Raw genomic sequence first — 60,948 nt, 5'->3', positions numbered from 1 at the left:
ATGATAACAAATTCTTAAAGGTTTATGGAAACAGCATGGCTAATTTTATATGGATTGTTTGGAGAGCATCATCATGGAAGCAATGAACAAATATAATTTCCTTTCCAAAGGGAAATGGTTGCATTGCAGTAGAGATAAGAGGTTACACTTATAATGTCAAGCAATTGAGGTGATTTGAAGAGAATGTATTCAAAGTTAAATATTTCCAAAGTTTCCGTATTTTATGTATGTGAACTGTGGAAGTACTTCCTGTGCTTGCCTTTTCTCCATAATCAGAAGCAGGTTATATTGTTTCTGGTTGCTAAGACATTAGTTACTAGTATGGTGCTAAATTTGCCGTTGTACCAAATGACCCAAAGAGAAAATTACAATAATAATAGCTTTTAACAATTGGATTTTCTTAGCTAGATGTTAATTGATCCATTTACAACCTTCTGCAAAAAGGGTTTGTGAATGTTACACAAGACTGCAGGGAGCTGCGGGCAAAAATTAGAAGACATCTGGCAAATTAAGGGTTATGAACTGCCAAATTCTATTGAAGGAAAACTACATTTCAAAAAAGGTCTCGGTTCTGAATATTAAAATAATTATTCAAGCTTTAATTGTGGATAGTGGTGTGAACCATCTATTTATTATGTGGTTTCAGTTTTCATATGAGAAGGTAAATATAGGTGGTCTGAAAAAATTAAGATCTGTTATAAATGAGAAGTTGGAGTTCATTCCTTATTTTCCATTGTTCTTTTGCCTTTCTTGGGGCTGAGACATATCTGGAGGGTGTGCATGGTTATGAAATCAATAATTTAGAAACTTGAAGGAAATAACTTTCTGTGGCAATAATCTTTCAAGCAAAACAAATGACTGAGGAACTGAAATTTGGCAACTAGGGTATCCCAACCTTGTGTAAAGTGATAACATTGTAACTAGACAGCTATTTGCAATTTCACTTAAGCAGAACTGCATTTTTAACCCGAGATACACACTTCTGATCCTTTTCCCTCTTCTACAAGCTTCCTATCTTATTTAACTGTAACCAGTGTTGACCTGTCCCACTTCAAGTACAAGAAAACAATCAGCATTAACTGCTAGTCTGTATATCAGTCAGGAGGGACACGCATTTAGCTATGGAAACAGAGCTAGATGGCAAACATGCTTCCCTGAGAGAAAAAAGGCTTCTGCATGCATCTGGTTGACTAGATTCAAGTGTTAATCCCAGAGTCTTCCTTAGGCATGAGTATTACTCATGAGTATTACTCAAGAAAAAAAATTACAAGGGAACTTAAACAGTTCCATTACATATGTTTGTAATTTTAAGTAGTAAGCTGTTGCAAGAGTAACACAAGCATTTACAGGGACAGTGGGTATTTTTCACCAGTTTATCACAGGGGGATGGTTTAGTCTTCATGCATAATATTTTCTCTGTACTTTCTGATGTAAAGTGTGAACCAAAACTTTACAAAATTGAATTAGATGTCCATTACAGGACATTTGGTGCTACACTCATGGCATAAATATTATGGTTGCAACACCATAGTTCAGAAAGTTTATCATCCCTGCTGTATTAACTTCATAGTTTACAATGACTGTTTCTGAACCTTCACTTCTTCATGTTAGATCAGGCTGCTGGCTTTTCTAAACAAGCTTAAAAATAGTGCATATTTTAAAACTGTCTCTGGTTAGCAGAGAATGGCAGTATTTGTTGCCATTTACATGTCTAATATTTCTCTCAGTCTCAGTGCTGGGCTCCAAAAGAAGGCCAAAGCAATGCTATGTGCAGGAGTTGCAGCGGAGTAGGGAAAGGCACCACAGAAAGGCACCACAGACTCTGCCATAGCAACTACCCACGATTAAGTCCCTGCAAATGGCTAACAACAGTTATTATGGGAGAGATTTGTAATACTGTGTCACGTGCTAAAGGTCTGATCCAACCAGGCATCCTGTATCCTTGTATCTTTTTGAACTTAATGTGAAGTGGTGGTGCTAATTGTATATCCTGTGTGTTAGGCTGAAAATATGACAATTTGGTTTGCAAATTACTATTACTATAACTAGTGGTTAAATCAGCATTGGAAACTGCTTGGCCAGTGCTTTGTTACACACTTCGCCTGCATGAGAACATGACTGTGATGGGTTGTAAAACCCTGCAAACGATATTGTACAAAGCAATGTTTGTTATATCTTTTGTGTGGTGTGTGTATCAGCATATAGCTTCTAGCAGTGAACTTACTGTTAATTTCTCCAGAGTAAGAAAAAAATGAATGGGCAGATGTTGGCTAAAGCATTCAGAAAAAAATTGCTTCTTGGCCATACTTCTGTAAATACTGTTTTTCCAGACTACTGATCCATACCTTTAATTATTTTGAGAAATCAGATTTTTTATTTTTGGCAGAGTACTTTCAGTGAAGTACTGCACCATTGGAGCTGCTGGTAAAATTGTCACTGGCTTCTGTGAAATCAGGATTTAAGTGTAAGCCACATACACTCTCATTCACTTTCTTACAGCTACAATGTAACATCTGAAAACAAGTCTACCTGAAGGCCCCTTTCTAAGGCTATGGAAGGGTGATTTCCAATGTAAGTAAAAAATGAGCTTACAAGGTCTTAAACTCCCATATTTTGTTTTATACCAAACAGTCCTATTTTGGTATAGTCAAGAATTATGGTATGCACACATTTGTAGTGTTTAGTATCTTTAATTGGCATTTCTAAAAATAGTTTTATTTGCAGTTATTTCTTTAAAATGATTTGTTAAAAATATTTTATTCTAGCTATACAGTTCTAATGTGATCTTCATTTCTGTATTTGCTCACATCACTGATGATGTTCATGACTTGCATTTGGAGATTTGGTGGTAAGTCTGTAAATTCTACCGTTCTTCACTTCTGTATCAGCTGTAGAGTCACTGTACCTTCTTAAAGACCTGCTTACACTTGACTCCACACACTCTTATTTCCTAGGAAGAAAAAATAATTAAAAAATACAACCTTTACATAGGACATGTGCATTATACATTCATGTGTATGTCCAACTTAATTTGAATCCACAGTTTTCTATCAACTTAGATTAGGTAGCTTGTACATATTTTAGACTATTTTTAATACTAAAAGAAGCCAGATAGTTTGGGTTTGTTTTCTGGTGAAAGGTAGAGTGAGAGAAGTTATTTTGGGATCTCAGATCTTAAAGGGCCACATGTGTTCCTGGTGCATTATTTGCTATTTGCAGTGTGTGCAACTCCTTAGGTCTTTGAAATGGACATTCTCTATTTTAGACACACAAAGAAATCACTGGATTTGACTAATGAGTTCTGAATCTGTATGATGATGACTGGTAGTTCAAACCCAAACACAGAAATCAGTTGAAAGCCCACTCTAGTAACAGGATGATCATGGCTAGAAAAGCACAGGTAGTTGCATACAGCTAGGTCTATAAATCACAGCACAGCAGTGAGTTTTGACCGAACTTGACCATACTGGCTGCCTAATGCTGTCTGCTGTTCCTTTGTGTGCCATACGAGCTTTTCCAAAATCCCTACTTGTGAGTCATTGGATCATGGTGAACTGTGCATAAGCAGGTGCAATTATGTTTCAGTTTGGGCAGTGATTTGTGAGGCTTACTACTGTTTACCTAACCTCAGTGAAGATGCAGTTTGATCTTCTCCATTGCTAAACTATTTAAGTTAGACCTGAGAAGTGCATACAGTATGTGTGGAGATGTGTGGAGGTCTTGACTAGTTTTGGTAGAAGAAGAAGAAGAAGAAGAAGAAGAAGAAGAAGAAGGAGAAGAAGAAGAAGAAGAAGAAGAAGAAGAAGAAGAAGAAGAAGAAGAAGAAAACAAGGTGGAACTTTTTAAGGGACATAAAAACAAAGGTTATGTATGGCCTAGCATAAGTGATGTAATTTTTATTTCAAGATAAGACTTTGTGTAAGACTTCCTGTACAGTTATGCACATTTTCTTATGGGGGACTTTGATAAAATCATGTATTTAAAAAACCTTACACTGAGCCAACAGCCTTGTTGGCATACACTGCTAGTCCCTAGTAAGAGACAGTGCTTCATGATGAATGGATGAAACAAGCAGACTGACACAGTGATTTTAGTTAGGACTTGTTTTGTTCACTTCTATATAGGTAACCTGGAAGAAGGAGTGTGCAATAAGGGCTAAGAGATCTACTGACAGTGACTTAGACCCACAGCGCAGCAGGAATAAATACAATAGAAAAGGACAATAAAACTGAAAAGGAAATGGAGAATGGTCAAATAAGTCACTCACATAAAACAATCTAAGGAGGAAAAACAACCACAAAGTACAGGCCACAGAATGAAATGGAGAAAAAAGGAGGCAATAAACTACTCAAGAATGTGGTACTGCCTTCCACAGAACTGTGGAAAGAATTAAATTAACACTTGGCTTGTTGTGTAAAGTTCAATAGAATCATAAAGCTATCGAAGTATCAATTTTAGGGAGGTAACTGCCCATTGTATCAAAGGACTCTGAAGAGTACAGCACTTAGTAATCTTACCTAGTCAAAAATAAGATACTAAATGGGACCCTTTTATGTTTAATGGAGAGAGTTACATTAACAAGGATTCAGAGAAATAGAGAGGACTTCTTTTGAAGTTAATGAAATATAAAAAGTGATAAAATTGAAATATTTGGGACTGGCCTCTAAAATACTTGGTTACTTCCTTTGCATGAAGTAATTATGAGCTGACTGTTGTGTACATGGGAGATAGACTGTAATAAATTGTATAAGTGCCAGTGAGTGCGTGGATGCCTGTGAGAGCTGGCAGGTATTACAGAGTACAGAACTCTTCACAGCCTTCTGAAAAAGCAGCCTCAGATCAGTCAGGTTACCTTATGGTACTCAAAATGGCACTAGACACATATGTTTGAGCAACTGAATCTGAATTAATAACTTCTAAAATTAAACTTTTGACAGGGTCAGGTATAGAAAGTGGTCTGGCCTAGACATCCATGGCTAGGTTGTATGGCTAGAGCATGAATCAGAGTAAGGACAGCAGAACTTTGGGCTAAATAAACTGGTGTTGGGGACAGGAAATGGGAAGAAATAATGGCTGCAGAGCTGGCAAGAGACAGAAAGCAGGATGCCAATACAGAGAAATCCAAGAGCAAGTAGTGCTACCGCTTCATATACATGCAGATGAGTGCACAGATGTGTATGATTGAGTGCAGCAAGGTGTAAGTTAAACTAGCCCAGATATTGTCTGGCTAATTGCAACCTGTTTGCCAGCAGACAATCTGAAAGGGCTGATGCATGTTGTCATGGCACCCACCAACTGTTGTGATGCTGGGAGGTAGTTTGGGAATACTGTAATGTGTTTCTATATAGATAGAGGGAATATGTATACACAGTAAATTCTTGAGTTTTCTTTTTACTGTTCCCCCTTACTTTCAGTGAGTCCATGAGCTCAGCTATAAAGTGTTCACTTATGCAGTAACTTTCTCCCTACCTGCATTATATCAGGTAAGTAGTCTAGATGGCAAGATCTGTCATATACATTCCTTTCCTGAACTGGTTTCTGGGACTTCCAGTACTTCCTGAAAATTGTGTTTAGTAATAAGGAGTTTGGGATACTTTAGCAAAGATTTCCTAACTCTGCTACTGATTTGAATATTTAGAGAATATCCATTTAGACTGCTGAATGCTAATAGTACTGAACAGTGGACAGAAATGGAGGTTGGATTTTATTATCTCGAGAGGAAGACTGCCTTTTACCCACACTGATGAGAGAGTAAGGATGCTATAAAGAGCTATGTGAGAAAATAATAGGCATCCTCTTTCAGGTTCTGTCAACTTAGAAAGATAAAAATGATGATCTGAAAGAACATGACATTTCAAAAACTTAATTGCTGTTTTAGTTCTCTAGGCTATAATGCAGTCAGGACTGTAATTATTTTAAAAGAACAATGGAGTATTTTCCTCTTATGGCTTATTGTTGGATGCATAATTTCACCAGCTCCCATACTGAGTATTTTGCAGACTGTATGAAGGACATTCTGTTAAATGTCTTCTTCAGTGTAAACATTTCAAACTGGTATGTCTGGACAGACAGTTAACACAGAAAGAGCACTGCTTTGAAATCAGGCAGTCTTTGTAAGGGACATAAAAGCATAATGGCTCCAAATGAAATTGTTGCTTTAGAAACAAGTCAAATGCTGCACCAATACATAATTATGTCAGAGTAACCCAAGATAACGTAGCACACAGCCTACTCTATTACATCTAACCATTTTAATAAAGTGGCATTTAGAACCTGTTACATGATCTTACCAGGTGCATTTCATCTCCTTCAATCCACTGGGTCCAACCACGACCTTCTTTTTCTCCATTCTGTACACAGAGAAGCTTATCTCCATCCCAAGACACTGTGGTCTAACAACACAGACATGTTCAGTGTTACTGTAGTGCTCTCTGATATTATGATTAGTTTCTTTAAAGCAAAACTTCTCTCTAATATAATAAATGATCTCATAAGAAGAATAATTGTAGAGTGCTGTAACACTTAGGATAATTACAAAAGAAATTATCTTAAATAGCAAGTTGCTGCCTAACTGCCTGTCAAAACCTGGAAGGATGAGATAAAGCTGTCCAAATGCAAGAAAATATTTTATCATAAAAATCATGGTGTAAGAGGGTACTCCTCTCTCTCGGCTGACAAATTACAGCAGCAGAAGGGATGTGCAGCCTAACACTGTATTTGCAAAAGGAGCTGAAAACTTGAGATGCAGCTTTTTTTTTTTTTTTTTCCATCATAAGGACTTCCCATCAGCTGCTCTACCTGAAAAAGTACCCACCTACTGGCAGCTATGGATGAACAAGGCTTTTAAATCCTGAGCTGGTATTTTTTTTCCCATGTCTTAATCTGCCTTCCGTCATGGAGTGGAGTGGTCTGGAATTATCAGTAAATTGGTAACTTTGCCAGCATCCTGCTTTGTGTAACCATAGCTGAAAAACTACTTGAGCCAGGACTGGCTGAATAAGAGTGTGAGTAAAGGTGTTGCACAGCACTTTTCTGAATATTGGTGCTGTTCTGTGTAGTTCAGGAGGACTGGATTCATAAAACTATTTAAATGTACAAACATGAAATCTACAGCTTGTTACTCTGGTTAGACTTTACTGACAATTTGACTTTCAAGTCATCCTAAGACAAAGATGAGCAATACTCTAAAATATTTAAAGAAGGAAGGTGAAGAGCAGTGACAATTTGTGCTCCATGAGAATAGTTTAACATCAATATTAGCACATGGCTTTTAAACCAGCTTGTTTGAAGTGAATGTGAGAACTAACTAGAGAATTACTGTCTACCTTGTCAAAGTCTTCAGCCACCACCTGTATGAGTAGTCAAATACAGAGAGAAGATTAATTCTGATTTGTCATTAAACGAAAACTTAATGCATCCATCCTGCGTAGTTTCTAAGAAAATAAGTCAGCCTACGTTTTTCATTCTGGGAACTAAAACCAGTTCAACATTCAAGAACCATGCAGCCCTATTTATTTAATTTGTGAATATCACAAACAATTAATTCTTAAATTATAATGATGATAGCCACTATCTTTAAATGCGTACAGCCAGCAGTCTCCACCCCTGGGAAGCTTTAAACTGAACAAGCACGTAAAATGAATCACTAGAAAGAGTGCCAGCCCAGATAATGATAGGCAAAGCATTGTTATTGATCCCATATAGTCTGTTTGCACCATATGTGGTCTCTGAAAGACAATCTCATGTGTCCTTGCTAAAAATCTCTCAAATTTGGAAAATGCATTCACCAATTCTTCTGTTCACTCTTGTAAAATGAAGTATTTAAAGTATTTAAATCAAATAGTAGGTAACATTTTCAAAAAGCCGTATCATTTTAATGTACAAAATGCTAATGCAGGCAGGAACAACACATTTGGGTAAAACTGAAGTAAATGTCATCATCAGAGCTTATATCCTCTTCTGTATATGTTTTGAAACTGTAGATGTCCAGTTGGAGAAGATACCAAATAATACTAGTCGAAGTGAAAAATTTTTAATTTGTAAATTAACATATCTAAGGCTTTCTGACATTCTAAAAAATTAATATATCAGAAAAATGAACATTATTTCTACTGATGATTTGCAGATGTGAGGGATACTATGGAATGAAGCATTTGTATGTGCAACTTTGCTTAGTAACCACATTCATTATTATTCATTGAGTATTAGCTCAGCACAGTTTAATCATTTAGACTAGTTAATCACTAACAGATAGTTAAATACTTAAATTTTGTGGGTTTATATGTGCATTCAAAGGCAGTATACCATGATAAAGTAAGATCCAACTTTATTAGTACTACTAGTGTTCAAAGTCAGTTGTGGACATTATTAGTCCTGATAATATTCACTAGCTTAGTACACTTGGGGGCAATTGAGAAATGTTTATAGCAGCACAAGAAAATGTTCACTTCTTCAGCCTCCAAGGGTGACTGAAATTGTTTCATCTCAGAAAACAACATACTTTTTTTCTCCAGCTTTCTTGTTTTTCCAGTCAAGATTAGATATTGCTTTTGGCAATTTGGTGATAACCACAGAGAGTATAACACCACAGACTGTTAACCAAGCTGTTTTATCAGCCAATATTCTTGGTTATCATCCTCTGCTTTCTCTTTGAGAAATATAAACACTGAAGGGACATGAGTAAACTGTACAGTTTCTATTTTTGTATGTGGCTATTTTGCTATGAAGGTTATAAAGGAGAGAATATATTGCAGGAGAGCATAATGTCCTCTTCTTTATTAGCAGGAACAACCACTTTATGATAGTAAGATTAATCAGTAGCATTTTAATATTTTCTTTCTTTAGGTCAAACTGTAATGTCTCATTCAATAAAAGACACAACTAATATAGAAGATAGAAACTTCTCTTTTAAGTCAGATTGAAACACGTTCTTCCATTCCAGACACACACTGAGTATGTGTTGTGGCTGGAGTTGCTGTGGTTGTTACATGAGCACTGGCTGCTGCTCAGAGTCTGCCCAACAGCTGAGATCCAGCAATGCTTCCCTTAGAACATTTCCAGATATTTGAGTCAGAACAAAATAATAATATTACAAAAATACCACTGTAGGGCAAATGTTGCTAAATATAATCTCTTTTGTTGTAGATAAGAGCAAAGGTTTATTTTTAAAGATTGGATCAAGATGTTGCCATTGTATAATTAGGAGTCAAACACTTGACTAGACTAGTAAGTCTTCTGTTAGTGATTTAATCTTTCTGTTACAAAGATTTAAGCACACATACATAGCAACACTATCTTCCTGAAAATTAAAGATAGAAGAAATTATAATTATTCTCATTACTGTTTCAGTTATGAGACAAGATAGATTTATTAAATTAAATATTTAGTAAAAACAAGCCAAATCTATTGACTACGCATTTGCATTTTCTCTAGTGGCAGTAACAGTAGTGAAGTCTTGAAGAATTACAATAGATATTACTTCCAGGTTCTAGTGGCAAGTCATATTGACCCACAGCCAGAGATACGGACTTTTGTAATTTACTGAAACATTCATCAAACAAACTATTTTATCAGAGAACTTTGCATTTCCCAGTGAGGTCTAAGTGCGAAAACATTTGATGCTGGCTCTGCAAATGTTTCTCATTCCCACGCTGGCTATTCCTAATGTGCTTGCTTGTGTCATGCGCTCTGCAGTTGAAGATACAGAATGTATTTCACAGGTGAATGAAAGAAAAGAACTTAAAAAAAATAAAAGTAGTCCCTGAACATTTTATGTTAATGACACATAGATTTTCAACACGTTGCATTTACAAATATGAACTGCAGTTACCACCTTTAATCAAAAAATATTCTATAGGTTTTCCCATCTGTAGGAGAAACACAGCAGTACCAGTTTTGTTTTTCTTCTACTTTCCTTCAGAGTGTTGTCTCTGTATTACAGTACAGAAGATGTCTGCCATGCTCTGAAACTGCACTACACACTCCATGCTCCACCATAATCCAGTAATTCTCTGCTTATGAGAATGACCAGTCATTTTGCAACTGTAATTATGATTTAAGAAGGATTAAGCAATGGAAAGTAATTATTTAGGTTAGATGACATCGGAAAATTCAAGTTGAGCTGCATCCTGTATTGTGTTTACTGATAACACGAAAGAAAATATCCTAGAATTTTTGGTCAAACACGGCAATATATCCAACAAGATATATAACACCTTCCAAAGGTAAAGCATTTTCATCTGTACTAAGTATCAAAGGGATATAAAAACCTTTAGTAAGTAGTCTGCAGGGGAATTTTTTATCAAATAAGTGCTGATAGAATAAACTACTGTTGATACCACAGGCAAAATATAACGTAACTGTGAAGGGGCATTCCATGATGCTGTAGTCACTTATGACCTTGCGCATAGCAGCCATGCAGTGCACTGCTAACAGGAGGGCTACAATCATGTTTAGGGTCTGTCACCTGTCCATCCAGTAACTCCTTTTAGTTCATCAAATCTGTACTGGGCAGGCTGGTGACAGACATATAAACTACCGAGGAAACAACAACAAACCCAACAGGAAAATAAGTGCTGGGATTCCCAGTCTTTGTCTCAATATACTGTTGCTGGACAAAGGCTACACATTAGCTATCCTGTAGCCAGGTTGAATGATTTAGTCTATATCAACCTTTCCTTCCCTTACCAACTTCAGTTCAACCCTGTAGAAGCACTTAAAAATCTAACCTCCCATCTCACCATTCCTGCTTTTAGCCATGCAGCAACAGAACTCCCAAAGTTAACTCCTAGGAAATAGCTGGTACTGTAACACAACCAATTTCTCAGCTGCTTGTGGGGCTGGCAGATGTGATGTCTCATAACAGGTATCCGTAGCTAAAGGACTCTGAAATGTGTTCATGCCTTCACAGGCTTGCTCAGATTGTTATGAGAAGACAAGCTGGTTATAATGTGGGCATTCTGTACCTGACTGATAAGCTTACTGAAGTTCACTGTAATCAAAAAATGAGACACTTGTAGTGTATTTTTTTTTCTGTGATTGTCAGCATCTCCATTGCTAGCAAAGAGGCTTAGGATTGGATTGACAAATTTTAGATCAAAGGGTAGGCTGCTGTCAGATAGGATCAGACCTGAAATGTTACAATTCCTTATTTTGAATCCTTGCTCACAAGAGCAACGAAGGAAAGCAATGACTGCAGACATGTTCCAGGGAATAGGAAAGTAAATGTGGCAAAGCTCCAGGGTATGCAGGTGAAAATAAGTGGGAATGTTGTGGTTTTTTTTCCTTACTGAAATAAAATAATATACAAATAATACAAAAATTAGAAAGACTTGTGTATATCCTATGTCATAAAAAAAATACAAACCAGCAGATCTAATTCACTTTATAACAAGGATCAGAATCGATTCTAAGATACTTATTGTTTAAATTAATGTGTATAACTGGTTTAGACTCTGTGTGATTTTAGCAAGATGCAATTGTACATAACAGTAATGGTTTGTCATTCAAAATTGGATTTGGTAAGTCTAGTTCTCAGCTTTTCAGTTGAGTCCTTCTGGTTACACTTTCTTCATTCATAACTCTGAGCTTTATAGGATCCACAAAAAGCTGAAATGCTAAGCCCATCCAAAACCACCTCCCCTACAAAGCTTCACTATGTTTTCAGTGATTTTGTAAATAATTAGCTCAAAGCTTCTGATCAGTCACAGGTTTCAGGCATGAATCCAGCACTGCAAAATTTAAAGTTAATGACATCTTAAATTATATGGCAAAAGATTTTAGAGATCTCATTTGATATCACCGTGCAAACGTGCTGGGCCTATCCCTTACAGGCAATAAGCAGTACTGCCAAAAATGTGCAATGTGAAACAAGGCAGAAAAAAGGAAACAGCTCCTCTTTACTGAGCCACAGAGACTGAATGAACCAGAGTTTTAGAGAAACTGAGACAGATCCAAGAGTGGCCCTGTGTCCTCTGAAGCCTCAGAGGGGTTGCCTGGAGGACTGATATTCCTCACTTGTAGAAAGCGGTTTGTAAAAGGTTGGAAGTATCAACAGAAAACTACATGAAGACTACCTTTAAATAAAACCTCTCAAAAGTCAGAGATTACTCCAATGAGGAGCCGGGGATTTTACAGTACTGCAGAGAGAGAGGGCACTAGATGTGAAAGAAGACTTGTACATGCACACAGGCAATGACATAAAAACACCTCCCAGAAACAGTAATTCTAGAACAATGCTATGTAGTATATGGAAAAAAGAAAAGGACAGCATTTGAAGAGGTAGAGAAGCCAAACAGTTGATGCAGAGGGATCGAGTAAACACATTTGCTGATCTTGCATCTTACTAGACATGCACAATTTACTTTGAGTCTTCTCACCCTGTGGGGGATCCCTACAGAAATTTCAACTATTGGAATGTCTTTTTTTTTTTTTCCAGCAGCAGAGTGTTCATTCCAATACCTACTCTAAACTAGATCAACAGCTGTGAATTGCGATTGTGCAACAGAGGAAACCTGCTTAAATAGTTACACAAGGTTCATGAGCCATTTAACTTCATAATAGGGCTTTATTCTGTCCTTGCAGCAGTATAAATCAAATTATGTCCAGAACAACTACACTTCATTTCATTTTTCCTGAATACAAACTAGAGAGGAATCAGTTTCACGTTAGGCCTATTTGTTATCTAAAACAGAGCCACAATGTGTTTGAAACAACTTACCTCCTTTCACTAGGATATGACACATGTAACTAGCACTGGCCTGTGTGACAGATGGATTGGTCAGGTAGCTATGAGCCATCCTTATGTGGCTGTTTTAAACATTAAATGACTAAATATTTCCAGGAAGATACTTCATACAGTAAGATGAATGACAGATCTGATGAGTGAATTCTACAACTCCCAAATTGCCCTCACCCTATGACACCTCAGCAAGTCTTAACTATGACTGGAAGTTATATTCGTTTCAATAATGGGATCCTAAACACCCGTTTGATAAGTGGTTATATTCTGTTTGTATTCTGGTTTGGGTAACTAAATGGTTCACATTTACCATTTGCCACCTTCAGTTTCAAATTTGTGTTCTTTCATCTGTTTACCAGTCCCCAGTCATGGTCATTTCCTTTCCTGCTTCTAAGTAAGAAGAAAATCACTATGCCAAAGAGCACAAGGCTCTGAATTACTGAAGCATCCTTCACTTGCTTAGCTAAATATTAAATTCTAATGCAACTAATACTATTTTCAGTTACCCAAGAAGTTCTGCTGTTCTTTATTTAGAACATAGAATCTTCTCTGATTTTTTAAATAGATCACTTGCCCTTAGTTTCTGTCAAAAGACAGATTAATTCTGGACAGTGTGAGCTAAATCAATTCAGTCTCATTCAAATGCTTTAACAGCGGAGAAAAATTATAATGCAAAAACTTCCTCTGAATTTAGCATTTTAGCATCTTTCATTTGAAAAGCAAAAGTTTTAGGGAAGTAATTTTTGCATCTGAGCTACTTCATTCTCAATCTGCTTTGATTCATTGGGTGGAAAGACTTGGAACATGATACTTCAGCCTTTGTTTCAGCCTTTAAGTTTTTTTAGTTAACTTTTTTATAAACTTTTGGCTGTTGTACTAAGCAAATACACTGTGAAGGTACATAAGGCTAACTTTCCTGCTTCATGTCAGATCCTGCCCTGTTCTTATGTTTACTTATGTTGCAGATGTTTCCTCAGATTCACTGTTTATTACTGATGGTGAAAAAGGGAGGCAAAATTATCTGGTGATGTATAAGACATACTTGCAGAGATAGTTTTCAATTAATTTTTGTTTCAATAAGGTCTTGCCTCTTGTGCGCAGTAAATTTTTTCCACAGTAAAGTTTATGTGCATGAAACAAGGTTTATACTTAGGGCAATACCTGAGACACAGTAAATTAATCGCAACTACAGATTATAGATTTTATCTTTAAAATCTAGGAAATTTTATTATGAGATTGGAACTTCACTGAGAATGGAGATAGCAGGATAAAATATGCAGTTCAGGAAATACTCAAGCCATACTCATCCATTTAACTTTAAATTCCTGTCTTTGTACACTATATGTCTGATATATTACCAATTAAAACCATGAACAAATTCTTCAATGTAGTAGAAATTTTATCACGTGGACCAAATCAAACTTCACATCATATGAGAAATAAAGTAATACAATATTAATATTCTAAACTTCTTTCTATACCATCTAATGTCCACCTTATAACATTTGTAAAGAATAAAAGGTGCTCCTGAATATATAAACTTTCATTTTACCTTTGTAGTTCAAACTGCCAAGTTTTTAACAACCCTTAATATTAAGTATGATTAAACTTACAGAAACACATCTTTCATGAAATTGCCAAACAAACAGACGAACTCTTATTTAACTTTTATCTAGGAGATAAGATCTCTGGGGAAAAGCTCCAGGAGAAGCACAATAGCATTACGAAGCCAAGTGAATGCGGATATCTTGTCTGCATTTTTTAAGAGACCAGGCTGTGCTGCAGGTTGCTCCAAACAGAGCTGCAGTAACGCATAGAACACATTGAGTATCAACTGTCTTCTTGGAAGCACCTTGCACTGTGATTTGTGATCCTCTCCTGTGTCTGCACATCTGTGTGGTCAACTCTCCTGATCTTTGGTTTTACCGAACAGAGAAACTGCATCTTTAACTAAACTAGCAGAACTTTTGAGTTTCTTGAGATTGCAAAGTACCCAATTTTCACTCCCAACAGAAGCAAAATCTAAAGGAACTGATGTCACCAACTGCTGTCATCTATATCCCTTAAGAAAACAGAATCACCTAAAAACATGTTGCATACAAGAAAGCAACAGTTAAAGGTCAAAAAAAGGACAAAGTGAAAATGCTGAGATTTATCCAGCTCAATTAACTCGCTGTTCCAGAAATTTCAGACAGGCTTCCAGAAGTGACCAAATGTAAATACGAAAAAATCCGAACTGAAAGAGAGGGCCTACACTGTCACAGGAATATCAATTCAAACTGTCAAGCCTTCAACTTCTAAAATAAGTATCAGCAGGACTTTGTAGCCTTTTCTCATCACAGACAGTATTGATTTGGAATTATTGTAGTTATATTCTACTCTGACTTAAAGACGTGTTTTACAACTGAAAGGTGAACACAATTTCAGTGAATTATACACAAGATCTAACCTGTTTGCTGGGCTCATATTGTTTTTACTGATATGTTAACTCTAGTTAGATGATATATCCTTCATTAAAAGAAAAAATTATTTATACTTATTGGATGAATTACCGCTAAGGTTATTTTTGCTAGTCTCCTGATGATTGCTCTGCTATATAGATTAATGTTTAATGTGTAATTTGTCTTATCTGTGTTACTTTGTACTTCTCATACATTGAGCTACTTGGATAATACTTGCCCAGTGGTCTGCTCTGTCCACAATATAAATTACAATAATCGATTCACAATCTCTCCTATTACACAGGTTGATTATTAATGATTAAGCCATTTATGGCATGCTGTTTCACAACCTATAGATGAGAAAAGGAAACACCAAGAACAATATGATATTCAACCTTTGCTTTATGGTGGTTTTCTTCACAACACCACTCAGGCAGTGGTCCATGACCCTTCTCTCATGAGACTCTTTCTGGGCTGTTGGAGCTATTTCGTTGCGTTCCAACAGCAAGTTTTGTCTGACATTATGCTTGTCAGATTTGTGCTGAAATGACTTCAGGACAGCTTCTTGTACCGCTTTGCCTTTGAGAAAACTGAGTTCTCATGTAGAAAAGAAACCTTTAATAAGAAAATGATGATACATTGCTACAAGGCAAACAGAGAACCAATGACGGTTGACCTTAACTGTGCAGTTGCAGTTGGTATCTGTTGTTGGAGGCCATGAAGGGACACGGGCGATTTCTAGAAGAGTATGTAATGTGCCTCAGTCATTCTTAAGAATACAGACAGTGAGGATTAGTGAGTACTCCTTGGGGATTTTTGGAAAAGGCAAGGGAATGCTGGTACCTTCTGTTTCCAAAGCTGAGGAAGCATTTTGCACTAAATAGCCAGCAGATAAAATGTTTAAGCAACCCTTGCCAGCAGGGTGAGTTAGGTTCCACAACAAATCAAATAGCTGTTGTAGTGACTAGAATAATCTTTCTCTAATTTCTTCTTTCTGGCTCAACATTTCAAATTCTTCCCCATTGCTCAATTTAGCAAAACAGGGTAGAGAATTTTTGCCTGCCACAAATAAATAAATATTTTGGGTATTTTTTGGGAAGTCAAGAGTTGTGAGTTAGATCTATTCAGCATTTCAAAAGCAGGACTAGGCAAGGGCCACATTTCCATGTCTTCTGAATCTGATTTTTGAGCACAGTGGTTGTCTGACACTCATTGCAGGTACATGGTAGACAGCCTCAGAGAACACTTACTTCTTTCCACCAGGTAGGGGATGTTTCAGTCCTCCTGAAGCTGGGGTTCAATGGTGTTTGAGATAATGCTTAGATGGAGACAGTTATGTACGCACACAAACCAGTGCTTCACTGACTCAAACATTAAGGACCTTGGACATTTTTAGCGCTTGAGCAGATGTTTTGAACATTGCTACCGTTGATAGTAATTTAGCTACTTAAGTCTAAGTCTTCCTTTGGGCTCATAACTGTTCAGTGGATCTGGACCTAATAATCCTGATTAAGAGCTTTCCTGCAGTCAAAAATCTATTATGACAGTGGGGCACCTTCCTGTACAAAATTACACATTGGTTCTCCCTTCTCTGAGTTTTGTATCCTGAACTGTAGCATACTTCTACCCTCTCTAACAAGGAACACAGAAGGATTAGTTGAGGCACTCGCTAACTAGTCATTCTTTTTTCCTGATCTTCACGATCTTTCCCTTTCCTGCTATCACCAGAGCAAAGGCAAATTTGCATATCCTAGTGTTACAGAATAGTATGAGTTTTAAATGGCACTATCTTTCTAAGAATGGAAACCCATTATTTCTTTTTTATGTGATTTCTCCTCTGTAGTCCCTCCTGAGAGAATTTTCTTTTGCCCATCAGCTTCTTCACTATAGGATATTGCAGGTGTCATGCTTTCAAACTAACAAGAAAGAACTTGGTATTCTCAAGTTTTTCCCCTGTTAATTGGTATTTATCAGTCATAAGTTAGAAAATATTGTCTCTCTGGCAAGCAAAAAGAGCTCATAAAGCAGAATCCTCAGTGTTTGCTTATTAATGACAGAAAGATTCGTTCCAGTAGGCTAATTAACATGTCTGCTCTAATAAATACACCAGGAAGGAAGGAGCACAAGGACAAGAACCAGAAAGAAAAGCTGCTATTCCTATGGATTGGGCCATTCTTACACATGCGGAATAAATAGTGCCTGACGCTGCAATCAGTGAATTTCCTTTACTGTAAAACCTTATTCAGTGAAGAGATTCTGAAAGTTTAAACCTAAATGTCCTTTTGACTAACAAATATCCCAGTATAACTGAGTAATGTCTCATTGAAGTTGCTATTCATTCATTTATAAAACTGTTTTGTGCTCCTGATTAAAATTAGCATTTCCTTAGTGTAAAGACATGCTAAAAACTGTGTGCAAATCTCAGCAAACTGAGAAAGACAGAAATAATTTTAGGAATAGCCACACAAAATGGTTAACAGATGTGGTCTGTGAAAGGCATCAGATTATTAATATCCTTTTTTTTTTGTCCATTGTTACAGCTGTAGTTCTTACCATGCATTTGCGATCATCCACCCCAGCCAAATCCTCCTCAAACTCCTTTCCTACATCAAATTCCATGATGTAGTTTCTAAAAGTGCTTAGTGTTTTAATGATCATATGATCCCCATTCTGAAGGATTTCTTTGTCAGGCTTTAGCAAGTTTGCTATTTTTCTTACAGCAACATTTACATCTGAAAAAGAAGAAGGATTATTTTAATCCAGAAAAGTCTGCCACAAAAAGAAGCTTGTACCTCTTAGGAGAACTAAAACAAACAAAGATAAATAAATGTCCAGATCTTTCAGGCCAGCTTTCTCATGAGGAAAAAGTCCATAACCTAATTCTTTTCACTTAAATAAATTAAAGTTTTGATTTCCTGATTATGTGGAGTCCTAAAAAATGCCATTTGTATTTGTAGTTAACAAGGCCTTCAATATTTCTACAGAAATACTAGAAGTTCACATCAAATACAAACATGCAAAATTGCATTAAGTACATTATTGTTTCATTATTACACATAAAAATTTTACTCTTTTTCAATTTACATTGGAGTTTTTTTCAGTTTGAAATTCGTCACTTACCTCTTAAACTATGTAGTTTAATCTGTTAATGTAATTTCAAGACAGTAGAAAATAGAGGCTGCTTAAGACAAAACAATTTTGCATAATGCAATTCCTAGAGTGCATTCCTGAAAAAAATATTTCTCATAAAAATGATTTATGACTGTACAAGAAAAGACAGATTATTGTAAAGACTAAGACAGGTTGCATTTATTGATTATTTGTTAAAGAAACATGAAGGGAACCTTACCCAATGCTTTCAGATACTCCTCAAAATTGTCATTGCTGACCATTTTCCAGTAACCATTGAAATCTGCAGGCATCCCTACTTTAGGTAATTGTCACAATCAAAGTCTCAGAACAGTGTGTTGATTGTGCACCACACAGCTCACTGCTTTTCTTTGTGGCAAGTTTGAACTCTGGTTTCTTTTATCTCTTTTTTAGACCATGTAGCTATGCAAGTCCTTCTAATCCGATTACTGGTAAAGTGTTGCCTTTAAAACCTTCCACAAGGCTGAACCTCTGAGATTTCGAATGACAGCAGGATGACTTGATTTAAACAGAACGAAACACTCACCTTCCATATAACTTTTGTAAGGGTACTGATTATCTGAAGATCCATTTTAACCACGCTACTCTTCATTTTTCATGCCACTCAGAAAAACAAACCAATCAACCAACCAACCTTCTAAACAGCTGTAGTTTCAGATATTAGCCAAAGCTATACAAGCGTTTATCTTGTGTGTCTTTTGAGGTGAATCCTTCTTCCTGGAATATGTTCCAGCTACTTTATGCCTTCTACTTGTCAGAAAGTGATCATATAGACTCTTTCAGTGGACGTAATTTGAGCCTGGCATTACTTTAACTTATTCCACAAACTCCTTAATTCTGGACAACTACCAGTGGAAGCCAACTGAGGGCTCAAAAAGGGTCAGTGAGGTGGAAACTTGTATTAAGAAACAGCGGCTAACTCTGTGTATTGATAAATCTTCCATCACTGCTGAACACATGATTTCAGCTAATTCAAGCAACACAGAAAAGGCATTTTCTATATTCTTTGAAGGTGTCCCCTGTAAAAATTGAGATAGACCGACCAACAGAATAGGCAATTAACATATAAGTGGATGGATTTTTACGGCTAACACTAGGGCTCAAATACTGAGACAGCCTCTAAGCTATTTTCATTTATTTTCTGCTGTGTGTTTTCAAATGTTACAGCTGAAGATCTTCTTGGAAATGTTATCTCCTCCAGGGCTTTGGCAATTACTTACTCCTATAGAAGACTCCGGATCAGAGAAGCAAAGAAACTTACTTCAAATCTGTGGCTGAGGACTGGTTGTCATTTGTGAATCTGGAGGCTTAAAAGTGACATGAATGGTACATGCATTTTTAAGCACATGCAGGAGAGAAAGATTTATTTCCATCTCTTGTCCAAACTGCCAAAACACAAGAAGTTATTCAGGGTCCTAAAAAGTCAAAGTTTAGCAGTAATATCTATCTAATTTTATTTGTGTATATATATATGTGTGTGCGTGTATACATACATACATATATATAAAGAAATGTTAGTGTTCATTTCATTTTGCTGCTTCAGAACAATAAGGCATCTTCATGCTAAAACTGTCTGTAGGATTACAGAATAACAATTCAGGAAAATACTATGTTTGATCCTTAAGTATTACTGGAAATTAATATTTATTGTTAAGATCTTATTTCTTTTATTTTCACAAGGAAGCTCTTCTTTATATATATTCTAAGCTATGCAGCTAATCATCCCAGTTTGCTTAAGCACTACCACACACAAAAACAGGAGTTTAAAACACCACGTGAATTCAATAAATTTTTGACTGAGGTACTTTCCCCTCAATTACAAGAAACAGCTTTTGCAAGAACTTTACATGAAGAAACACCAGGTGTGTCCACTTCACACAGTACAGACATCAGTCATTTAGTGGGTTTACTGCTGTGTTATGCAATTTAAGAGGCTGAAGCAAGTCACCTTCATTCTTCCTCTCACTCTCTTCTGTGTAGATATTATGATGTGCAATGTAGGATATAACAGAATCTGGTATGAGATACTTTACACTTAATCCTCGGCACAAGGCAGAGCGTATCTGTGTTGCACTGATTTCATTCTGAATCCATTCTTTCACCAGAAAGATATTGTGCTGAAATTGAGTTAAAAGGTCTGATTCATTGATGTACTGAGTAGGGTCAGAGCCAGCACGGCTAATGCAGACCAAACCAAACTTTTCCACTATTTCTTTGATGTGTTCTTCCTTCCAGAGATTGGGTGTCTTAAAAGTCTGTAGGAAATCAGCTCCACAGAGCAGCTTTAATTCTGGTAGAGCTGGAAAGACAAAAGGAAATGGGAGATTTCTATACTTGCTTGGTTTTCTAGGAAGCTTATACTTTAAAATGGTTTTTAACTTGGCACTTTTTTTTTCAATCATTTATCTTTACTCCAGTTTTCTTTTAAAAGGTTGCAAGAAAAATTCAGCTTGGATTTATGTATCTGGTCACAATTACTTTATCTCCTACTTCATCACTCACAGTATATAAAATATTATCTATACAATGTTAAAGGAGAATTATTCCTCCACTCAAGCAAGCCAAAAAGGGGAAGAGGCAAATAAAGAAGAAATTATTTTAGCACAAAGACTAGACTTAGTTGAACCTGGCCTACACCATCCCAGTCTGTCCTGCTTGATTTGCTCAGGTATGTGGGACCAAGCCCAGGCAGCGACACCCTCGTCTGTCGGGCTGCCTGTCCCTCAGGGAGCAGCTGCCCCGCTGCCCTCAGGGAAAGCATTTATTCTCCTCTTACAGCCCTCACTACATACCTTCCAACCCCTACAACAATGGTGCCAGGGGTACTGCAATGCACCCTCCTGTGCTCTGAATGCAGTATTACTACAGCAGGACTGTATGGGACAAGGCAGTCTTGAAACATGCCTGACAGAATCATCACAGACTATCCACATACTTAAAAAATAGTTCTGGGTTTTTTTAGACTTTATAGTGTCTTTGGTAGGAAAGTGCAGTTCTTGTAACAGCCCTCTCCCCCATAAGCTATCCAGTAAATTTTTATTTTGATACCCACAACTGCAAAGTTGAAACCTTTAGATTCAATGCTCTCATCTCTGGAACTTGAGCTAGTACAGAAGTACCTGCAAAAGTTGCCTTGTGATCCCTGTGTGGACCAGGGCTACAGGAAGAATGTCCCAGATACTTCTGACAGTTCATGAGCAATGAGACACCAAGAACCTTATGATTCATACAATCCTGGAAGCTCTGTCATGCTAAAGCTGATCTCTTCTGCATCATCCCTTCCAAGCTGTCCTCTGCCTATCTATTTCTTCATGCCAGTTCCAATATTCATGTCTTTCCGCTCACAGATTCTACTCTTCCTTAGCAGTTCCCTGTCCTCAATTCCAAGGTTCAACTGTTTCCAGTCTCCTGCTTTCACAGCTTGCTTTTTATTTAACAGCAACCTCCACAATAAAACAGTACTCTGTCCCAAGATGTATTAGAGCTAATATTACACTAGAGTTTTTATAGTGTTGATGGGTTCCTCCAAATGTACATGCATTGCAGTTCTAGGTTACGGTAAGATAAATTAACAGATCAGAGGCTTTCCAAAAAGGCTGTCAATTTTACAGATGTATCTCTGCATATCCCCGCATCTTCTGTGTCAATGAGAAAAACGTGTCTTTGCCCTTTCAGTGGCATTTTGCTAAATGATGATCTGCAGCTTCCACTATAGATAATGGTATAAAACCCAAATGGCTGCTGCAGTGGTCCATTTTTTTTAATAAGTACAATAACCTTGATTACAGGCCATGATATGTCTGGATCCGGGAAATTTTTGCTTGTTTTTGATTGGCATAGCTCAGTCAATGGTGGTGGACAGAAATGAATGCCAATTCTTTGAAGTGTTGTTCAGGGAAAAAGGAGAGGGCAAGCTAAAGGAGAAATAACTAATAACACAAAGAAGTAGCTGGATTTAAGGTCTAAGTAAGGGAGACTGCTGTTGCAATATGCCAAGGAGAAGCATTCAGCAAGGTTGTTCATGTAAGGCAACTGAGACTTGAAGTGCAGGGGGATTCAATTACAAATGAAATGAAGACAATCAACCATCTCTTGTAAGCAGGAGAAGCAACAATGCATGTGAACCTATATTGGGTGAATTAAGGAGCGATGGCAGATGCCTGATATGGAAAAAAAGAGAAAAATAACTCCATAGTCTTGTCATTTTAATCTTCTTCCTGAAGGAATAGCACAAATAAGTTTATTAAAACTGCAATCATTTGTTTACATCTGTCCTCAGTGAACCTTTTCATTTGCAATGTATACTAAAGTGACTTCATCATTTGATGTGGAAAAAAATCATGAGGTTCAGCACCATGCAAAGAAGTCTTACAGTTTAGTAGGCATACCTTTAGTCAAAAAAGAATCTGTTATGGAATTTTGCCATTGCTATATTCAGCCATCAAGCTGATCTTTGTGAAAGTTTTCATTAGGTGACTGAGCCTTTCTACGAACTTCACAGAAAACCCCAGTTCAACAGATTTCATTGTTGGGAGTGGGTTTTTTGGGGGGTAGCAGTTTCCTGCCATTAGAAAGTTCGTGATAATCAACATTTATTTATGAGAAATGGGAGCAACTGTAGTCTGCTCTAGAGTTCTGAGTAGCTCTTGGTCATTCCCCATGCCCCATGCCATACCATGCTAGTGACCCAAGGAAGTGGGAAGAAACCGTTCCGTTCCTTCTTGATGGGCCACATGTTTAACATAGCCAAATCCGAACTACTGCCCAGTCAGTCAAAACGCTGAAGGCAGAAAACGTAACAAGAGGATGCTAGCCTTTATTGTTCTTTGCAGAGAGCTGCCAGATAGAAATAAAAAAAATAAATCCAGCTACTACATACTAGCAGAGAAACCTACTTCTTGCCTGTCCTCCTCCTCACCCAGTTTTTGCTATGCCTTTTGTTTTCAACCATAGGGGAATCCTGTGATGAAGACTGATTAATTCTAAACTGAGAATCTTTATTGGAAAAGAAAGACTAGCTCTAACATTTGTTTTCTTGACCGTTTTTACATAAAATGATATAGAGCTTGAAATAACTACAGAAAATAATAGTCAAAAGATTTTTTTTTTAATGGAAAACTAAAAGAGTCTTTATTACTTTCACTTTAATTTTCTTTAGTATGTAAACGTGGAATAATCTGATTTGTTACTTGCCAATAATCATCAACCACATCAGACACAAGATTGCACTGCAGTCCAAATGCCTTGAGACCTTTTTTCCCTCTACCATCTATAAAGATACAACAACTTATCTTTTGGAAACTTTGGTACAACCATGAACAACCTAAACATATTATTCATGTCCAAGAAGTGCTGCAATACCACAGGAAAAATGTAATGTATCAAAAATTTAGCAGCATTCTAGCAAATCATAGGGCTAGGGAACATGACAGAATAGGAAACCCAAAACTGGCAGTGTTTCCAGAACCTGCCATACTTCTGATGTCAACAGAAGCTTTTCTGTCCAGAAATGCAATAAACACCAATGCATCAGCATCGCTGCTGTGGTGCCCATATACCTTGTCCATTGTCTAACACTACAATTACAATTCTAAGCAATCCCTATACTTTTTGATATTTTTTATTCATAAATACTATGCTTTGCAAGACCAGCAGGGCCGCGACATGTATCTCTGACACAGCTAAAAAGATGCTTATAAAACCTAGAATTAATACAACTCCAGAATAAGTCTCCTGCCCATGTGGGAGTTACTACAAAACAACTGCACCAGCTGGCATTTAGCACGGCTTGGTTTTGGCAGGTAGCTCCTACCCTCAAAACTTACCAGCTACTATGTTCAACTTTTTCATCAATTAGTCTAGTCTGGTAAAGCTGTGTTGTTTTTAATGCTAAACAAAGAGTCTTGTTTACAGTTATGAACCCACCTGAGTGCTGGTCAGAAAGGGAATCCTCTGTAGATCTTTCTATGGGCTGTTTGTTTTTCATTATTTCCTTCTTGGACTGGAGCAATCTGAGTGATTCATTGTAATGGTGCCTGCATTTAAAATAAAGGCTTCTGTGTGAGGTAATCCTCTCAGAGATGCACAAAGCGATTATTTGGCACTTTCAGATTCAAGAACACAGTCTGCTTTTATGCACTTCGGTTTTGAATACAATTTGTTAAGAATTTAGCATATTTATTCTACCATGAGATTAGTATCAACATAATTAACATTTTGCAGAATTCACAAGCAATCTCTGTGATGACATTCTGATTTTAAATTCCTTTTTGAAATTCTACCACTATGGCAATTTTGGTAGCAACATTACATTTAAAACATCGTGGAGGTTTTTGCTAGAAACAGGATTAAATCACGCTTCAATCACTAGATCCAATTTCTTGATTCATTCTTCACAATGCTATTTCTATTATATAATATGCACTCACTTTTCAGGAGAAGACTCTCTCTCATCCTCTTCTCCACAAAATCATGTTCCCTGAGTTTTCAACCTTGTGGTTTTCCATTTCATTTTAATTAAATAATAAAAATCTTGATAAACTCAAAATATACAATTCTCATAAGATTTTTGACATCCACTATGCTTCTACTTTTACTGAGTTCAGATCCATAAGGCACCCAAGGATCCTTTTGTCATTTTTTTCAGGTTTCTATTAATTTATTCTTTTGCTGCTCCTAATCACTGGTGCCCCACTGCAATACTGGTTCTATTACCTCATGGTAGTGGCCCCTTCTTTGATCATGAGGGCAAGTGCCAGTTTTAGAGCCAAACACCTAAACTTCCTTCCTTCCAGTCAGCATGGCCTTGCCTGTTTACAATAGTCCCTGACTTGCACCATCCTGAGTCAAGCTCAGGCATTGCTCATATTCGCATGAGCCAAAGTCATTTCAGGAAACAAGCTCACGGTTAACCAGGAGAGGCAGACACAGACTCCAGCCAGTGTCCCATCTCTGTCAAGTATATATATAGCCAAAGTGGCTGTCAGGTCTTATAAAACCAAAGATTATGAGTTACAAGGTACAGTCTGAATTCGGTATTTGTATAAAGCCAAAGATAATGCTTTGAGTGTCTGGCCTAAGGAATGAATTTATAGTTTAGTGATTTATATGTACACTCTTCAAATCATGCAAATACTTGTAGCCACAGGACTAAGTTGCACAAGTGTCAAGAACCTGCACCTGGACCGGCTGCGTAACTATTGCCAGCAATTTTTGATGCTCAGCCATTGGCTAAAGAAACTGCATAGACCAGAGGTGAGTGACATATGGTAGTAGAGAGTAGGTAGCAGTAGCTTGGCCTGTGCCTTCCTACATTTCTATTTTTAATCCTGCCGTGTTGTAAACAGGCTGATGCTATGTATAGTCAAGTACACTAACTTTGTATCAGGGACTGACATTCTTGGGCCGTGATTCAAAAATAAGAACTCTTGGCAAAGAGCTCACTGCAGGACTACTGTTACAAGTACTGCAAAATCTTAACTGCCAAAAGGTCTGTTCAGCAGGTGTTTCAAGTGCTGGGGCAGGGACGGTTCTGCTATTTTAAAGATACACCAAAAAGCTCAAACCAATCTGTCATTTTCCGAACTGTGTATGAAGCTTTGAATAACTATACCATCAAATCACAAGCACAATTCAACAAAAGTTGGGTAAGATAGATCTTTGCCAACTCTCAATAAATTCATAGTATATCTGCACCACAATCAAACCTACATTACAAGAGGAATTAATGTAGTTCTTTGGTCACTCACAATACTGTTTTCTTGTCTAGGAAGAATATTCTGGAACAGCAGCTAAGTGGGAAATAGCTTTATCATGTTCCCTTTTTTTCTCCAAAAAAAGCCTTGGGATAGTCTCCAATACTCATACTCAATGTAACAGGCAACTAACAGCACTGCCACAAGTGGGATATAAGCTTTGTTGCTTAAAATTCTTTTGTGTCATAACTATTTGTGAGCCTCTGCAAAATCCACAAATTTTGATGAAATGTGACATTTTCATCGCATTCAGGTAGAGCTAGTACTGCAGGAAAAGGTCATTCATGTGTCTCAGGACAGAACATTCTACTACAGTTAAGTGTACAATTCAAAATACTGATAAGAAGAGACATTTAGGTACAATAACATTTTTTTCCTTTTGCCTTGCAATAGCAAAATCTCTTTTCTATTGGTACTAAAGTTTCCTATCTGAGGGAGCTTATAGTGAAGGCAGCAATTGGTTCTTGGTTCTTTGACCAGGGAAGAATCTGTACATTAAGCATCAACACTTGTGAAGAAGCACAGCTCCACCACAAACCATAGCCTGTTTACATCTGGTAAGGATCTAGCCCTAAAGCCATCTCTTTTTTTAATATTCTTGTATGATAGTTAAAATAAAATATAGAGTCAAAATACCTACATGTGCTATTTCATCAGGATGCTGCTTCCCACTCAGGGGACAGAGTTCAGCATTAGACTATAGCACTGGTTCAGCTCACTAATACAGGTCATCATTTGGGAAAAAATGATTTAATCTCATTTCTCTCCTTAAGAGACATTATTTTTAACATGTTGTGAATTTATTTATAAAATGAGTGTCATACTCTGTAGGCAGATAGGAAGTTTGGCTGTTCATACCACACTGATACTTTCCCTGAGCAGAAAATTATACATACAGGTTTCATTGACTGTACTTCTTATGCTAAAGGACACTGAAGTGGATTTACAATTTACAAACCCAATCTTGCAAGTAGTACTCACTGCAGTTGGAGCTGTGCAAGATCAAAGCCTGTGTAAGTAGGATCACCTGATCTGTAAGTTTTGTGGCTGTTTCTTTGGAGGATAATAGTTTTACAAAACTGAAGTCTAGGAGAAAAATCCCATACCTGACCAATACTGCAGGACAAACCTTTTGGTGATTTCTCACACTGGAATATACAATCGTGAATAAAGAAAAGAACACTGAAGTTTTCTGCAGAGACAGGGTAGTTTTGCCTAGTCTTCTACTCAGCCCGTGCCTATTCTGCTGCCTGGAGGGAAGAGGCAAAAGAAGCAACTGGATGTCTATGTTCACTCAGCTAAGCAAACAAAAAAACTAAAAGGCTCCACTAGTTGTTTTGCAAGTATGTAGGGTATTGTTATGTATGCTTTTGTAAAGTAACAGGTCTGGGTTTTAATTGCTTCCACATAGAGCCACAAGAGCTTTCTGGGCTGTTGTTGGAAGGCACATTTCAGACCCTTAAGCTACACAAATAACTGTTCCCAGTTAGAAAGTAACCTAGAAAATGCTGATAGAAATGAAGAATCCTTGATAGTTCTTACAGCCCAGCTTGATTTCTTGAAAGATATCCGTGAAGTCTTACACTTTCACAATATCTGTTGACTTCTGTAGCATCTGTGTTTCCAAAACGTGGCTAGCACAAGAAGTTTGTACTTTCATACCTTGCCCCATGATGCATTTATTACCAAGAACAACCATACAGGAAAAAGGCACATTTCAAAGTCCTTACATCAAGTTCACAGATACTGAACAATTTGTTTAATTTTTCCTTCCAGCACAAAACCCCAGCAAAATCAGTGATTTTGAAGAAAACATCAGCAGTTATGGGCTTGGGTTTAACTTGCCATTAGAGTTAATAAGAAAACTTTGCAAGAATGTGTGAATAAATAAACCTGCAGGCATAATAATGCCAACATAGCTAAACTTGAATAGGGATGATCCTGAAGAATAGGGTTGTTTATGAACTCTCTTACTTTCTGATAAGATATCTATATTACCTGCTTAGAGTTTTAAGAGAAATAATGTGAGAACCAAAAACTTTTCTGCAGAACTCTTTCAGTGAAAATAATTTTGCTAGACCCTTTCTTGGCAGAGGCTTTCCACATGCATCTAACTTCTTAAAGGGCACAAGTGCAGTACTGTAGATTACTGCAGTGGTCCAGGGAAAGCCTATCTGCCTTGCACTAAGAGAGGAAAGACTTCAGATGGGGAATACTGACCACACAGCCTTTCTGATGGGAATTTTCATTGCTCACAGTTCTAATACTTTATCTCATAGCAGGTGACGCCATAAACAGACATGTTCTGCTTTGCTTGGGTGTTTTACAGGAGCCAATTCTATGCATTGATGTGGTAGCCTGACAGATTTTTATCAATCAGTAACTTCACAAAGAAAGGAAAAGAAAATGTAGTTACCTTAATACTTTCACTGTCTCTGTCCATGTCTCCTGTTCACTCTCCCATGGATCAACTCGAATCCAGTCAGATGTCTCCAGTGCTATTTTAGCCATCGCTATTCGGTGCCTTGCTGAAACCAAGCCTTTCTTCCTGTAGTCATCATTAACAGGAGACACTATGCCTTCAATCACCTCATATCTTCCTTTTGAAAAACATAAAAGAAAAAAAGAAAAATAAGTCAACCTCACAGAATCTTGACAATTTAGGGTAGACCAGACCTTGGGAGCTCATCTAGTCCAACCCCTCCAGACCACAGTTAACTTCAAAAGGCTATGAACAACTTGATCTAGGTATTCTTTTTAATACAGAAACAGTAAGTTAAAAAATTAAAAAGCAGCCTTCTTGTTCCTCTGTGAACTGCTCACAATTACTATTGATATGTTTATCCTATTAGACAATTCAAAAAGGAAAGCTGGATGAACATATAATTTTCAAGCAAGTAGAGATGTTTATAATTTATGATGCATACTATCAAAATTGCTAGATATAATTAAGTTTTATATTCCGATAAGTACAGCTTTTATATAGCTAGAGCAATGGATAACTTAACTGACCGCTGCTTTGTTCTTAAGCATTTGACACTTTTTATCAAAATCTTTGTACCTTTTCATTGTGTTAAAGCAAGAACTATAGCATATTACTGCAGCTGTGATTAATGTGATTCAAACAAATCAGAAGACTCAAGAACAAAGATGGGGCTAATGGAGTCTAAAATGAGGCTTACAGCACTATGGTCCAAACATCAGCTTAGCAGCCATTAAAGGCCCCTTCTATCTGGCTGATCATGCTAATTAAATTTGAAAATATGCCCATATTTTTCTACTCCTGTGACATAATGCAATCATTAACACAACAAGCTCTTTTTGTTAGACTTTGCAGTTCTGGCCTGAAATCAGGCAACAAAAATGTAGCTCTCATTTTAATAAATCAATAGGGAAATAAAGAAAAAAAAAGCCCTTTATTTCTAATTCAATTGTTTCAACAAAGAAACTTAAATGCATCAAGTTCCCTCTATTGCTTTGTAATGAAAATGATGCCTCTGGAGTAATAATTTCTGATACTGGCAAATGACAATTTAAAATTCTAAAATACAATTAAGTAACTTCACATTTATTTTTATCTAATAGGAGAAAATTTTCAAAAGAACTTAAGCAAGTTGGACTTTAAAAAGTAGCATTAAGATTCTCTGAGATTTACAGGTCTGTCTCCTGTTAAAATGTCAGTCCAAACAACCCTCTGGTTTTAAACATTCTAAACATTTTAAACATTAAACATTATTATAGGCAAAATGGTCAATGGAGCAAGATAAAATTTTCCAGAAACATACAAAGATGTGTCTGTAATGAAGTCCATCTCTTGATCTGAAATTGGAAATAATTTCACTTGACTTATGAACAACAATTATTCTCTACTTAGATAATATAGAATGCTACAACAAATTATCATTTAAACAGAAAAGAAACTAAAGTTTCAATTAATTAATGTGTTACCCTTATTAAAAGGTTTTTCTTACATAAGAATTTTATTTTGCATATTTCAGTTCATTTCTTTTCAGTTTCTACAGGTATAAATTGTTCCCTTATGTATTAAATGGATATATTTAATGAAAAACTTAAGATTGTGTGAGATCATGCTAGGTAAGAATGATTGCACCCCTGCCATATCCTTGTGAGTTGTAAAGATTTCTGTCTCTAATCTGGCCTAGAACTGCATAAATTGGATAAGAGCTTCTGATACCATATCAGCTGGTTCCAAAGCAGAAATGAAACAAACTGGAAGTGAAAAATCAAGATTGCTTACACTTAAGGTACTAAAAGAGAGATACATTAACTGTTTGAGATTATACACAACAACAAAGTGACTGAGCATTATGCAAGCATGATGCACATGAGAACCTTCCACCTAAAAATACAATTTTTAACACTCAAAACATAGGACAGTATTTTATTACTGGCTCTAAACAACTTGTGTCCTCTTCAATAATTTAAAAGTTCACCTATTCAAACATGGCCCTCAATTTTGGCAGGTGTGCAAAGAGGAAATCATTAAATTCTGCCATCTTGGGGTGTTCTTTTAATTTCTACTGCAATTTTCTTCTCTGTCTCATAAATTACTACAAGTAGTTTCAAAGCTTTCTTGGTTCAGAATTATCTTCAAATTCTATTTATTTGGAATGCTCTTTGTTTTCAACATGAAGTATGTTATTATTTTTTTGTCCTAAGTATGTGTAAAAATCCTCCAGGCCCTTAAGTTCCTTTGTATTTCAACATATACATACCAAAAGCATCATAACATTTCCTGTTGCTATGAACCCATATTCTCTAAGAACAGCTCAGGATAACTGGTAAGAGAGTTAAATATAACAAATGTAATGAAAAAAAAAAAAAATGTCCCTTAAACATGTCAAAGTAGTACTATTAAGGTGAACAGGTATTTAGTATTCTGTTATAAAGGTCACTGTAAATTGTCACAAACACTAACACAAATTGTAACGCTGAATTAGTTTATCAATATTAAAGCAAATTTATCAAATGCCAATTTCATATAAAATTGTAAGTGTACTTTGGCAGGGATTTTAAAGATTCATTTCTTCTAGTCATAAGTCTGGGATTTACTATTAGAAACTATAAAAAAATAAATAGTAAAAGTAAACAACCACTATAGAAAACCAAATAAAATAAATACTTCCATACATTTAGCTCTCGCCCACTTCTCAACTTCCTCTCAGTGCCACAGGAAAACACACAACAGAGTGGGAAGCCTGGCAGCTTTATGGCGTTACCCTACCCAGCGAGCAGGAATGACCCCATTGCTGCTTTCTGTCATCTCCAGAGCAGGTTGCAAGAGGATTTTATGCCTGAGTGCTGCTTTATTTCACTCCTTTTGCAAGATGCTGTTAGATAAGCATTATGAAATAGTACTGGTTTGGCATAAACAAAGTTTCTAGAAACTTTACTCACTGCTGTTCAGTGCCTACAAAACATAAGCCTCTTTTGCATCTCTGTGACAATTGAGAATTTTGCACAACTGTTTATCCAGCCTGATTCTTTATATAAACTTACTACCCCAAGCAGTATCTTCTAGATAAGAGTACATTGGTCATAAGTAATGACTATCAAAAGATGCATGTTTCATGTTAAGTTTATGTCTGGAAGATTTTATGTTTTCATTTGACTGAAAACATCAGATGAACCGACACACTTATTTTAATGAAGTTTGGTATCTTCCAATTGAATCTCAAAAGCTTAACATAAAAATATTACAGATGTATGCCAATTTCATCTCTAGATTACTATGAAACTCCTTATCATTCAGTATTCAGCTCTCTCACCTGATCCTTTATAACAGAAAAACAGTTAGACTTGGTGGTAGCTTCTATGACATCAATTACATGTGATGCCAACTCAAATACGCAAATTCTTCCTTTCTGCAGATATGGACGTTAAAGACCATATACCTCTCATCCATAGGGGAAAAAAATATCCAATACTCCCTCCCAAAACCACATCGAAACACCATAGAACCCCAAAGCAAAACCACCGAACCAAAAAACCCCAAACATCAAAAAACCAACCAACCAACCAAAACCAAGCCCAAACCATTCCAAAGCCCAAACACCAAAAAACCTCTCACTCCCCCTCCCACAAAACACCCAATCCCCAAACCCCCAAAAAACTCCACGAACTCAAACACCAAATAAAAAAAACCCCACACTGAAAACCAACCAGAAAACCTCCCCAGAAGCCCCACACACCTTAACCAAGGTCACAGCTTTTAACTCATCAACTAAGGTTTCTGTCCTATGTATGCAAAGTCCATAAGCATGAGCCAAAGAAAATTCTCTGAGCTTTATATTTTTTTCTGGAGATTGCCCCAATTTCTTTTTCAGCACTGGATGAGAGACTAACTTCAATATATTAGTGCATTTAATGTGAACAATTGCAGGACACAGGATTGCAAATTTTTGGTTTGGGTTTTGGAAAGTTTGTGCAGGAATAAGCCTATTCTCTGCTTCATTAAGCCTGTTCTAAAGGCATTGTCACCTACTTATCTAAGATTTAATAAAATGAGGCTGATGAACAGTTTAAATTTTACTGCATAGTTTGCACATAACATCAAACACATAAATAACAAAAATCACTTTGACTGCTGAGGAGTCAGTCCTCTTTTGTAAGGAAAGTGGCAGCTATTTCACAACACAAAATGATGTAAAACTTGCTATCAGAAGTGAACAATGCTGGAAAATAGTTACAATACAATCTCATGTTCTAGCCATTTAAGAGGCAACAATAGCTTACATGAATATCAGTTTTCATTTTTTCACTGAAACAACCACTGGCACATTTGCTTTTATGCATATGGTTAGTTGACTGGATCATTTAATTTCTTTAATCAGTCTTCTGTGTGTGACTACACACACATTAAAATCACATGATAAAACTCTTTATTTGAGTAACAGTCATGGTCTCCCTTGAACCCACAAGAAATCAGCAGTTGAGCTTTCAGAACGCTCAGCCTACTAATTCTAGGAAAACAAATAAAAGGATTTTTCATTGTTCCATTTAAACCAAAATGTTCATTTTATTTCTAGGTTATAGTTAACTAGGGTGGAGGGGGGGATATCTAACAACTTTGTTCAGGTGCCATGCAGGGGAGAAAATGAAAACAATACCATCAGCTAATGACTAGATACAAGTAATCCCAAAGATCTGAGTTGTTCAAAATGGCTTACAGACTAAATATCAAAAAGATACCATCCTATGCTTACCTACGCATGACATGCATGTCGAGATTGCCCAGCATGAAAAAGGAAAAGAAAATAGGCAAGAAATTTCTTCATGTTCAGTCACCTTCTGCGAGGCAAAATCAACAGAAGGAAAATCAAAGGGTAAACAATTCAGCAATCATGGCATTGAAAGTCAACAACAAATACATCAGAACAGTAATGGACAGTCTTTTAGGATAACTCTCCATAGGATGGATGACTTTACCTTCACCACTTCAAAGTGCCTGAAAGGTGCATTCACTGAATTAGATGAGGTGTGCAAAAATTGTAGTGACAGATGCCATATGAGTACCTAGAGAAACATAAATCATATCCACCCGGCTGAGTGAACTACAGGCCCTGAAGATGCAGATTTACCTCTGTAGTCAGACAGCCTTTCAAATACACTGCAACTTCAGGAACTCCTCCAACAGCTGGGGAACTGAGCATGCACGATCAGTCCTCAAATAAATGCTGGATGATCTCCACACACCACATCTATAATAAACATTTCTTATTAGGACCTCAAAATACAACTTCACTTCTATAGAATTCATTGGTTTTGGACAGAAGGTAGGAAAAGCAGTTCCTTGACAGCTATGAAAATGAGCATTTCCTCCAAAAAAGGAAGGCTAAAAACACCAACTTTAGAATAACAATGTGAATAATACAGTATTGTAGCTCTACTCACAGGACACCTTATTCTGAAAGGCTCTCATCCAAGCTGACTTTAGCCATGTAACATGACTGGGAAGCAATGGTTCTCTTCAGAGATGCTACGAACCAGATTACCAGGATTCCAAAGTCAAATACTGGGTATAACCCCAAAACCACTAGAAGCAGGGGATGCCCACCCCTTGTTTCACTGGGTTTTAGGGTAAGCAACAAAACTTGTGGAACAGAAAGACATCTACATTTTTTTCCACTTAGAAAAGCATTCCTTAAATTCAGAAAAAGGTTAGGACCTAAACTGTAAGCACTGATAACAGTATTCACAAACCTGAGTTTTGTGTGACAGAAGCATTTTCTTTAGGGATGTGGTATATCTTGAGATGTCTTAAGATTTATGTTTTTATTCCTTTGATTTACACCTCTGCAAAGTTCACTCTATAGCTTTAATTCTTTCCGAATGTTAAGCCACACATGCATCCCTCTTCAAGTGTCTTTCAAGAGTAGAACCTAATACAATTAACCAAGAACTGCTCTATTTAAGCAAGCACTGCTCTAAATCTTGTAATTAAAAAAAAAAAAAATCAAATATTTGTTTCCTTTCATTTTTTAAGTTCAGTTAATTTTAACTTATGTCTGACAATATTTATTGCTGATCTGATCTTATTCCAATCATATATCTGTATTGCTATACACACTACCAACACAGCAGGAGCAAACCAGGGTTATTTTGTGTTGTTTTCAAATTGCAGTTACCAGAACTGCTGCAGGAAAACAAATTGAAGTCTGTGTTGTTACAGTCTGTTTCTATCCCTTTCTTGAAAATATCAGTCCAGAAAATATCAGATGCAACCCTTGAACAACATAAACTTCCAAATTCCCAGGGCTGGTTAGTGACTAATTACTCCTTGGACTTCTCAGCTCTGCTGCCCAGCACTGCATCTGACACAACCCATTGATTGTGTCACATTTTTCTCAAGTTAATAACTTGTTGTCCTTCACCTCCCCCTTGCATCTGTCTTGTCACAGATAGAAACATCTTGCCTTTCATATCCCCCTCCTTTGCCTTCTAGCCCTTTTGGTCTTATCTAGAAACTTGGTAACGTAAGTATTTTCCACTGGCAATACTTGGGGAACAAGGTTTTAAAAATCTTACATGGATTGATTCTAGTACTATTTCTTTGGACTTGGGTCAAATGGGAAATACAGTCAAAGAGAAATAAAAGCATATGGCCTTAGGTATTAACAGACTGGAAAGGCATTTGCCACAGTCAGTGCAAGTTTCAAGAAACAATTTTAAAGCAAGGGATTGAATCTGAGAAAATTCTGGCTATGTGTGAGGATGCGTAAAGAGTCAAATGCACGAGACAACAATTCAGATAAAGAGAGTCTTTAGAATTATTCAGTCACACATAGCTACATCTGTTGTATTTAAAAGACAGCATGACAAGATTTGTCAACTGACATTAACAGAAAAAGCATGAATTACTTGACGTGTGGCAATGAAACTGCAGATACTGCTGAAAGTATCAGAAACTCAATAAAATTCCCTGCCTAAAATAGTGATGTATGAAAAATAAGATTAGACAGCGTTTGAAACTGAAGTGATATGCAAAAAGCTGGCAGACAGAATTACTGGAGATGTCAGTCAGGATGCACATCAGGGAGAGTCACGTCATTCATAACAGTAAAACCTGACTGTGAAGTCAACTTCAGCCAAGCTATTGCACAACTCATCGTTTCTGACCAATTTCTGATTGAGCAGAAATACTGAAGTAGCACTGAAGTCAGTCATTCTCACAGCCCAGGACACATCGCCCCTCATGCTGGTTACTTCTTCACTCATGCTAATTACCTTTTCAGGCATCCAATGTGTCTGTTACCTCAGAATTGCACTGTTCTCACTGAGAGGAAATCAGTGTGAATATAGCAGACCACTGCCTCACTTCAAACAAGCTTTAGTCATGTACAGCCATTGTCCTCCAGCCCCGCTGTCAGCTCCCAGCCTGCAACTAGTGCTTCTGCTCAGCAAACAATCTCCAGTTTCTCAACCTCCTTCCCTGGGTAACAGCAGAAGCGGAAACAGGACTAAAAACATGAGAGAATGACCAATTAATTTCCTGGGTGGGGATGGTTCTGCCATAAAACAGGCATCTAGAATCGATCATTTTTATAACATGTTTCTAATCCCGTCTGTTTGAGAAACTGTCTTCACCCTAGCAAGAAAGACCATATACCAGATTTGTGTATCCATACATATAAACATATATATCTACACTTACAGTTACCTTCAAATAAAACTACCTCTACTTGCGATGGGGAAAGCTTCCACAAGCTAATTGAGGATTCTTGCTTTGCAGACATCCTGGTTTAAGCATTCACACTGTGCAGTGATGACAGTGTAGGCAACCCAGACATAAATGAAGTCCCCTCTTTAATGCATGAAGGCCTTATACTAGTAAAACTCCAGACATTAATCTAAGAAGTCAAAAGGCAAGTTACATCCTATCCAGAACTAAGCACTGATGTTAGAGAAGGGCAATGTAATGCACAACTTTCATTGCAGCCTTTTAAAATTTCATTTTCAATATGGTTTGCACTAGACTTGTTTAAGTAAACTGCTCCAAGTAAGGGGTGGAGTCTTGTTCCACAGACCCTGGACCAGACCAGACAATGAATCGTGATTCAGACAGGATCATAATTCATTTCCCAATGCAATCCTTCCTTCAAGGTAAAGAAATAAATTACTGGACTATAACATAGGACTTAAACAGAATTACCAGTTGGTCGTAGATTAACTTTCTACTCCTTGCACACCTGGGCAGCAGAAGCAGTTACAAAATTACAGGGAGAAAAGCCAAATCAAATCCCTTTTTAACCCTTTATTTCTAGTCCTACAGGAGCAACAACATCATTGTACAGTTACAGGACAATAGAGACTCATAGAGGCAGCCCTCAGAGTAATTGTGTAGTTCTTCCTCAGGAACGTCAAAGTATTCTCATAGTATATGGCAAGCATGTAGTTGCTGCTTTTACTGCGCAGCAGTATCAGTGGATTACCAGATTCTCTCTGTCTCTCCCCACAATTTGACAGTGAAATTCCTTTTACTGTTGTTTTCTGTTCAAGTTCCTACTGAACCACCTCCCTAGGAACTTCTCTGTCAGGTTCCAATAAACTACAACTCCCATCCAACATCTTCCAGAAACATATGTGTGTATTTTAGCTGCCAGATGAAAAAAAAAGTAAAAGCCTCAGCAACTAAGTAGTTGATCAAGCTCAGAGTTCGGTGCATTGCAGTGGCTTTTCTGATTCTTCCTTAAGTTCCTGATGTTACCCACCTTTCTCTTTTGTTTCCAGAACTTGCTGGCCTGCTGACATCTAGTTTTTCTGATCTCCTTTATGAGAAAATTATTTTGCTAGGGGAGATGACTTGTACTCTGGTGAAGACGGATAATGAATAATTAATGTTTCATCTTCTCTCCAGTTTCAGCCGGCTGTCAAAACTGCCAGCTGTAACACTTCTTCATATTAAAACACGATGTATCATAAAAGCATGAAATTTGAACATAAATGTTTCTTCTCAGTTTCAAAATTGTTAAGCATACTCTTTCACAAGGCTCAGCCTGTTCCATGAATGTGATCCTAAAACTGCTCATAAAACTTTCACTTTATTTGCATGAACACTCATTATGATACTTGTTTATGTACTGAACAAAAAGAAGAGGTATAGCTAGACTTTCTATATCGAATATGCCATGAAAGCCTCATACTGAAGGATCAATAAAGAATATTAAAATTAAGCCAGCTGTAAAGTGACAGCTTATCTATAGCAAGTGTTAAAAGTATTTTTTCCTTTTCGCAGTAACCCATCGTGTGTGTGTGACCTTACTGACCTGTTTGGTGCAGGTGGTCTCTAGCCAGCTCAAACAAACGCATGTGCATGTTTGTGATGGGGTTAAAGGAGCCACAGGCTAGAAGAATGAGAGGTATCCTGCTCTTCATTCTGCAATTGCAACACTAAAACTCCACCTTAAAGAAAAAAAAAAAAAAAGAACAATAATTTAAAAAAAAAAAAGAAAAAATTAAAGACAAACTTGGGAAAGAGCAGAATGTTCATTGTTCCTCAAACTATAAGGAGCACTGTTTTCAGAAGTGTGTATTTCTAGAATGCTAGTAGAGAAAGTATCAGAAGATCACTCCCCTGTATCGTCACAGCATACAGGAAGGACTAGCTCAGAAACACATGTGATCTTTGATATTCATTAGGAGTGCATCAACAAATGGCTAAAAACATTTACAGAAATTCATACTGTTATTAAAAACTGTCAGATTTTTTGCATGTTTATTATTTTCAACCCACTTTCATCAGAAAACAAGGTTCTGTCCTTTTGTCAATCCCCTATTCATAACTTTGGAACCTGTGGGCCTGCTAAAAAAGCAGATTTTTTTTTTAAGTTCTTACAATGGACCTTTGCAACATATGACAAAATCCCACACACAACATCCAAACCTACAGGTCTGACTCCCTTAGAGGTGGGTGGCAGTGGCTGATGGGCAGGCAAGCAGCCGGCAAATACTTCTAGCCAGATTACCAGTAATTGCCTGTATAGTTTCTTTGTCAGATGGCAGAGCAGGTGATGGTGGATCAAGGACAGGGAACAGCAGGGAGGAGAAATTACAGCTCTTACAGGAAAACACTGGGAACATTAAAAAACTCTGAATAGGGTGAATGGGTAGAGACCAACACTGTTAGGAGTCTTGCAGGTGCATTTATAAACAGCCCTTATACAATTTAGTTAAAATGTCAGAGATATCAATAAAAGTGCAGCAGAAATCAGTTTAAGTTAGTCACTGTGCTTGGAGCTCCTTCTTTACATAGCTCTTTTTACAACTGATCCAGAATATATCCTGCATGATAAAAACAGTTGTGTCCCACATACATATCTGTGAATCTGATATTTCGACAGGGCTCTCTTCTTTTCCTAGGATTTGAAATATCTACAGTGCTTCCACCCATACATAGACCATACATAGACCATTCTCTTCTCTTCCCCTGGCCTCCAGCCCTCTCCATCAATTCTAACAGTCTTCTTGCAAAAGACACTTGCATCCCAAACTTCAGAAGTCAGTCTTGGGTTATCAGATGGAATCTGGTACGGATTCTGTGCTTTGTTTACCCAAATTTTCCATCTGCAGTGTACCAAAGCACTGTCGATCAGAGCCTACCTCTTGCTGTTCTCAGTCCTTATATTCCCTTCCCCCCACACCCCGCTTTTTCTTGCTTAGAAGAATTTAACAATAATGGTTAAATCAATGTCAAGTTGATGTTTTATAGCTGCCAACTCTATCAGTTCATTTACGGAGGATTTATAACTCTGAAGACTAGGACTGTACCATTTAGTAACCTTCAGTGCACCTAGAAACGTGTTTTAATATTTTAACTTGTGACATGTTGGCAGTTTGCTAACTTTTTATAGAGAAAATTCGTTGAAGCATATGTGCTACCTGTACCTTGACCATCTAGTACTGAATACACATATTTAGATTATTTTATAATGTTTTCATTTTAGTTTACTTATTTCTCTTATCTCCCATCATGCTAAGGGAGATACACTGGGGAGAAAAGACTTGCCTGCTGTAGAGCTGTTGAAAGTTAGCAACAATTTTATAGTCTACAATTGCAGCAGCTGTAGGAAGCACATTTCACAGCACCCGCTCTCTTTACTCCGATTTACTATCCCTGTATAGACACTAACAAACCCATACGTGAAAATTGTATGCAAACTTTACAGGTTCTTTATTCAAAAAAAACAAAGTGTTCTTTTGTTCAATCAGCAATTCCGTAAATGTATCTTTGCTGTATAGGGAAAGGTCTTTTTAGCCTTGAAACAGGTAGCAAAACATTAGCATCTGTGATTACCTGAAAAAGAAATTGTTGCTAGAATGTCAGTGTTCTGCTATAGTCCCAGCTTTTTGCTACATTCTCTTGCCATAGATAAGTCAATGCTGAACTCTCAATGATAAATCAATTAATTCCAGACTAAGAATTTCCTAGAAGCAGAAATGTTTTACAGTAATAACTACAATGATGTTGCTCAGTATCCAGCCCTGCAAATGGGTTTATACAATCTTTTGTGACAACCTAAAATCAATGACACAGTCATATAACTTTACCCAATTGCCAAGCAGTGTCAGTCAGCACATCAAACAAATACGTGTTTAGGGGGAAAAACAAATTCCCATTTTTCTCTATTATACGTATCAATAGCAGGTCTAGCTCTTACATCTGCTAGCTGATGGCTCTGACATCCTGTCTTCTGTTCTGATGAAGTGCAGTTTACATTTCCTTTGGTGTTTTCTTTGCCATCTTAAAAGTTATGAATGGAATGATATTATTTTTTAAAGAAGCTTTTAATTCTATAGACCTCTCTATTTCTCACCTGAAACAGATCTGTTGGATGGTTTGATTGCAGCTCTTACTCATCAATACCTCAGAGACCCCAGGGAAAGACTTCAACCTGTAATTCTTAATGATAACCAGACAAAGATGGCAACAAAGACAACAACAACGAAAAATCAAACCAAGAAAGTACTAATAGTAAACATGTAGTAGAGGCATTTCAAAAGATGTTTTTATACATATACACCCCCCACCACCATATAAAAAAATATTTATATACATAAATAAAAACCAAAACAGCAGTGTTCTTATTCCTACTATTTCTACCTAGTGTATCCTAAACTTACTCAACAGGTATAGTGTAACTTTTAAGATTTCAAACGAAACTTTCTGATTTAGCTGCTATCTCAGCTGGTATTAATTAACTAAGGGTTTATGATCACTATATCACCATCCAAAATAACAGGAAAGAAAAAAGAGTTTTAACTGTTTTTTCTGCTAAGTTGTCGTTAGAAAACAAACAGAGGAGAAAACTTTTAACAGAAGAAAAAGCCTCTTGACCTGCTCATCTGGCGTGACGCAGTAGCCGTCACACTTCCTCCAAGTGCTACAGCATCCACGTGTTCCTACAGTGACAGGCTTCTAGGAATATTTGGTTCAGTCATACGCATTTTACCTACACACGTGAAGCAGACTGTCCTTTACTAGTTTCACCAACTGAATAGAAACTACAAACAAGTCAGTGGCTGTGCTGTTATCAGGCATTTACTGTGTGTGCTCATTGCTCCAGAGGAACACATTTCGATTTCATGTGTTCCATAAAAATAAGCCATTAAGCCAGTCCCGAATACGTCAATAAATTGCCTCTCTTCCATATGGCCAATAGACCAAGAAAGCAGTAGTTTATGCATCACTTTAAATATGCTAATAGGAATTTGTACCTATTAGTTGCTGTATGTTTGCAAAAAGTCACCCATTTTTAACATCAATAATGTACTTTGTTAAATAAATAATCTGTGAATAATTTGTTCCCTAGCAATTGTCCCTACACAATGCACATTCCATTAATAGTGCCCCAGAAAACAAAGAAGTGTTTCCTCCTATTGCTGCTCCCGAGTCTAGCTAAAATACAAAGTACTTTTGAAAAATTTGTGCATGGATAATTCAACTGCTGATCCAGTCTTGTTGCAAGGCTGTAAAAAGAAATCCCAATTAAGTCTAACATGTATCTTGATCTCCAACAGCAAAGGAGAATTAAAACTGCACCATGCACACAGATTGGAAGGGGAAGAAAGGACAGAGTGCAACATCTAAAAGACAGCCACAACCGAGAAAGCAAACTTTCTCTCTGCTGTTTCCTTGGTATTCAACTTCCAGGAGTACTGCTATGTAATGATGTTATCAGTCAGCAGAAATGGCCATCACTCAGCCTTTCTAGAATTCAGCTCTTTATCTCTGTGATTCCACTTCCATAACTGGAAAATCACAACTAATGTTCAACAATTTCAGAGGCTGGACCCGGCTTCGCACATACCTTAACTGAGGTGAACACATCTTTAAATAATTTACTTACTTCATGTCTTCTCCCTAATTCTCAGTTTTACAACTGTGACATACACAGGCAGTATTTATTTTGAAGACATTCCTATACTGGTATCACCCCTATTTTAACAAGCATACTATATGCATTACAAGGAACAATGCATTGTTCTGCGCATGCAATTTTAGCAGCTTTTCTGTCCTATACAACAGCACTGTATACCTTCCCAGTACATTTAGACATTGATTAAGCACAGGCTCCAGAGGAGAAATGCAACAAAAAATTCCAAGAACAGACACTTTGTTTCACATCATTTTCTCAGCATTGTCTTTTGAGTTTATGAAGTGGTATTCTTAACAAATTAAATTTTAATAGGAAAAATCCCAAATTTTTTCTTTGACATTCTCTTGTTCATAATAATCAGAAATTTCAGATGTTGGTGCTAAAAGAGACAAACCCCCACAATTTTTCATCTACTGCACCTGCTAAACTCTAACTCAAGAAGCAGAAACAGTAAATTGTATGGTAACATGTTATATTAAGTATTCACTACCTGGCAAACCAGTTTCAAGTCCTCAGTTTCTTGAGAGAAGAGGAAGAAAATCATTGAAAAGTTACATTTGTACTGAGGCTCTCCCTGCCTGCTCATAACTGCTGTACCTCTGAACCGTCTTCATATGATTGAAGCGATTTGCTGCTGCCTTGCTTAAAAATGACAAGATTTTAGCAGTCTGCTCTGTTATTAAGTGTTTGCTGCATCAGTACCATGTCTATGTGTGCACCCCAAAGGATCAAATCATTTGACCTGAAATCCCACTTGGAAAAAAATCCACAACTGTATTTCAGAATTCTAAAGAAAATGTTTATAGTGTATTAAGGAAAAAAAATTGTTAAAGCAAGAGACACATGCCAACTGAGCTACGAAAACATTTTTTTTATTGATGTGATTAATAGTTTTAATAATTGCCTACAATATTTCTACAGCAAGACCACACCTTCTACTTCCTACTAGCTTAAAAGCATTTGACAGAAAACTTGGGAATAAGTCAGTTAATATATTATTATCAAGCAGTATTAGTAAGATTTTTATGCTTATTTTAAGAGCATAGTAATTGGCTTGTTTTCTAAAATGTAATTCTGGTTTTAAAAAGAAGCAACCATGTTTGATTTTCACATGAAGTCAGTAAACTCTGTAAATACATCTCCTGTCAGTCCAGCTTCCCTCCTGACGTGTCAGACACTGCCTTTTGTTGTACTTCTAATCAGTAAAAGATAACACATTTTTGTTATCTTTGCTGTCAATCTTCAAAATTCATAAATAATAGAAGCAAATGAAAGCACAGCTCTGAACTGAGACTGAGAACGTTTGCTGCTTTGGAATATTATAGATATTGTTTTTAATGATGAAAGAGATGACTTAAAGAATAAGGTTTGAAGGAGACAAGTTACAGTACATTCCCATCTCGTGCAATAACTGTGTCTGGCTCCTTCTGGCGAGCGCTTCTGAGTCCGTGTGCTCTGCCCCAGGCACACACACAACAGCCCTGGCCAAGCAGATGTCTGCCTAGAAATGCCAGTTACCTGACATGTGAGCATCTGGAGTTTAGAAAGCTTTCAACATTATGATACATCATGTGACTACATACACGAAGGCAGATATCTTCAAATGAGGAGGCCACACTTAAGCTATATAAAAAAGGGTTTATGATGGAAAAATAACTATAATTTCCATCAGAAAATTCCTGCAAGCTCTTTTTCTGTTGCCTATATTCCTACAATATGCCAATAATAGATGATATTACAGATTACCATAGTTAAGTTCTGCTGAAAGTCAGTAATTAGAGCCATATCTGATTAATTATCAGAAGCACAACAGAGTGCTGAGCAGTGCAGTCTGATTCATGAGCTGTTAAATTAATAAACTGGAGGACAAGACACTGATTCGTGCCCACTGCAAGGCAGGCTCACCCTTGAGGTAAAATTTCTGCGAAGAGCAGAAATAAACTGAATCCTAGCACAGGATAAAAGCATTATCTCCTCCTGTGAGGGTGAATCTAGAGTAATTTAGATGAAATTTAGATTTGAACAAGTTCAAAGCTACATACATCCATTCTTTACTGGGCCACATCATTACCTCCTATAAATTCATGTGGCTGCACTGAGCCCAGCTGAGTTATACCAGGTGTCATTAAGGATGTTATGGCTGCAAGACACCTTTTCAAAATTAGAAAATAAGAAGTACACTTTAGTACCTGACCCAAATCACAGCAAATCACAGAACACAAATATCTGTTAAAAATATGAATGGATATCAGATTTTATCACGTTGTAACTAATGGGAGTTACCGCCATAACAGAAGTTACTCTAGTCAGTAAGTTCCCAACATCTACTGTCACTGAAGTCAATCCTCCACAACAGTGACAAATACTTACCTGTATATCCCCACCTTCCACTTCAGTAATGAACATAACATAAATATCTGGGTAAGAGAAAAAATGAAAAAAGTATAATCGAGGGTGACATTTTATTTGCTCATCAGAAAGTTACTCACCCCAGCCAAGAAGAATTTTACAAGATGCACATAAATAATACACATAGCCTAATGTGACACACTAATCCTCTAAAATAGCTTTTCCAGGGCCACATGATGGATCACAGTATTGTTAAACTACAGTGACTCGGGTGCATTTAATTTCTTTGACTTTCATTGGAAAGCCATTAACAAAGTATATGATAGGATACATGATTTTCTATCAGATTCAGCATATCAGAAATATGAACTTGTCCCTTTCAATCCCCACAACAGACTTCAGAAAATACAAGTCCCATAACGGTTTGTAAATCAGCTTCAAAGAAACCCCCAAACCTCATCGCCTCCAAGCTCGTTGCAGTCTTCACTAGAGCAGCAGCTTACACAACCTTATAAAAATCATCCAGGCTTTTTTACATGTATCTGTGAAAATGGCCCAAAGCACAACAAATACTGTATTTAGTAATGCATAGGGTTTGCTTGCTTTAGATAGAAGATCAGCTTAATTTGGGGTACTCGCCAGTTTTTCTTCAGCTTTTTCCAGGCAGCAATTTTCCCACAAACCACAGCATAATGCTCTTATTCTTTCTCGGTGTTCTCTGGGAAATTAATGGAATGCTCCCCATTTTGTACAAAAGGCATATCATCCCACACAGAGCTCTGTAGCAGTTTCATCTGGTTACAAAGCCAATGATACTATAGCAACCCAGAACTACCTGAAAATAAGTAAAAAAAGACCAGCTTGGCAAAACAGACACACTCAGTGTTTGCTGGGTAATGCAGGATCTCAGCACACATTCCACAACTGCAGTTCCTGCACCCTGTTGTAGCATTTCAACAAAGTCAAGAGAAGACAGTCAGCTCCTGTCATCTTCTTGTACTCACTGCAGTATGATCTTTAGAATTACTTATCCAATAATTCCCAGTGATCTCTCAACATCTGACATGACTCCTTTCCTATTCCTTGTGCCCTTATCACACTAGTGAATATACTTTTTCTTCTTCTACAGTTGTATAAACTATTATAAGTAACCAATAGTCATCCTTCTATTTGCATTATGAGTCAGTCATCCACAAAGAACAAGATATTGATTTCTAGAAAAAGAGGACACATATAGAACTGCAACCTTGCGCAGCTATTATTAAGCAAACTGCTGATTTAGTGAAAGCACCAACTTGTCTGTCAAAACAAATTCTTACTACAACTTCAAAAGTTCCTTTTCAGAAGTCATTCAGAGTGATTTTTCTATCAGTGTCTTCTGCAATTTTCTTAAAATTAGCAAAATATACTTAGCAGAACCTAAGGCATGCCTAGTAACAGAAAAACAGCTTGCACAAAAATGGTAGATATTTAAGTGGTAAAGAAAGCATCTTCGATCACTAAAATCTGTTTCTTTAAAGCTGGCTTTAAAAGGTAGCAAACTCATGAAACCCTTAAAATTCCTACTGCAGAACACACAGATGCAAAATAATCATACATATTATAGCAACCACAGTGTAATGCAGGATTTCCAGAACATCCAGCAAGACCAAAGCTAAAACATCAACATCCATAATCCCACCGTTTACTTTCCTGTTTCCAAACAGGGACATTTGCTATTTACTGTGTGAGGAGCAACTACCTCCCGACACTGTTTGTGTAGTTAGGAAAGCACATCTCACTGGTTCCATGGTTATACCGAACAGATCTTCTAGCACAGTAAAAAGTTAAAATAAAATGAAAAACTTGACTAAGAAAGTTTTCAATGCTCCAAGGTTTACTTGACCACCTCCAGGAAGCAAGAAAGAATTCTGCTGTAATATATAGAACTGCTCAGTCTGTTAAGTGCCATGATAGGTCTTATAATTTTCCTCTGAAACTTCATCTATTAGTTACTGCCAGAAGCAACAAACCCAGTGCAACAGTTGAGGTTAATAATGAACATATAAAGCTTCTGTTTGAAACAACATGCCTTCCTACACCATTTCAGTGGATCCAGGTATCCCTAAGTGTACCATACTTGACAGTGAGAAAGCTATTTGCAATTAAATTTTTAAGCCACCAAAATGAAAAGCATTACATGCATTTCTTACACATGAATTTGCTTACTAACACAGGGGATTTTCCATAGCAATGAGGTAGTTTAAGTAAATGGCTCCTCGGCTCAAGATTTCACATTGCTTATTTTCATATTTTACTTAAATGATGAACTTACAATTTCTATTTGCTTCAAATTGTACAACAAAAGACTTCAAGAAAATTATACAAACACGTATGTTCCCTGCTTACTATCCAAAACATATTACTTGTTCTTTAATAATATCCTCACCTGTATGGGGATTTCTGTCTATCAAAAATGTGGCATTCTGAAACAACAATTAAATTACCAATTACCTAATTACCACTGAAATCCCTTTGCAACTCTCACTCTAAATGTTTAGAAATTCTTAAAATAATTGAAATAAATATGACTAACCATACAGTTATACTATCTTCAAAACTTTGACTGCACCTCCTCTATTTTTTGCTGGCAGCCAAAAAGCCAACCAAATGCTGGGCGTCCTGAAGAAAAGTACTGAGCGCACGCAGGGTGCTGTGTTAGCACTGCAGAAAACCTGGATGGGCCCATGTTTTGACTGCTATGAGCAGTTCTAGTCTCAGCTCAGGAAGGGCACTTCAAATGGTCAAGTTCATGCAGCTACCGCTATTCAAGAGGCCAAAAAATATTGTTTGGGACGGTTTGGTTTGTAACTTCACCTGGCCCATTTGATCTGTTATGCCAGATGCAGCAGTAACTACTTGTACTGTTTGTGAATTAAGACCTCAAAAATCATCATTGCAATGAAATCCAATTTGTCTCATTAAATTATTTTAAAAGGCAGAACCTCAAATAATTTGAACTCCCCTTTGACAGGACTGTCACCTATTGCGTCCTCAGTGTCCGCCTCAGACATCTTGGGGCCTCTCTAAGGTCTTTTAGATATCCGAATGCTAATTAGCTTATTGTAGGTTAAATTCTACAGTTTGCATTTTTGAATTTAAAGGCATGCAGCTGATTTACTGCTAGAATCACACAATATATCTAGACTTATGTAGGAAATAATAATGCCTGGAAAATGAACTACTGGCACATACTGTATTGATACAAAGCTTAAAGAAAACAAACATGGGGGATTATTTATAAAACTAAACAACAGCTGTTGCACAATGGAGGAAACAACCTTTTAAAGTGGAGGAGATAGAGGATTAAGTTACATACTGAAAGGCAGATAAGATTAAAAAAAAAAAGTAGTAACCATATATCCTCATCTTCTTTAACACTCACACTTGAGTAGGTGTTCTGGGAAAGAAAAAAAAAAAAAAAAGCTTTACTTTGCTATTTTAAATATACATAGATGGTCCTGGATATATGTTTCTGATGTACTTGACATGGAGAGTACAACAGACTTCAGTCCCGGAATTAAAGGCCTAGATGTTTTTTTCACAGTGTTCTAGGGCTAAACTGGCGCTGCTGTCAATCCGGCAGAAGCTCCCCCAGCTCGCTGCCGTCAGTTCGGACGCTCCGCTCCGCACCCGGCGGCGCCGCGCTGCGGTTCCCGTGTCCCCCGCTGCGGGCGCGGGGCCGGCACAGCCGCGCCGCCTCGGGCCCGCTCTCGCCCAGCGCCGCCGCCGCCGCGCTGCGGGCTCCCCCCGCCCGGCTGCCTGCGGAGGGGCGAAGCCCGAGCGCAAGCCGCCCGGCGGCTGCCACGGGGCCGTGACACCGACGGCAGGGCCGCTGCGCCGCCCTGCTGCCAACCCGCCAGCCCCCTCCCGCCGCCGCCAGCCCCCACGCCACCGCCTCCTCCCGTCCGTCCGTCCTTCCTTACCGCGGCCCGGCCCGCGGCGGCCGTGCAGGAGAAGCGCGGCCGGTGCCGCGGGTTCCGGCCGCTGCCTCCCCCTTAGCGCCTCAGTGCCCCTCGCCCTCGGGGCTGGCCCCGCACCGCCACCTGCTCCCGCCAGCGCCTGCGGCTGGCGACGTGTTCTTTCCCAAGCACTGTTAGGCTTCCTCCTCCTGCTAGAGAGCAGAGAAGTTGGTGTTTAACTCCTTTATTCACCAGAAGGTGACGTTCCAAACTTTTGGCTTCCTGCTGTTATTTCTGTTTTTAATGATGGGCTCTGCGGCTTCAGGGTTGCGCTTACAGGGTGGCGAGGTCGATTTGCAACTGAAAACAGTTTTTGAGTTCCTGTGAATTTCTCAGAGGTTGGGAATAACGAAGCTCAGCTTCCTCTGGTTGATGAAAAGCCTTCTTCATCAGCTATTGAATATTTTGCAAAATACACGGATGGCATGAAATGTGTGTGCTAAATAGATTCTAGCAAAAAGTGAAGTCCAGAAAGTTTTGAGTTGTTTTGCTTATTCTCTTTAATTCTTCAGTATATAAAATCCACTTTCTTGAGGTGTCAGAATGTCACCAGCTAGTTTTAGAGCCTACCCAAAACCTCCTAATTTTTATAATGTTAAAGGGAAGCGCAGCTATTCCTCTTCTCTGACATGGTGTTAAAAAATAAATAGGATCTTGGATTGTATTTTTAGGCTGTGCTGTGTAAAAGGCACATGCAAATGATGAAACTTCATTGCTGTATGGAGTTCATGAGCTGTACCTATATCTCTGGGTGGCCTTGCTGAAGGCTGGCTAAGGGGTGATTTTGTCTTGGGCTTGTGACTGGGAGCAGGGTATATACCTTTTAGGCACGACTTAAGAAAGTCTGAAGTAATAAATTAGACTCCCAAGACAAGGCACAAGCTTAAAAGAAAAACGATCCAGGTAATTATATAAAGTATCGTGTCTTCTGCTTTTAAGCATACATACATGTGGCTTTGGGTCTTTCTCCCTAATGCTAAATCCCTCACCCAAGCAGATGCTCCCTGGAGCTCATACTTAAGGATGATGAAAGTGGCTGTGTGGGCAGTCCTGAAATTGTTGTTTACCTGAGTGTGACTGTGTGCTTCTCCATGGCATTTCCTTGCTCTTCTCTGTTCCTACCCCGGTCCCACAAAGTTTTATTTTAGAATACAAATTATAATTTGTATAATTTGCTGGTGGAGTGTTTTGGTTTTTTTTTCATTGTTTAATACAGGAAAAATGTTGAACAAAGAGACAACATAAACAGTTCCTTATTACAAGCAGCCTAGACTATAGGTGCTCAAGCTTTAAAATCCTTGTGCGATCATATAATGATGAAAAGCCAGATAGACAGTTTTGAAAATAAGTAATGTGTATGTATAAATAATCTTTCTTACCAAGGGACCTACAATGTTATAGAAACAATAATTCCCCCAACTCCCTTTGAGGGAGGAATGTCCATTTTAAAAAACTTTATGAAGCTGACATCCTAGTGCATAATGGATCATTTATTTTTGCTGACTAGGCTTACTACACGTACAAAGCTTATTCTGAAAATCAGTAGCTAGAATTAAAACCTCCTCTTTGTAGATTTTGAATTACTGCTATGTGGTTTGGGAATAAATAAGATTCCCTATAAAAGGAAGCACTGAACTTCATTTACAAAAGGAAAACCAATTCAAAGACTAAAACATTTGTGTGTCAAGCTTGAAAACTGAGGGTGAGCATCTGAGTTGACACAAGTGAATGTGGCTCCACTGATCTCAATGGGAACTGGTCTATGCTGGCTGAGGATCTGTCCTTCACCATTTTAGTTGTACACTGAATCATAGTTTTAGTAATAAGCATTTTTTGCTTGTTGCCTTTCAAGATTAGCTTTCTATTTCAAATCAGAGTTTTTAAGAAACTGTTTATTAAATAAAATTATTTTTGAACTGAGTTGTATCTGGAATAATTTGCTAATGGTAAACAAGCAGAGCAGTAGGTCTGATCCTAAACTGTGTCTTCCATTAAGACCTCTTGAAGTGAATGAAATTGAAAATCATGCCTGAAGTGCAGCAATGTAAAAGAGATTATATGGGAAGAGATGAGTATCAGACAAGAAATTGTGCAAGAGCCGAAACACTGAGATGCCACGCTTCAAGGGAAGAACAAACGACCACAAAATGTTCCAAGATTATTATGAAAGATGAAGTAATTAAAACTTGTCTTCTAGCAATTAAATTAAGACAAAGGTGCCACTGCAAAATCATGTAACATTCTGACATTATTCAAAGATAGCGGTAGTCACTGCACCAGCTTCTGCTCTTTCTCATGGGTTTCAATTCTGGACTGTTCCAGTGGGAGTTTGGAGCAACAGTACTATGCTGTTACTCTTCTATTACTATCAGGTAAAACATCAGTTAGAATACCCATGTCAAGGTGCAAAACTATGAGTATGAAATTCCAAGCCAAAGTTGTTCCAGATGCTCTGAATCGGTAGCTGTACAAAAATTTGGCATCCACTGCAGTTCTCAAGACGTGAAGCTCCCAGGGTCCTACATTAAGTTGTGCAAATCAAGGCTGCAGAATTAGGCCTTGTAATTGCAAAATCTGCCAAAACAGCGGCACAGCAAGTCAGCATAATCTTTTAGTTCTTGGCATCTGGCCTTTACTGATGTATGGTTCAGATCTGAAAAAAATTCTGTTGGGAGGAGATGGGGAAGAGAAACATGAGAGAAGTGTTCATTAACCTTTACCCTCCATAACATAATTGGAAAGCATTAGCTTGAAGTCTTGGCTTGGACAACGAGGTGATCATTCACTCAGCTTAATCTATGAAGTAAATACACAAGCTTTTATTTTCGAATTACTTAAATGCTGCAGTTACAGTTAGTTTGAACATTAAATACCGCAAATATGGGTGGACAAGAAAATGTTAACTTCCTCAAAATGAAAATCATTCAGTTGCTTGATTGCTATTAGAATTAAAGGCAAACATTAGCAAATCCATTATTACTGAAGCAAGCAGTAGAAACCAAAAGCTAAAATGCAGTGCGAAAGCAAAGCAAAACAGGCTCCAGTGTGTTCTGTTCCTCTGAAGCTGCAGAAGATAAATGGGCAGAGGTAGAGACAGGACAGAATACAAAGCTTGATTTGAAAGCTAAGAAAACAAAAAAACAACTTAAAAGGGATCAAATAACAATCATAAAACTTTTTAACTTGCCCGCAAGGAAGGCTTCTCTAGAAGATACAATACAAACACTGAAGGGCAGATAAATACAAATTTCTCGCTTGTTTCAGGCTCCATGACGATCAAAGCAATTTTTTGTCACAAGTGAACAGAATGGAATATTTGGTTCATTTCTTTCTCTCTGGCATTAGGGAGTCTGTCAAGCATGGTGTTTTTTAAAAAATTTATTTTTTTCCTCTCTCCTTAATCCTGCACTGTTCGTAAAATTCTGGCAATTTAGATCAATTGTATCTTGGTAGGCATTGTCTTCATTTGTTTTGTCTTTTCCTTTTGGTAATCGATTTACTTACTGGTATTTCGAATTTCAGTGATATTGAAATAGCTTCTTTTGTTTGCATAATGTTTCAGACAACTTTCCATATTATCTTTCCAGCATAGTGGTATAATTGGTTGATAACATCTCAGCGTTAGCATTATGTTTGGTAGTTTAATGACTCTTAATAAAATTGTGCAGGGTTGTATCTGGAAGTAACAACAACTTTTGTCAAATCATTTGAAAATCAATTTTTTAATACAAGAAGCTTGGTAGTGTTTCTTTCAAGTGGATTTTATAAAAGTATTTAGCACCTTGCTTTTCATTCTTTTACTCTTTGGCATATCTGTTGATGGGTGTTAGCATGCTTCTATATTCTTCCTCTGTAATCTACAGAATTTTACTGCAGGTATTTTTAATGGTTGTATTGGAAACCACATTTTGTCAAATCTCAGCTTTCCTATACCTAAAGCTTCTACATCATTGGCGTTTGAGATCTAATAGTTCTGCTGGGCTGAAAGTGGGAGAAACCCTGTTGTCAAAGGAAATCTTTCCTGTTTTCCTGGTGTGGCTCTGCTCTAGCTCAGAAAGGAACGAAACAAAAAATACTTGCACTTTAATATGTTTCTGTACAGCAAAGGTGGCTGTAGTGTCCCCACTGTGGTATGTGGGTAAATCAGCAGAGTTAATAGTTCTCTCAGTGATGTGATGTGGCACTTGCTGGGTGTCTGGGTGCTGCTGCAGACGGACAGACGTCCCTGTGCTGAGCGGGACAGTGGCCTCTGCGGAGTGAGAGGCAGCAGGAGCGCTGCGGGGAGCTGAGCCGCACGGGGCAGCGCCCAGGCCACGGAGTCTCCAGAGCAGAAATGCCACTCGTAAAAAAAGATTTTATTGATCATACAGTATAAATTTTGCATCTATTTACCAAGAATGAAATTGGATTGAAAACAAACATTTGCTTACAAACTGATAGATGACAGTAACTTCTTTGCCTTCTTAGCCCTAACAGAACCTTCTTAACTTCACACTGATAGATGTGAGAGGAACAATGAAGCTTTGGGCATTAGGATTCTATTTTAAATGCAGGAAACAGTCTTGTAATGATTAGAATATTTTTTATTAAATTAGTTTTAGTTAAAATATAGCACTAATCAAAATTGAAATGTATTGTGGTGGCATATTTGTTCTGATAAACGTTTGACTGTATAGTTCTTGCTGGTCTCTTGCACAGGTAGGGCAGAGAGAACAGAAAACAAGTCTGATATGGGAAAGCATGTGGATTTTCATAAAATTGGATATCATTCTACAAAGATACCAAAAGGATTTTGTGTTCTTTCAATGCAGAACACGGACTAATTTCAAAACCTTGACAGTTTGTTGTGCAACAGAGCTGTCATCTTTTGGGGAGCTCTGTAATTTTCAGAATAGCTTCTCCATAACATGGAGTCATGTAACATAGAAAAAGGGCTATAATCTGTGGATTTTGTTATTGCTTATCTGAGAGGAATTCCTCTGAAGGCGCATCATTTCCCCGCTGTAAGTAGTACAGGTGATCCAGACTTTGATTCCTGCTACTGCAGACACACAAGTTTGCTGAAATGCTCCAGTTTGTTGCTTTTTTCTGAGGGCAAGCTATAGTTACAGGAATCTTTCCCCATGTGCCCTCCTTCTCCTCTCCTACTGATGTCAGGAGGAAATTCAGGGAGATTTTGCGTGCTAATAACTTCCAGTTAATACACCGGCATTTTTGTGGACCAACAACGTGGTCAGTAGTGTGGTTTTCGTGTTTTGAGGAGACATTGCAGTGTCACTCTTCCCACAAAAGAGAATTCCCTCTGTGCACGGGTGGTGGTGGTGCTCATGTTCTTAGAAAGCCACACATACAATTTCACAGGGCAGTGGAAAGCGTCGCACAGGCCATGGCCAGCTGCAGCCCTCAGTGTCAGCCGCATGCCTGCCTTCCCCGGGTAGCTCCGGTACTGCCATCCTCCTCAAGGACCATTGATACACAACAGAGTAATAATTTATTAAAAAAAAAGGTATATTTTTCATTCATATTTGTACACTTTTAAAAAATATGCAGTACTGTACTTTAAAGTATAAAAAAAAAATGTGATCTAAGTATCACATTTTACCCATTTTTAACATAGTTCTACTCCTTGGTTTCTGTCATCTTTGTCAGCTCGGGGATTTCTCTCTCAGCCCTCACCCATCTAGTTTTTAATGACTTGGCTAGAAGATTATTTAATCTGTTTCATATAAACTTTAAAATGATATGATGAGGCATAAATATAATGCTCAAAATCTTGATTTCAGTAGAGTTTAATATAAAGGTTCTTTTACAAAGCAGTATTTTGCAGCACAAAACATGAAGGCTTTCATCCATCTTTATTGTTTCTCATTTAGGCCCAGATCCACACTTACATGCCAGATGGCAACTGCAGAGGAGTTTCAAGTTATAGCTGCAATAGATGAGAAGATAAGTGCCTCTTGAGAAAGGGAAAGCCAGATTGCATATTCCTTTCAATTGCACCTGATGACTTATTGCTAGTAACTAATTGGCTTGTCCGTACACAGGCAATTCAGAATCTGATGGCAGTGCCTGACTTTATCTGTAGCTCTGTTCTTCCTGCAGAGATCACTGGTGAAATAAGCCCTTGCAGAGAAGAATATTCTATATAAAGCTCTGTGAAAAGCAGACCTAAGGGTTGGTTGTTTGGTTTTTTGAATTTTCATTTTCATTAATGCTGTGTCAAGATTTTTTCCTTCAGGAGAGCCATAAAATCTTGCGTAACTGTCATTGTTAGTTATTATTGCAAAATAAAGTAGCTGATTATGATGTGCTAACACTCACTTAACAATATATTCATATTAAAAAAGAGACTACCTATAAGTAGGGCTTTGTCTATTTTTCTTTAAAGATATGAATGCTTTAATAGCAATCATCCTCTCTTAAAGATTTTTAAGTGCATTTTCATTTTAGTCCTGGGTAGGGCATTTGACAACTTACTTGAGACAGCACACAGAGAACCAAGAGAGCTAACTGGAAGAGCATAAAATAACTCCGGAATGAGAAACTGCTGGTTTATTTTCACTACTTAGAAGCCATCAGCAGCTGAAATGTCTCTAGAGCTTTAGAAGAGTGTTGTTGCTGCCATTGTTGTGATGAAAGGCAAAATCTGTGTGTAATGGTACGGCTTATAGCCAACCTCGTAATAAGCCCTTTAAAAGGTGAAGTATCCACTTAGAAAACAGCATCCCTCATGCAATGAAATGTCAGTAATTTTCCAGCTAATGCAGAACCTGCATTATGTCCCAAAGTCTTCAAAGCATTTTCCCTTTTATCATTTTCCCTAGATACATTTTGCTAAATGCAGTAACAATTTAACAGTTATGTACAAACAGAAAAAACAAAACAGAACAAAACCAAAAACCAGCTTTCTGTGTTACAAATGAATATTAGTTGTTCAGAAGAACAGGGAAAGAAAAATAGGCTATGTAATTAAGATCTTTATGTGCAGTATCCTTGTTACCCATGCGTCTGCAGTTGCAGTCCGAACAAAAACACAAGTATAGGTGTGAAAGTGCCATATAAATAGCTACAGTGCATATCTTTTTAAATAAACATGAAGTAAAATAAATCACTGGGAATCAATAGCATTTCTCAAAGGTATTTTCAATTAAAAAAAGTGTGGAATAATAGAAATATTGTTAAGTACAACAGGACCACATTAAACATCTAGAGAAATCATTTTAGAGATTCCCAGCACTTTAACTGGACTGTGAATTGAGTCCGCAGCTTGTAAGTTACTGCTTGCTTCAGAAAATTACAAAATTGACTTTTCCTGGTGATGGCTCCACCAGTAACAGATGAGACACAGGCACGAACAAGCATCCAATCAAGAATGAAGGTGTTTAACACTTGGATAGCTGCATAGTGAAACCAGCAGTCCTCAGGGAAATGAAATTTAGACATGTCAAGTGTGTTAGAAGCCAATGAACGTGGATTTCTAAAAATGCTGGGTCAGGTCTTTTCAGTGTGTGTTTGTTCTTTTCTATATGGGATCCAGACCTAAAAGGTAATGGGGCACTTGCAGTGGCCCCGCTGCTACAGCTGAGCCAATTGCTTGCAGCTGACAGGAATTTGGGTCCTTTCCATATATGCAAAGGAATTACCTGGCTCATCAGCAACACATGTGGGTGATAAACAGGACCTATTTAACAGAATGCAGCAGCTCTCTTTTGTTGTTTTGATAGCAGCAGTGAAAGGTTGTTTGCCTGAGCATGTAGGGTATTTGTAAGTAGCCCCAAAAATAGAATTTAACAACTATGTCAGGTTGTGTATACCTTGAACTTGTAAGCGTGAGTTTTTGTTGTGATAGCAGGTCCCTTTGAACGGAGCTTTTTCAACAGTGCAGTTGCATAGAGACTTTAGAGAATAATTCTCATTGTGGGTTCTATCACAGCTTTGGCAAAACTGATCCAGTTTAACAAACTGCCTCTCAAGATACATCTGCATGGTGGCAGATAAAAATGTTTGCAGTACCCTTTGTTGTTTTGCAAAATGAGGGGTACGTAGGATTTCTTGAAACTTCTGAGGTAAAAACTAATAACTGCAAATTAAGAGAAGAAAGTCTATTGTGGTTTGAAATGAACATGTTAAGAGGCTAGAACCAAAGAATCAGGATGGATGGAGAGACAGCAAGAATTAAGGTAAGCTTGCGAAAATATGTTTGAAATGGTAGCGTGCTCTTTAGTTTTCTGAGAATGAGCACTTCCTAATAAGAATGATAAAGGAGTAGCACATTCTGTAACTGAGATCTCTTAAAGTGCTAAATTGAATATTATCATCTGTTTATCATATAACATGATTTATGTCAGCCTGTATATGTTATCAGATAGTATAACAGATGAAATTGTTAAATAGGAGCAAGGTTTCACTAGGTATGACTGATGGAATCAAAACTGTGGAAGGTTCACTAATTAATTCTTAATCTTTCCCTATCCTAGTGACCAGAAGTAACCCAAGGTGTGAAGCTCAAGACAAGCACATTTAGAATAAGTAAGTGAAATCAGTAAGACTTCCTATATAGTCTGTAATCATCCAAAGGATATCACTGACCTATCACTGTGCTGGGGGAAAGGAGAGTGTCTTGTAAGAACTGCCTAGTAAATATAACACTTATTATTTTACAGATCAGGATAAAAACAACTTATGTCTTACTTCAGGGCATTGATATTTTACTTCTGAAGCATTAGGCATTGCTTATAGCTGGAGGAAATTCAAAGGCACCATTGGGCCGATAGTGCAGTTATGGCAAACTGACATGAATCATTTTTATGTGTATTTATTGCTCTTAAAGGTGCTAGCTTGGCTGACATACCATAGACCAACTTCAGCTTTAGACATGCAGCTTCCAAAGAGGAAAAAGTAGTTTGGTTACTGTACGGCTAAAAGAGAATTTTTCCCAATGGAGAAAAATTACTGCTCTTTCTCTTTGACATTAAGTGTCATTTGTTGCAAATGTTAGAGATTGGTTTTGTCAGTCTTATTTTTCATTCTCAGCTAATACTGACTAAATTCAGTGGGGTTGTGTGGCCTAAATCAGTAAGTTTGTGCTTCAAACTAAAAAGGCTGATTGACCTTGGTTGGGATTGTTTGGTGAGAACAGAGGTGATGGAGATGCTCATTTTTTGGTGAGACAGAACATCCTATATTTCATTAAAAACTTTTTTTCTGAGTTGGAAATGATGGGGTAACAGGTCTGCATGGAACAGTGGAAACTTTCTTGTGCTTACTTTTCTGCCACAGAGATATTGATATGTATGAGTAATAGCAATAGCCTTTTTTTTTTCCCTAACTTAATGTTTTAAATGCTCAAACCACTGTTTTTATTTGTTAATATGCCATGTCACACACGTCTCTGCAAATACAGTGAAGAGTAATTCTGTTTTTGAGGTCAGGTCTGTTACAGAAGGTGCTGTTTTCCAGATAAAGGTTCAAGGTGCTTTTCAATTAATCATTGTTTCAATATATACTAGCATATACAAGTTAGAATATTAATTTCCAAGCAGTGCCTATCATGAATATGTAGGTTAAAAAACCTGAGATGAATAAGTCATGTGGCCTTTACATTTCAAGACCAGATCTGTAATTCACTGTACATTCATGCTGATACACTGACGAAGGCGAATTAGTTCCGGACAAAAATGCGTCAATGCTTTATTGAATAGTCAATTATTAAACACATAATGGAATCTGTGGTTATCAAGGCATCATTTGCACCGGAATGGAATAGAATGAGTTTATTTCTAAAAAATCCAGGCAAAATTATATTAACATGGGATTAAAATGAGTTATTCCTTCTGCTGTACAATGAGTGGGCTGGCTCTACTTTATTTACCCTCCCAATGAGCTAATTTCAGAGTATTATTGTATATACAAACCTAGAAAAATAGCAGTAAACAACATTCTTTCCATTGCCCTCAAGAAATAATCTATCCAATTTTCTATGTTCCATTTGGTGGAGAAATAATATTTTTGAGAACCACACATGAAGGTAAATGTTATGATGTAAATGTGCTGGCAACTGTTCTTGTAGAAATTGGATGAATAAAATGAAAAAATGAAGTGAATAACTTATTGCTGAATGATGAGGGGAAGTATTTCTTGAATGTCACTTGCATGAGGTTCTAAATATTGCTTGTTCCCCTAGACCTATAGTGAAGACTTCATTCAACGGGGGGGTGGAAAATGTGTTTGACAATTGACTGGAGGAGCATTGTCCACAAGCTATAAACACAATTCAGGCTGTGGCTGTTTATTAAATTTACTGCACTTATATACCACGATAAATGCATTGGATCATTGATCTAGTGCATATTTTTGATTAACATTAGGGAAGCTGCAGATTTACTGCAGCATGTTTAAAGGCACCATTTTAAATCAACAGAGTAGTATGTCAGGCTGGCACTTCAAGTGGGTTTTTAACAGAACTTTTTTTTTCAGTTGCATTAAATGTAATTATGGCTATAGTTAGCTGAGATATTGCTATAGATATTTTCTTAATAATTAAATTGTTAATCTATATTATCGCCATATATAATTATATATTATGTATAGCCTATATTAATAATTATATATTGATTATTTATATTATTAATTTAAAATTATATTTTCTGATCTATGACTTTCAAAAATACTTATTACTAACAATTTTTGCAGCGTAAGTAATTGTAGTTATTTGCATGCTCCAATAAAAATTGCAAAGTCTCTCCTTAGCAAGGCTCAACAGGTTGCTGTTAGTTTATTTGCCAAAAAGAGTTGGACAGTGTGCAAGATGATATGCAGTTTTTATTGACATTCTGTGCATCTTAAATGGAAAATGTGTGATTGAGCACTTGATATGTATAAATCAGTATATCTAACAAAAATAGAAAAGCAGAAATTGTGTAACTGTAAGATACAGCAAGAATTTTTTAGCTAATGAGATTACAAGTGCAACTTAATTTACCTGTATGGAAGTAGAGGAATTCAGAGGCAGAAGTTCAGAAATTGAGATTGTCCATACATTGCTTTCCAAGGTACCTTTTCTTCTAGAAATTTCTGATAGAATTTGAATGCAAAAATTGGTTCTTCATTCTGCAATCTGTAATTCATTAGGGTATTCTTGTAAGCATGCTGATCCTCACTGCATGTTTGTGGTTTTGTTAAAGATGCTTAAGATCAGAATGATTTATATGGTTTTGTGCAAAAGATTCTGAACTGAGTTACTTGATACACAAGAACAGAAGGCAAGTTTGCAAGTGTTGGGATAACACTTCTCCATTTCTGCATAAGATCTTAAATGCATCTCTAAGTAGCTAATGGAGGTGGGAGGTTTTGCTGCAGTAAACCCCACAAAGAACATGTTATGATTGTGTAAAAGCTGGTGTATCATGTTTCTCTTCATGATATGAAATACTTAAGTCATGCTTAGCTGTTTAAAAGAGCTATCTGAAATAGCATGGTATCTTACAATAACTTCTTGAAGGTAACTCCAATGGAGTTGCCTTTAACAAAAGATTTTAACAAAAACTTAGTAAATGAGTGTAGTTAAAATTACCAGTCCAAATCCTCAACATATAATGCACCATTAAATCCTACACCCCAGTGTATCAATATTCTAATAAGGCTCTGAGAAGAACTATCTGTGTCGCGAACCATTCTTTCCACTGGGAATTCTGTAACTGAGGCCTCCAAGTGGGAATCTACCATTAATAGTAATGAACTTCAAGCACTTGTAGTCAAGGCATTTGCTATATCTGTCAGTCAGCTGGGCTTTCACTGATGAGCTCATTTGTCCTTCTGCTCCAGTCATTGATCAAGGGGCTTCTGGTGCCATTTTTTGAGTATCTTGTTGATACCACAGCAGATGCAATTGCCTGCTATTGTGATTTGTGCTGTTACTTCTATTGACCTTTTAGTATTATTTTGCCCTTCCTGAAGAAGAGGATGTTTTGGTGGCTATGGGGCCGTTATGGTTAATGATGTGATCAGAGTATCGTGAGAACTGTCTTGAATATGAAACTGTCTTGATATGAAGGAAAGGCTCCTTTGTGTTGCTGAGATTATTTTTTTTTTTTGCTGATGTGTTTGTAGCCGCAGGTGTAAACCTCAGAATAGGTCCACATCTACCTAGCTGTACTTCAGGCAGTGATTGTCTCATATTAAAAGCCATTTGTGGGGGGGATATTGTTCTAGAAACTTTCTCACTGATAATATGTCTTTTCCTCTGAAAGAAAAGGTGCAGTTCCACTCATGAATTCATTAATTCCTCATAGCTCAGATTTCTAGGGGCAAGGGGTCCTCATGGTGTCCCTAGCTTTGGTACCTCTATTTAGAAGGAAGATGTGACCAGTTACCACTCTCTGCCTTAATGTGAAATCTGCATGGTTTTTTATTACCTATTTGGGTCCTGGGGAAGGTGGTTATTTGAGTTCTGCCCCTGAACAAAACTTTGTTTCCAGGAAACCAAGAGAGTCTGGAAAGATATGTCAGTATCCCCCATTTAAACAGTGCAGTATTCCAACTTAGTGGCTCCAGTGACTAAGGACTCCTCTTCCTCTTTAGCTCAACTCTCATTTTCCTTGCAGCTTGCCCAATTCTTTT

General features: G+C 37.4%; 2 protein-coding genes across 5 annotated transcripts; both read right to left on the bottom strand.

Moving 5' to 3' along the window:
- Positions 1-2,684: 2,684 nt before the first annotated feature.
- RBP1 (retinol binding protein 1) lies at positions 2,685-19,504 on the bottom strand. Its single transcript, XM_082057141.1, has 4 exons — positions 18,530-19,504; positions 17,734-17,912; positions 6,291-6,392; positions 2,685-2,950 (listed from the first exon to the last, which is right to left on the bottom strand). Exons 1-4 carry the CDS (start codon positions 18,600-18,602, stop codon positions 2,897-2,899), a joined length of 408 nt encoding a protein of 135 aa, XP_081913267.1. The 5' UTR covers positions 18,603-19,504; the 3' UTR covers positions 2,685-2,896.
- A 200-nt stretch (positions 19,505-19,704) lies between these two features.
- Positions 19,705-48,489, bottom strand: NMNAT3 (nicotinamide nucleotide adenylyltransferase 3). Of its 4 annotated transcripts, XM_082057134.1 has the most exons (7): positions 48,295-48,489; positions 44,351-44,397; positions 40,418-40,503; positions 37,871-38,006; positions 28,501-28,684; positions 24,256-24,365; positions 19,727-20,629 (listed from the first exon to the last, which is right to left on the bottom strand). In XM_082057134.1, exons 4-7 carry the CDS (start codon positions 37,977-37,979, stop codon positions 20,220-20,222), a joined length of 813 nt encoding a protein of 270 aa, XP_081913260.1. In that variant the 5' UTR covers positions 37,980-38,006; positions 40,418-40,503; positions 44,351-44,397; positions 48,295-48,489; the 3' UTR covers positions 19,727-20,219. The 4 variants fall into 4 exon arrangements, with proteins under 4 accessions (XP_081913258.1, XP_081913259.1, XP_081913260.1 ...); XM_082057132.1 differs by lacking the exons at positions 40,418-40,503; positions 44,351-44,397; positions 48,295-48,489 and adding exons at positions 33,311-33,395; positions 33,686-33,805 and having other exon boundaries at positions 19,705-20,629; positions 37,871-38,001; XM_082057133.1 differs by lacking the exons at positions 37,871-38,006; positions 40,418-40,503; positions 44,351-44,397; positions 48,295-48,489 and adding exons at positions 33,311-33,395; positions 33,686-33,805; positions 35,832-36,014 and having other exon boundaries at positions 19,705-20,629.
- Positions 48,490-60,948: the final 12,459 nt, after the last annotated feature.

Source organism: Streptopelia decaocto (genome assembly GCF_964273445.1).
Source record: "Streptopelia decaocto genome assembly, chromosome: 6".
Lineage (NCBI taxonomy): Eukaryota > Metazoa > Chordata > Aves > Columbiformes > Columbidae > Streptopelia > Streptopelia decaocto.
Note: the sequence above shows the minus strand (reverse complement) of the source record. Positions and strands in the feature narration are given on the sequence as shown.

Coding starts and splice junctions, on each gene's coding strand:
- RBP1 (XM_082057141.1), bottom strand. CDS start 18,602: ATGCCTGCAGATTTCAATGGTTACTGGAAAATGGTCAGCAATGACAAT. Junction 17,913..18,529: donor GGAGTATCTGAAAGCATTGG/GTAAGGTTCCCT, acceptor CTTCTTTTTCAG/ATGTAAATGTTGCTGTAAGA. Junction 6,393..17,733: donor TGGATGATCGCAAATGCATG/GTAAGAACTACA, acceptor CTGTGTTGTTAG/ACCACAGTGTCTTGGGATGG.
- NMNAT3 (XM_082057132.1), bottom strand. CDS start 33,757: ATGCTCAGTTCCCCAGCTGTTGGAGGAGTTCCTGAAGTTGCAGTGTAT. Junction 24,366..28,500: donor GAGACAGTGAAAGTATTAAG/GTAACTACATTT, acceptor TTTTAAATGCAG/GCACCATTACAATGAATCAC. Junction 20,630..24,255: donor CCTTTCTGACCAGCACTCAG/GTGGGTTCATAA, acceptor TTGTCTTTCCAG/CTCTACCAGAATTAAAGCTG.